General features: G+C 36.4%; 1 protein-coding gene across 1 annotated transcript; it reads right to left on the minus strand.

The window, feature by feature from the left end:
* Positions 1-14694: 14694 nt before the first annotated feature.
* On the minus strand, positions 14695-39477 carry NEIL3 (nei like DNA glycosylase 3). The gene is given in 11 exon segments (XM_032187064.1): positions 14695-14877; positions 16241-16412; positions 20101-20242; positions 20245-20502; positions 22650-22819; positions 25712-25878; positions 28571-28645; positions 30479-30692; positions 31419-31553; positions 36262-36377; positions 39361-39477. Coding segments are annotated over 11 exon segments (1749 nt in total).
* Between the last annotated feature and the right edge of the window lie 32612 nt (positions 39478-72089).

A 72089-nucleotide genomic window follows, 5' to 3' on the forward strand; every position in this document is an offset into this window, starting at 1 on the left:
CTTATATAAGTAAGCTTGTTTGGATGTTTGTGTACAGTGTGTTAGAATGATCGTTGCCTTATGTTCCAATTTGGTCGGTGTAAGAGCTGGGAAAAAAAAAAAAAAACAAGCAACATTCAAATGACAATAGTCACCTTCAATGGCCTGCTGTTGAACTTCATCAACAAGGTTGTTTATTTGGAGGATTCACTTTTGTCACTGGATCTTTGGCTCCTCTTTCTCCTAGCATATTGTTTGCTGTAGGTAGGTCACACCAAGCTTTTCTCAAAGGAGCTCTTACAGTGTATGTCTGAGGTGGCTTATGGTGTTTTGTACCTGTCATACCTACAACCCTTCTGCTTTGGCTACTGTATCTTCAGATGGATTGAATGGAACAGCATCTGTACTTGTAAATTCAGGCAGTCAAATACAAACAGATCAATAAAATTTCAGTGATTGCTACTTTGAAGATAGTGTTGTAGATTGTGAACACAGGAGGTTAAGTCCTGGCAGCTGAGTGATAATGTCTCAGAGTACTGCAGCTGAATCCAGAAGGATTCATTTGCAAGAGAACTTCTAGTGTGTTTAGGCCACTGTATGCTAACTAGCATATACAGCTAAAGGTTATGACTGCACATGCTAAAAGATGAGTAAATAGATAATACGTCTATAAAAATGTACTTTAAGTCACTAAGTTAGAATTCTGACTTACTGTAGAGTCAGCTCATCTACAGCTGAGAATAAAATTTATCTCCATGAGATGTGCACATTAATACACATGGCTTAATAATGTAAGTTGTTTTTGTCATGCTGAATTAGTTCTAAATGAAACAGTTTATGTGAATTATTTGAATATGTTGTTAATTTGACAGTATATTTAAATTATCAATGTACTGTTCTGATGTTATGGACAATCCCAACTTGTATATTCTATGATTATTTTCTTAAGTTTTTAATAGTAGTGCTGTTCTCTTACACTTACTAGGTGTGATTTTTCCTTTTTAAAGAAAGGTTTTATATATGTAAACACTTGACAAAAGTAGGCAAAAACTCTGACAGTTTCTTCTGTGGTTGCAAAAAAAAAAAAATTAAAAACCCATGAAATCAGGTTTTTTTGTTTGTTTTTTTTTACACTTCTGACTTACTACAAAATACAGGAAAAAATATATATAGAATATGAGATTTTCAGGTTAGTACAGTTGAATGCATTCTGTCCATAAAGGTTTTTTTTTTTTTTTTTTGTTTTTGTTTTTGTTTTTTTTTTTTCCTGAATCCTGCTAAGTACCTTAGCATCTAATTTTTGTTTCTAAAATTTCTTAGGGAATTATTTAATGTAGACAAATAAAGAATTTCTTCGCTATGTGGTCTGGCTCCTAAATCTAACTGTGACATGTTTTTCCATGGCACTAAATTTTTCATTAATAAAAAACTATGTGAACTCTGACAATGTTTTGTATGCCTTTATTGAAGAAAACTTGTCATTTCACTGTAGATTGCCATTGAAATGCTTCCTTTCATCTGGAACTGCCTCAATAGGGAGTTACGCAGATTTTCAAAGACATCAAGGTTGGACTTTGAAATAGAAACTACAAATAATATTATATGAATTGGAGTGAATCTTTTATGTCTTTAAGGGGAAGAAACTACAGTGGTGCTGATTTGCTTTTTAACTGAGAAATTTTTCTATTAGCATTTGTTTGGCTTTTGCTACTGAATGACTGTTGCGACTGTTTAGCAACCTTGTTTATCCTACTTTTGAAACAATGGGTGCGGGATTTCACTGCACATAACTGTAGTCTGTGGCGGGGGGGGGGGGAACATCAGTGAAAAAGTTAAGTTTACTCTAATGCATCGCTTCTGTATTACAGCTATAGAGTAAGTGTTGAACTACAAATGTTCTCACTAGGGGGCCTGTTCATTCCTCCACATAAATTCCATTAAGTTTAAAGGGAAATAACAGTACTGAAATGACCACGGAGATAGGGCAGAATCTCTGGATTTGATATATGACTTGTGTTGTTATTCTTTGAGCTGCTAAGTCAAGCAGCAAACACTTATAGATGTTTGTGTATTTAAAAATATTTGCCGTGGTTTTGTGTTCTTTTGTTTTCCCTAGACAGTTGGAATCAGCAGAGGTAAATACACCTGCTGGCTGGTACAATACACTCTGTTTTGTTGTGATTAACTGATATATTTACAGTGACAGGTAGTGGTATGTGAAATAAGAACAGTATCAACTTCAAAGTGTGCCGGTAGATGAGGGTTTTTCTCTTGCTAGTGTTCTCATTCATTTATGTTTTCCTAATAGGATAGGGAAAAAATCTTTGAAATTTAAGTTTTTGATTCTTCAGAAGTAAAGTTTTGCAAAAATAGTTGTGTTGTAAATATTAGGGCTTTTTATTGTTCAGAAGTGATGATCTCTTTTGTAACACTGCTGTATACTTTCCAGGCAGACTCCAATGTACACTTCAGCTGGAATTTTATTTGTTGCTAAATTATTGAGGGAGAAGCTCTTACAATTGAGAAGCAGTATCACAATAGATTGCACTATTGCAATACTACAGATTTCAGGTTATACTTTTGCTAGGTCATGAATGCTTATTGTTCACAAATAGTTGCTTTATGGTATTTGTGCTTATTTACTGAGTACGATGTGACAGGCTATTTGAAAATAAAAATGATTGTGTTGCTAGCTTAAAACTGATCCTGGACACTCATCATTATGAGGAAAAATTCCAAGGCAAGTTGTAATAGATCATCAGTGAGGATGGAGGTTTGGTTGGCAGACTGATACATAGAAAAGTGTAAAGCAACTAAAACTTTCCATAAATCAATATTTTTATCTACAGCACTCTTTCTGAGCATTGAGGAGCAACATGGAATAGTTTTCTACTTTTTGTTGTGTAATCAATCTTAATGTAAGATTTTTTCTGAAATTTTTACAGTAATAGATTAAAGCATTGCAGATTAAAAGGGCAAATGTTAAAAGTATAAACAGTCTAATTCATACGCAGTCAAGTGTGTTTTGTTAATTTGTTTTTTACTGAAGACTTGATTTGTATGGTCTGAAGTAGAAAAAGAATATATTGGAGTAGCTGCAGTATTAATAAACTCTGCTTAAATTCAATCTTTTGCCATTATGAACCTGTCAACATGAGAAGTCCTATGATCTTGCTTATTGGCAATAATTATGAGAACTTCAGTTGCTGTTTAGTGAAAGTGACAGTTCCACAAAATGGGACTTCAGGCTGGTAATATCACAGCTGCATGGGTTTCAGGATGTTAACAAACAGCCTTCTGCGATGTTATCCTCCTACCTGTCTTCTGTATCTTTTCTGAAGATTACTGTACCAGGACTGGCAGACCAGAGTGCATGCACACCCCAACATCTTCATGCCAGATCCAGCTGTCTAACTTCTCTGACTTCTTTCTGCACTTTGTGCTGACAATAGCAGATGCCTGCATCCTGTTCCATTGGTTCTGCTGTAAGGTTCATAACTTCAGATCAAAGTGCTGTAGCAAACAGCTCCAGGGCTGGAGGAGAATGTATCAAAGCCCTCAGGTATGTACAGAATACCATCCTCATTTCTTCCTGTGCTTCTAGGCATGTTGCCACAGTGGTGGTAATAAAATCCATCAAAATACACTGAACAGAGAATGATTAGTTAATAAAGTGCTGAAGACAAGGTTATGTTATTAGCTTTGTCCATCTCTGGAGTGTGGTTTCAGTTGGATAAACATTTTGCTGCACCTGAAGGGGTGGTACTACCTGCATCCTCCAAAGTGCATTCTCTTGTCCAGTTATGCGGTTGGTTTTGGTGATTATGCAGGTCCACAAAAGGGATCAGCCTTCTGGTCTGGCTGAAAACTAACCCTTTTTTTTTTTTTTTTTTCCTTTTTCTCAAGAGTGCGGATAAGCAAACTGTTCTGTTTTACCAGACCGCCACCCAGCTGCTAATATCAATACAAGGTAGACTGCAGGAGTATGCAGCAAGGGACTGAGGAATGCAGGAAGTTATTCAGCTGGTGACGGCACATACTTAAATTGGCAAAAGCAGACTCTTCAAAACTTACCTGCAGATTGCAGTAGATCTCATACATCAACCCTCAAGCTAGATGCCCATCCTTACCATTCGTTCCCAGTAAAATTCAGCAAAAGAAGTGAGAAATCAGGGGATTTATATACCGGGTTTCTATTACTTCAGGGAGAATATCATTAACAGGCTCATGTTTCTAATATTCTCTTCTGTCTTGTAAACAGTTAATTCTTTAACATCACTTTCCCATCTTCAGGATGGGAAAGTGCAATCTCCAATATTTATTTTCTGAGGGCCTTCTCTTGGTTAAAATAGGAACTTGAATTTCCCATGAGGAGGTTGTACAACTACAGATGTAATACTTCAGAGCAGGTGGAGTTACTACAGAGCTTTTGTGAAAATGAGAGCACCATGAATTCTTGACTGACTAATTGAAAGTCACTGCGAGATGTGCTTTGTATTAAGCTACTGTGTTTTGCGTTGACTGCTGTATTGGTCTCTCGGGTTTCTGTCACAGGGGTGTATGGTTACTGAATCACAAAGACATTTAAGCAGGAGACAAGTGCCAATGTGCTTAGCTGAGCTAAGATACCATCTTCAATTGCGTTCAGCAATAGATTTACAACTCTAAATTAATGAAAAATCAAGTATCTCAGAGTTAAGAAATTTGATCTTGCATAAAGTTGTACAAAAACAATGTAGTGTGTCACTATATTCTAAGTACAAATGTCACATAAATACTCCAATTGTAGTTTCCAATTACCATGGGTGTACCTTTGATCGGTCTTAAATATTTGTAGCATGTCAATCGATGTCTCATTTAAGCATTATGCTTTGCTTTGCAGCTATGATTTTTCCAGACTTAACATGCAAGAACTTTAAATGCACATTAGAAGTTGAGGCAATCTGGTCAAATATTAGACAATCTCACGTAAGTGGCAGTGAGTAAAAAATCACTGAACAATACAAAACCACAAAAGCATTTAGTCTTAGTATGCAAAGATCTGAATGCTCCATCCTTTGAAAAAGAAAAGTTGTCCTTTCTTTGGTAGGTTCAAAAGGGATTTAAGCACCTGAGTGCAACACTTCAAGTTCTATGAGGATGTCAGTACTTCATCTCAGGTGCTGAGTACTTCATGCTCAGGTTCTAACTTTGTAGGCCTCTGACATCTGTACGTGTTTCTCTTGCTGGAATACATAAACCCATAACTCCTACTGCTAGGAATTCATTAGGCCCTCAAGCTCTGTTCATTCTCTTACCTTTTGACTTGAGGGCTGAATCCAACATTCTAAGAGCATTCAGACATACTAAATGCTGCTCAGCGTATGGCTAGAGTGAGTTTGTTGCACTTGCTTGTTCTAATCATTATGCCATTGTATGTGAAACATGAAAATCTATCTTCAAGTAGTAACTTGCCTGATTCTTTGGCCTCAGTGCTCTAAAATAACGTTTTCCTCTTTATTCTTGTATAGAAAGCAGCAATTCATTTATACAAGGTGGAACAGTTTCAGCAAGAAACTTGAAGTACTGAGGAAGATCTCAGTTGAAGATCTGCTTCTCTGGAAAGGCAAAAGTAAGATTTCATGAAAGTATACATCTTGGGATATATGTCCATTCCTATGCCAGTAATAGGCAGTACATGGTACCAAGCTTTTGGCAAGCTTTCTTTGAGTATCAACTCAGCTCAGAAAATAGGCTCAGTTCCTGGGCAGTTCACCAACACCAGGCTATTAAAGGCAACTTTTGGAGAGTAAAGAACATAGGTTTCTGACATCAAGAATCTTTTATCACTGGGATTCCTTAAGTTCCCATCTATTATGTTTCCTAAGTGTCTGTTTCCAAGGATGCTATAAAGACTTGTGAAGCACCACTGTATGATCGAGTAGGTGTTCCTCACTCATAACTATGGAATGCAATTGAGTAGATACTACTCTCAAAGCATGTATGAGACTGACTGCCACACTAGGCAGAACTGCTACGGGGCAGTCACGCAGTTTCAGGCCTGCTATCACCTGTTGTGTGGAGAACACCACAAATTTCATCCTTTTACACTGTTGACAAATATGAATGCTTTTAATGAAGTTCTGCTAATGCTAGCAGCCTATTCATGGGAGAACAATTTAACCCCGTTGTAATCTGAATAGTTAATCTTTCTTAAATCCAAGAATGCTTAGGGTACCTCGCTGGGACCTGCATTTTTTTTTTTTTTTTTTTTTTTTAATCTTGATAGTCTTAGGCATTATTTTGGGAGCCCTCAAAAATTCTGGAGAAAGTGTATTTTTTGCCTCTTACCATTTCAAAAAGAAACTAATGAATTGTTCAATATATATATATTAATATGTATTCATATATATTATATATATATTATATGTGTATATATATATTATATACATACATATATATATACACATATATATACACACACACACACACACACACACACACACACATATATATATATATATATATATATATGAGTTTTCCTGTGCCAGAGAAGAGAATTAGGAGCAGTTGGCAGGCCCATAAAGAAATTATCATAAAACAGTTATGGCAAAAAATGGTTGTGAATGGGCATAAAGGACATTTGCAGGTCATTCCCATTTATCTCACAGTCCACTTCCAGCACACAAGGTTTTCACTATTTGCAACAGCTAGGAAACAGTATTTTCAGACAGTATTCTCTAACTTAGGCACTCTCAATAAAGAAAGCTAAAGTAATAAAATAAGATAAAATTTCCTGTTAAGAACAGCTGCTTTTAAAAATAAATAAATAAATAAAAAATCTGCAGGTCTTGTGGGTTTTGAGTAGAAGAGTGAGAACAAATCTGATATTTAATGCTGAATTTGCTGCATGTTGAACATCAAATAGACTATAATGGTAGTCTATTTATTTGGACTCTAAACATAGAATGAGACTGAAAGAACGTAGATTCCTCAATCCTCAATGTGTTTTTCTGAAAAGAAAAGGAATGGAGAGCAAATGGGAATCCCAGAGATAGTTTCCAAGAAAGTTGAAGTACAGTTGATTTTAAATACTTCAGGAGTAAGTTGGGTGTAACTTTCTCTTTCAAAGTTGATGTAAATATGCTTTTTTGACACTTAACAGCTAGTGTGAATGGGCAGTGCATCAATCATCAGTCATGAGCAGGTGTGTGGTCTGCTGCAGGTTGGTAGCTGAGCCTGCAGTACTTCCACAGGAGCGGAAGCTGAGAGACTGGGGTGTGTTTTGTTTGCTGCCCAGTATCCTAGGAAACAATGCCAACCTCAGTGAATTTTTCATCAGTAATTTCTTCAATCAAGCAGCCTAAGCAATCTGTAAATATAGATTGAAGATAATCACCTAAGCTATCATTAAAAGATTCATCTCAATCAGCAGAGCCTGCTAGCTGATTGTCACCTGAAGCCTTGCAATTAACACAACTAGTATTTTTGACAGAATAGCTGAGTGTGGCTTGATTAATGGTGCTATCTCAGGAATTGCCTTTTCCAGTATTTATTACCATCAGAGCTGTCAGTCCTGCATACTGCATTATTTTGAAAAGACTTAACAATAGATACAGGTGAAAAGAAATATTATAAGATGGGCTTTAGCTGGCCTTTGGAGACTTAAGTAACAATTCAAGTACTTGAATTTCGTCATGCGTCTCATATATTGATTATAATAATAAATCAAAAATAAAGTTAATCCCCCTTGTGCAATCAGAGGCTTTAAACTGAATTTAAAACAAATGTATGTTAGGTAAAACTCCAAACTACATCGTGTAGAAAAACGAGGAAAAAAAAAAAAAAAGTCATTCATTTTGAGTTGCAGCAGTGCCTGATACATTTTTTACACTTATTACATTTGAACTACCATCACACAGAGCTGGGACTTGCTAAATAAAGTTTTGAGTTTACAGTTAGTACTCTAACTGCTCCTTTTCAATATCTCCTTTTGTGTTTGCACTACAGTTTCAGGGATTTTTGTTTTATTTTTTCCTCTGCCTGAATTCCACCTTCTGTTTCATCCCATAATTACTTAGAGTTCTGTAAATGCTAATATACTATCCCAATGCCACTGCGTTTCAGTGTCATTATAATTACTGTCCTAGTTTAATAAAACAAGTAAAAATTAACAAAATATAAATTGCTGTAGTATTTGTATACCTGAATGGTTTTGTGGCAAGAGTACAAAATTTTTTATGCTTATGGTTCTTTTTGCTTTGCTGTGTAGAAACAAGCAAGGCTTGAAGTAAAGCTTTACAGCCCAACTCTGCAGTGGGAGTCATTACATAGATCTATGTCAGTATTGGTCCCTGTGAGAATCCAAGCTCCTTTAGTAGCCAGCATCAGGGTTACATGCTTGATACATTCATACATAATACATAGTTCTATTCTAATACATTCCGTTATTATCATTGTTATTTTATTTTAAGAGGAAAACCTTTTTGGTATGATTAGGTACTCCTTTTGACTTCTAATTCCTTGTCAGTAGTGTCATATCTTTGGTAAAGATACAAAAGTTTTGTTTTGTAAGCTTCTAAGGTAATTTTCTGAAACCTCTTATTATTGTGAATTGCCTGTATTATTTGTTGCTGCTGCACTTAGTGTCTGACACTGGATTAACCTACTTAAAGTTTTTCTGAGGAACTTATGAAAGTTCTTCATTTTTTTTAATTAAAAAAAAATAATCATTTTTTGTTAAAGCAAACTTTCAAGCAGCTGTAACTATAAATATTTCTATTCTGGTCTACTTAGATTCAGGTAATCTTTTTAAGAAGAACATTTGCTGAAAATCTGCTTTATATAAAGGTTATTTTGTATTTGTAAAAACCTTGTCTTACTGTACTATTTTAGACAATAAAAATAAGCACATCCTATTTTTCTAGTGAAGAGATGAAGTGTAACGTGAGACATCAGACATCTTTCTAGGGGAAGATGTGAAGTGTTGCAGTACTAGGTAGTGAGTGAGCTTTGGAAAGGAGCTGAGAAGTGGCAAATACAGTACAAATAACATGAACTACCAGAGAAAGCAAAGGGTAAACTACATATTCTGTCTATGTGATAATATAAAGAAAAATGATAAAGTGCATTTTTTCTAATTTTTCTTTGCACAAATGGATTTTAATCCTGTTTGTATTTTTCATTATTGAAGGCCTTTTTTTTACTTCTATGTTGTTCATCTACTAAGCCCAGTATTTGCTTAAACACCATTTCTCAGTTGCAATCAAATTACACTCCTACCATCAAGACAACTTCATGTAGAAGTACAACCCACAATCTTTGCCCTGAGAGTGGAACTTCTGCTAAATTGTTGTTTTGTTTTGTTTCTTTACCTCCACAGACTCTGCAATGCTGAGTTTGCATTTTATATTTTAAACTGGCTCTTAAGATGTGATTCAGATTTAAATTTGAAATTTTGATTTAACGTTCCATTTATACTTTGTAAGTTCAGTGTTTTTCTAAAGACACTACAAAACTTTCATTTGTATGTTATCATGAAGTTCTACAGCATTTTTAGATTGTGCTTAAATTTTAATCCCATTTGTTTCTTTTTGATTAAAACTGATATAAAAATATTTGTACCCTGAGAAATAACGTCTAAATGATTTTCGTCAGAGTTTATACATTGTTTTTTTTTTTTCTCTAGTTCTTGATTAACATTGCATTAGGGTTTAAAGGTTTGAATATTATTTTAGACCAATATTTCCATCTACAACTAAGCCACTTACCAGAAGCACCTTACAAATGCTACCTAATTAGGTTAGGGGTACTAAATGTAGTTATCCCTCTGTGGTGCTGTATTTTGTTTTCTGGATAAAGCTCAGAGCACGTTTCTCAGATTTCCCTGTTTCAAGTGTTCTTTCTCCTTTTACACACTACAGTATTGTGGCCTCTAACAAACTGTGTTTTTTTTTTTAATGTTAAATTATTGCTGTCACTATTCTTATTATCAAGTATTTCCTGAACCAGAGAGAAATACTGAACCATATTTGAAGGAAACAGCCACAAAGAATTTCTAGGTTCAGTGCATGTGGAGGAAAATTAGTAGACATAAAACTGCTAAAGCTGTTTAAAAGAGCATAATAGATCTACCTGGTTTCTGTAGAAGGGTAGACTGGGTGATCACTGTTAATTCCTTCTAGGTCTAAAGACATGTGAATACATTCTTTTAAGTGGCATTGGATTTTGTTAAAGTGCAATATATAAAAATGGATTTTGTTGTTGTTCGCAGGAAAATTACTATTCCTCCAACCTGACTGTGTTCCTAGATCCTATGGTTGCAATATGGGGGTGGCTTTTACTCAAGCTGCAGCCTAGTGCAGGATGTATACATAGTTTTCTTCAAAAATCCGTATTTGCTCTACATAAACTACAAACTGATGGAATACAAATGAGTTCTGATCTGAAGATGAGGCTCAAGCTGCTATGGTAAGGTCCACTTCGAATATTTTTGGAGGTGGCTGGAGTCAGACAGGAGCATAGATCTGTCAGCAAAATTTATGCAAAGGCCAATTTTTAATCCAGTGAAGCATGCAGTTGGATTTACCTCATAAACTGAGGTTAAATCCAGTTTAATCTGAGCTCAATATAAAGTATGGAATATTTTCAGCCTTTTCTAAATGGATTTTGTATATATGTTTTGAATATTTAAGTGAAAATTAGACAATAAACAGCCTTTCAAACATTAAAGGAGTAAAAAGAAATACATGCAAGATGTTGACATAGTAGATGCTGAATTTAGGCTGTCATCAGTAAACATCAATACAAATGTAGCTGACAGCAAATAAAATCGCATGGTGCAGATACAGGAGACAGTTTAAGTTTTAAATCTAGGAATGGGATTTTGTTTAGAGAGAAAGAGGGCTTGCAGTTGCTGTGAAGTCCATGAAAGACTCTGTGAAGCCTTTTGATTCCATGTGAAAGATACTTAGCCACTAATGATGAACATTGGTACTCATATTCAGCAGATAAAAGGATGGCATCTTCCACTTCTTTGAATGTCCCCTTCCCCCACCGAGGTAACACCCTCTTATTTGTTTTCCATTCCAGAAAAATAAGTGAGAACCAGCACTGCATTTGCCAGAGTAAGGTGGATGCAGAAATAAATCTGTACGTGAATAATAGTAAAGCTCTGTCGTTACAACTGTGACATAGTCATGTCTCAAAACTTGAGTGCATGTTTTGGGTGTAAATTTATTTCTTAGTGAATTAGTAATATCAGGCCTTTGCTCCAGCCCTCAGTCTATTTGCTGAATTCATATTACCATCAAATGGTAGCTGTGCATGACCAGATTAAGAAAAATGCATGCCTTTAACAAATAACTGGTAATAAAAGTAGTTTAAATAAGGATATAAAGGACTGAAAATGTGCATAATATCTCTTGATTCTAACCAGAATGTCACAATTGGAAAATAAATATTACTTTGAAAGTGAAAGACTTACTCTTCCTAAATTTAAACAGTAATAATAACTAATGTGCTACCATAAAGCAGAAACTAGTTAGCGCTTTCTAAGTTTAAAATTTTTACTTCACATCTTGTGTGACCTTGATGTGATCCTTTAAGAACTGTTTTACATAGCATCTCAGGTGTGTTCAAAAAGCTTTATGAGGATGGCATTGTTGTATACAAAACCAGAAAAAGTGTTCTCTGCACAGGGTTAAACACTGGTTTCTGTTACAAGTCATGCTATCACACTTTGTAATGCTAATGTCTAAGAAAGCTCTCTAAAAACTGCAAGAGTATTTAGAAGGTAGCTTTACTAGAAGACTTCTTTTCACTGTAGAGCGTTTCACTATAGAGGTCTTTTCACTAAGCCCTTTTTCAAAATGCATCAAGCCAAAGAAGCTTATGTGAGCCAGTCGGTCCTGATGGAGCCACTTGTAACAGAGCCCATTTCCCAGCTGTGTACAGATACTGGAGGTTAAAGTAACAACTCTCTCAGAACCCCGAGGCATCTAAGAATGACATTTTAAAACCATTTATACTGGATTTCATGAGGAAAGAAATAATAAAAAAAAAAAAAGAAAAAACGTTTAGTATAGGTAGTTCTTTCTTCTAACTAAGGCTTTATTTTTTTTCCCTTAACAGCTGGTTGTATGCAACACAAGCCATTAAAAGGGGTAAGCAATATAAGAATCTAAAACAAGTGTGTTCCATCATTTGCACTATAATAGATAAATCGTTGGAGGAGGACACACCACACATTTGTAAGCTACTGGGACAAACAGCAAAATCAAGACTTTTATTTTGAGCAAACACAAGAGATCCTTTTGAGACCTGCTTTGACCCCTTGATTGCAGATCCTTTATGGGAGGTATAGGGGGTGTCTATTCTGATATGTTTTCTTATTTATAGGAGAGAGATGAGGTTATAATTAAATAATTTGTAGTCTTCATGTTATTTAATGAAAAGCATGTTAGCATTACCTATGTAAAAGAGGACACCAGTATACCCTACCTTCATGAGGTTTGGGGAAGATGTAGCAGTCCAAAAATTGTATGTTAATTTCTAAATTTTGTTTATATAATAAACATAAAAGTAAAAATACTCAGTGCAAGCCAAATATTGACAACCTTACACAGGTCTAGATCTTTCACTCTTCTATTTACTCCATAAACAAAACTTTCATTATGCACATAATAGCCCTGTCTTTCTGTATGGCTTCTGCCTTATTTCCTGTTTAAACTTCTTAAGTTTATTTTTTAAGTTTCAGAATTCTTCTCAAACATTTTGCACTTTATCTGCTAGATTATGTCTCAAGGTCTTTTTCTGAGCTAAATATCCATTTTGTGAGACTACTCTTTGGCCAGAAGTGGTATCATTAATCAGAGACAATGCAGAAAGATATTTAAAATAAAATTCAAGTTGAAATTTTTACTGTTTTAATAATGTATATTATTTCTCATACATTTAAATTATTCAAACGTCAGAAAAAATGACTTGTTAAACAGATGAGCTAATGATCAGGACAAAATATTTTGTTTTAAACACTTTTCCTTAGTTTAGTCCTCAGTTTAATCAGGAGGAAAGATTCATTTCATTAAAGGATTCAGATTTTACATCTTTAATGGGTAAATGCAATTTATATATCACTGCTCCACTGTCCAAGTTAAATTTTCATATTGCTTATGCATTCATTTATTTTCACATATATTCTAGAAATATAACAACATGGAAAGTAACTGCAGTAGCTAATAAAAGTAGTTAATTCTTTAAAGCTTGCATGTGCTATATGTAAACAGTTATTCACTTCTTGTCTGGCTGGTAAGATAACATTTAGGCTTTAAGGGTTGTTTTTTTGTTGTTGTTGTTTTTAATCTTTGAAGTGTCAAAGTCAGAAAAAGTCATTTTAAGTCTCTGTTTCAGTGAGATCTTAACATTTGTTAACGGCAAGCAATCAAAAAGGGTTGTATTTCTTTTTGATTTTTGTTTAGCTGAACAACTAAAGACATCCAAATGCATGTAAAAATTATCAGACACTATCATAGTAATGATTTGTACAACTGAGCAACTGGTTAGATAACAATTTTAAGATTTAGATGTATAAGCTAAGCTAATAGTGACATACCATTGTAAAAATAAGTATCATATAAAAAGACAGCAATAAGCCAGTCTTTACCATGTGAAGTAGCTTGTTTTGTTCTCAGGTGGCGTTCTGTACCCCACTTCAAATAAAAATATCTTCATGAAAGACATGCAAATAGTGCATCAAACAATATAAGGACTATACTTTCTACTGTTTAATTAGAAAGACTACTTTCACATAAGGAAGGAAAGATTTAGTACTTGAAAGGTGTAACAGGCTACTGATGAGGGGGAAGAAGAAAGCCTCTGAATTTGTTAGCTAAGACAAATTTAACTGGTTTCACTTGCAGCATGGCACTGAAGATTTAAATTGGACTGAAGTTCCACAACCTTCTTAGGAAAACTGAATACTCTTTAAGGTGCTTCTTCCCTGATGCTCTCCTCCCCCCAACCCTCCCCCCAAAAGAAAAATCAGTTGTCAAATTATACAATGAATTCTGAACTATTTACACAGAATGGTGGACCATTTACAAGAAATTTTTAGATTTAGATTACTAATTTTAGATTACTAATTGTGGGGCAATTTTTGTCTGTCTTCCACATCCAGCAAGGTCACATTCAACTATGATAAAATTTGAAGTGTATAGTCTGTTGCTGTTTCATTTTTGAGCTCTGAAGAAATAAACCATGAAGCTGAAGTATAAGAAGTATAAAGAAGTATAGTATATTTTATTGACTTTTAAATACACCATTTCAAATATGAATTTACATTGTTATCCATTCCATATATCACATACGGTTGAAAGTTTGCAGTACTGACAGTGCAGTGACGCTTATATGAAAATTATATGAAAACAGAGAAAAGTTCAATGATTTGACTGGAAATATAACACAGTATGTCACAGTATATTGAAAGATATTTATTTCAGAATAATATGTAACATACAAGCAGTGTTTAATTTCATTTAAATTTTAAAAATAACTGTTTAAAATTGCTCTTTCCCAATCTGTAGGTTTTTTTTGTTTGTTTGTTTTTTACTGTTACAGGAGCTGTTTTTAAAAATTAACCCACGACTAGGGAAAACCAAACAAAACTAACAACAAAACAGAAATGATTAGGAAAACTATACATACTTAAGACATCCTGAGGAACTGATAACCAAAACATCAACATCCAGGAATAACCTGCATCGCTGACTCATTTTCTGCCCACTGGAAAAAGCTGCACTGTTTCTCCTTCTCAAAAGGGCAAACAAAAAAGTTCTTTCCATTATTGGGACCAATCTTCAGCACTGTCTTCATAACACATCGCTTGCCATGGTTACAAAAGGGAAAATGCAAGTCTGCCCACTGCAAAAAGACAGTTTTTAGACAGAGTTATAGTATATGACATGGCTGTGAGTTCCGTATTTTAAAATTAGCAATTGAGATAGATCTACAGGAGAGGCCTTAGCAGAAACTCCTGGTACTTATCTCTTCTGTGATCAGTGATTTTAGTTTTTTTTTGTTTGTTTGTTTGTTTTTCTCAACATTAAGTGTAACTGCATGCATTTTTAACTGCTGTTAAATATTGTAACAAACTTTCTAAGTTTACTTGATGTTAATGCAGACTTTTCTTCAAATTAAGGCATGATAGTCATTACTGCCTTGAATTCATCTGTTATCTACATGTTGGCAGGTCTCTTGTGAGACCCCATGTGGAGTACTACATTTAGCTCTGGGGCCCCCAGCACAAGGACATGGCAATATTAGAATGAATCCAGAAGAGGGCCACAAAGATGATCAAGGAGCTGGAGCACCTCTCCTATGAAGACAGGCTGAGCAAGTTGGGGTTGTTCAGCCTGGAAAAGAGATGGCTCAGGGGAGATCTTATAGACCTTCCGGTACCAAAAGGGAGCCTACAGGAAAGCTAGAGAGGGACTCTAGTGATAGGACAAGGGGGAATGGCTCTAAATTAAAAGAGGGTAGGCTTAATTTAGTTCTAAGGAGGAATTTATTTACTATAAGAGTAGTGAGACACTGGACAAAGTTGCCCGGAGAAGCTGTGGATGCCCCATCCCTGGAAGTGTTCAAGGCCAAGTTGGATGGGGCTTTCAGCAACCTGGTCAGGTGGGAGGTGTCCCTGCCCATCGCAGGGTGGTTGGAACTGGATAATCTTTAAGGTCCCTTCCAACCAACACCATTCTATGATTCTAGCAACCAGTCACATACGTTCACAGCAAGGAGCTGTAGCCACCACTTGAAGCTATGACTGTGCAATGGTGGAAGCAGTTGTCCAGACTATAGTATGTGCATCTGTGGAGGTTTTCAAGATTTTGGCTAGACAGAGACATGACTGTTGTCCAGATTTAGAGTTTGCATTAGTCCAACTTCAAGCAAGATGCTGAAATAAATGAGTTTTACAAGTACCAACATTTCTACAATGCATCTGTCTTACATCACAATGAAGCAGATTAAGAACATCTGCACAAGCAGGTACATGCTCAGCTGTAAGAGGAGTAACTGAAATAAAAAGTTTGCAACTATGATTATGCTCTTAATTTCAATTCAGTGTGCAGAACTATTTACAATGATCTCAAGCTTTTAATGGATCATATCTGTTCACAAGTACAGATTATTAGGTTGAGATGGCTGCATGAACAAGTATTTGATTTAAGCAAAAAAGTGAGCAGTCTTACTTATTAGAATACAGGTCCTGAAGTCTTACACTTACTTGAAAATAGTCACACCGAGTTTCCATGGGTAGAGGACAAGTGTAAAACTGCCTGCCCTTGTTTTCTCCATCCTTTCTCACAACTCTGAGGCTGCAGAGGCGGCTGTGTTTACTGCAGCAAGGATGACCCATCTTTATACGATTATCATCTGTTATATTAACTTGAGATTTGCTGTAATGACAGATTACAATATAAATTGTGAATAAAGCAGAATTTTCCTATCCTCTTTACTAAAAAGTTACTGCAATGCTCCAAATCAAATTCTGACAGGAAGTAATCCAGCTGAGGGGGTGGAATACTGTTCTCTGAATGGGATCATGTTTCTTTCTTCATCATAATTGAGATAGAGATTATCTGAATGCAATACGTGAGGCTTTATTTAAAAATAGTAACATGAAAAATATTATACTTCATAAATGTGTCTTTCTAATATATTTATGGAGCAGAAAAGCAGTGATGAAAACACAGGGAAAACAAACAACTAATTAGTTCTTTTCATTCTTGTTAAGCTTCAGCTTAGAAATTGTATGTTTGCTTTTATGTCTGGAAGACTACAGTCCTGTGGACATCAAAGTTTTTGTCTAACACCTCATTAAAACGTGGATCCCCACCCCTGAAAAAAAAAATCCAGTATAAAGTGTTTTGTTTTTTTTTAATGTCTAAGTTGGTGACTGGTAATAATTATTTATCACATGTTATTGTGATTGATGATGTCTAACTTCTTCTTTGCACTCCCTCTCATTCTCATTTATCCCACCTACGTCCTCTCTAGTCCTCTACTGAGTCAGCAAGGAGAACATGTATCCATACACCCTAACTTTGCTAACTAGTGAGATTCTGTTTCAAAACTGGTGCCTCAACAATGCAAGAAATAATTTTTTCATAACCTGTTCAGAAACATGACCAATTATTTTGTAGCATAACATGAATATCTTTCACATTCACCCTACATTATTTACAACCTTAAGTGACATCTACCTTTTACTCCCATTACAGTTGGGTATGTCTGCCCAAGTTTTCCTTGACAATCCTAATGGGTTCCCTAGTGAAGAGAAATGTGAGACTGTGCCTGAGTAGGGCTGCATAGGTAAAAAGTTGGGATGGGTGAAGCATTGAAATAATTATATATATAGGATGGGAAGGAACATTAAAACAAAACAGAGATGGGAGGTTCATCCAGCTACCTTGAACAGAAGCTTGTATCATGGAAAAATGTTGAAAATTTCTAGCTGACAAATTGCTTTAGTTAGAATATATCATTCAGTTACTTTCCTTTTGGTATGAGAATTCACACATTTCAAATGAGATAGCAAATTGTTCAGTGACTCTAACCTAACTTTTAGATAGCTTACACATTTTAGTAGTCATAAACCCATTTCATTTTAGGTTGCAATTAACAAATATCATAAGTATAATTATTTTTGCAAATAATGAAAGCAAAAAGATACTTGTCTTTAGACAGGGGAAACAAGTTAACAATTAAGACAGAAATGATAATCACCTGTCTAATAAGTACTTTAGTAAGGGTCATCAGTTTATATGTGTCATCTTTCACAAGGACTTCAAGACCTCTCCAAGCAAACAGCAACTACAGTGCTAAGGCAAGCAGTGACTGGACAACTCCTTTGGTAGAACTGTACTGGTTTACCTATTAGAGCTAAACTATTTTGTTCCATGGGAATATCTGAACTATGAACTGTGTGCTGGCCAGATGCCAAAACCAGGACTTCTCCAGCAACAGCCTAGGTCTTTCAGTGCTTTTGAAATCATAATAGTTTTAGTTACTCATGAGCAAGTTACCTCTGTCAGAAATCCAAAGACCACAGTTATGAACCTTACAACACAACATTCCATTCATCTTCAGGGATAAAGATAGTTTAAGGGATTATAAAAAGCTTTGGAAAAGTGGGCAGGCCACTAAGGAGGACTTTAAAGAAGTAGCGAGGCTGTGCAGGGACAAAATTAGGAAGGCCAAAGCTCATCTGGAGCTCAATCTGGCTACTGCCGTTAAAGATAACAAAAAACGTTTCTATAAATACATCAACACAAAAAGGAGGACTAAGGAGAATCTCCATCCTTTACTGGATGCGGGGGGAAACTTAGTTACAAGAGATGAGGAAAAGGCGGAGGTGCTCAATGCCTTCTTTGCCTCAGTCTTTAGCGGCAATACCGGATGTTCTCTGGATACCCAGTACCCTGAGCTGGTGGAAGGGGATGGGGAACAGGATGTGGCCCTCATTATCCATGAAGAACTGGTTGGTGACCTGCTACGGCACTTAGATGTGCACAAGTCGATGGGGCCGGATGGGATCCACCCAAGGGTACTGAGGGAACTGGCAGAGGAGCTGGCCAAGCCACTGTCCATCATTTATCAACAGTCCTGGCTATCGGGGGAGGTCCCAATCGACTGGCAGCTAGCAAACGTGACACCCATCTACAAGAAGGGCCGGAGGGCAGACCCGGGAAACTACAGGCCTGTCAGTTTGACCTCAGTGCCAGGAAAGCTCATGGAGCAGATCCTCCTGAGAGTCATCATGCAGCACTTGAAGGGGAAGCAGGCGATCAGGCCCAGTCAGCATGGCTTTATGAAAGGCAGGTCATGCCTGACGAACCTGATCTCCTTCTATGACAGAGTGACGTGCTGGGTGGATGAGGGAAAGGCTGTGGATGTGGTCTACCTTGACTTCAGCAAGGCTTTTGACACTGTTTCCCACAGCATTCTCCTCAAGAAACTGGCTGCTCTTGGCTTGGACTGGCGCACGCTTCGTTGGGTTAGAAACTGGCTGGATAGCCGGGCCCAAAGAGTCGTGGTGAATGGAGCCAAGTCCAGTTGGAGGCCAGTCACTAGTGGCGTCCCCCAGGGCTCGGTGCTGGGGCCGGTCCTCTTTAATATCTTCATCGATGATCTGGACGAGGGCATCGAGTGCACCCTCAGTAAGTTCGCAGATGACACCAAGTTAGGTGCGTGTGTCGATCTGCTTGAGGGTAGGAAAGCTCTGCAGGAGGATCTGGATAGGCTGCACCGATGGGCTGAGGTCAACTGCATGAAGTTTAACAAGGCCAAGTGCCGGGTCCTGCACCTGGGGCGCAATAACCCCAAGCAGAGCTACAGACTGGGAGAGGAATGGTTGGAAAGCTGCCAGGCAGAGAAGGACCTGGGAGTGATGGTTGACAGTCGGCTGAATATGAGCCAGCAGTGCGCTCAGGTGGCCAAGAAGGCCAACGGCATCCTGGCTTGTATTAGGAACAGCGTGACCAGCAGGGCTAGGGAGGTGATCGTCCCCCTGTACTCAGCTCTGGTGAGGCCGCACCTCGAGTACTGTGTTCAGTTTTTGGGCCCCTCGCTACAAGAAGGACATCGAGGTGCTTGAGCGGGTGCAGAGAAGGCGACGAAGCTGGTGAGGGGCCTGGAGAACAAGTCCTACGAGGAGCGGCTGAGGGAGCTGGGCTTGTTCAGCCTGGAGAAGAGGAGGCTCAGGGGTGACCTTATCGCTCTTTTTAGGTACCTCAAGGGAGGCTGTAGCGAGGTGGGGGTTGGCCTGTTCTCCCACGTGCCTGGTGACAGGACGAGGGGGAATGGGCTTAAGTTGAGCCAGGGGAGTTTTAGGTTAGATGTTAGGAAGAACTTCTTCACTGAAAGGGTTGTGAGGCACTGGAACAGGCTGCCCAGGGAAGTGGTGGAGTCACCATCCCTGGAAGTCTTCAAGAGCGTTGAGATGTAGAGCTTAGGGATATGGTTTAGTGGAGGGCTGTTAGCGTTAGGTTGGAGGTTGGACTCGATGACCTTGAGGTCTCTTCCAACCTAGGAAATTCTGTGATTCTGTGATTCTGTGACTTGTTCACATTTTAGAATACCTACCCGCTTGTTACATCGTATTGGTGAACAGAAGGTACATGATGAGTTTTCTGCTTTTTCTTTATGGGTTTGAGAGAGAATGGTTCCTGATAGGAAGGTGAAGCCACAGCAGTTACATTTGTTGAGCTGTGCTTGTCCATGTTTCTTCCTGATGATAGACGTTATTGTGGGTCTGATCACAATTGCTTTCTGGAGCAGCATACTCAGAGCATCCATCAGATATTTGGTTATCATTTTTCAAAACTACTTTGTTACCAAGATCTGTTAAGACAAGAGTTGTAGTTCCAAATGCAGCTCTCCTATTAATCTTTATTTCTGTGCTTGGTTTTCCAAATTCATTACAGGGGTACTTCATGAGCTTTGTGTTAAAGGCTGCAGAATCTCCAGCATTCTGTGTCTTTGGGACTAGAGAAAAACAAGTTATTAGTTATAAGCCATCTGTGTAGAATAATAAATTGTATTTATTTCCTGTACTTATAACTCATATGGAGAATGAAAGAGTAAATTTACTATGCCATATTGAAAGATCTCAAAAACCTGTCATAGATTAGCTGTAGAACCAAATTTCTTTCAATACAAAAGCTCATGTACTTTTGGAGCCACGTACAATATATGCTTCAAGCTAACATTACTATTGTCTGAATAGGATCAGAATGAAGAGTAATCTGTACATGAAGCTATGAGACAATTAACTATACAAAGTGGAATTTAGCACAGACACTGCAATTAAAATATTTAGATTTTTCAAAATAAATCCTTATAATTGCAGTGAGAGATTGCAGGGTATGGTAGCTCTAACATCAATACATCATCCCTTTTTAAGTGTTGTTTTACCATTGACATAAAAGGAATTTGCTTGGTTTTCTACTGCTTTCACAGTTTCTATCCTTTCCAAACACAATGTGGATCCAAACTTCTTGATCCCTCATTATAAGAGGCTTCAGAAGCAAGAAGTTCAGACATATATTTTGCATTTGTTTCCTGACCTGAACAGTAAGTTTCTTCATTGAAACAGAAGCCTGCACCATGGGCAATCATCAAACAAACTAGGGTTAATATATTACTGTAATCTTTCCTCAAAAAGGGTGAAAGAAAAACACGGAGTTCTGTGTGCAATCTTTTTAAGTAGCTGTGAAGCCACAGTATTCAAGAATAGACTACTTTCTTTTCTACCATCTCCAGGGAGCATCTCTGTACATCTTCCCTTCACCCACACAACAAGAGGGAATTAACCAGAAGAAAAATGGGTAGGTAAGGGTATACACAGTGGCACACTCTCTAGTACAAAGGCATTCTCACTCAGAAACAAAGTAATAATTCTTAGAATTACTGTGAATGCTACCTGTGTCCAGACATATTTTATTTGCCACTGCTGCACACAATGAAACAGACTGTTTCAGTGCACTCAGACTGTTTAAGAATGGTGTTTGGCCTTGTACTTAGCAAAGGAGCAAAGAAACTGAGTGGCAATGGTAAATAGTTATCTTTGTCAACAGAATGAATTCTTTTGGCTGTACAGTCACAGCAAACTTACATACCACACAAATTCTATCCTCAAATTGGAGACATTTCTAAAAACAACAGTTAATTTTAGAAACAACATAAAAGCCAAAAAATCAAAGGTAGAAAAATCTCAATGTCTGAAAAGAAAGATAAGAAAAACTATGTTAAAAAGTCTCAAATACCACTCCTACAATGAAAAAAATGTTACTTTAAAAAAAAAAGAGAATTTTTGTAACTGTATTCCACTAAAATCCAACAGATCTTCAAAATTCAGACCTACTTGCAATAATAGCGTATAGTTAAAGAAGTGAAAGAATACAGATCTCCTCTTCAGAGAGAAAATGGGTGGAAAGTCTGTCCATTACCCCTCTTATCCCTTCCTAGTATCTAAATTCCTATACAAAAATCTGGACAGAAGTTGGCTTGTTACTCATTCCCTCTTCATGTCCCTTTCTAGGTCTCATTCACAGCTGTTTCTGCCCACCTACAGGTCTAGAGAGTAGCACTAAAGCTCCAGGGTACAAACAACAAATGCTGTTAACTCCACAATCATCCTTACTCTGTACTCAGAGGAAAAATACTAGCCCCTAAGAAACCAAACATTCCTTTGGAAAGCGTACCAAAATATATAGTCCCCTACTGTTTTTGTTCACATGGAAGAATGATAATTACTTTTCTGCCCCCTGATGATTTCTCTGTCAGACATCTACTGCCAACTTCTAATGATTTTAATAAGAGTTTAAAGCATGGTATTTTGTCTCAGTCCTTGCCCCAGCAATAACAAAGGATTACCCTGGAGACTTGTCTATAGAATCACCACCTGCATACAAAGCTGGAAGGCAAGACGCTTTCAGGGTTGAAGACATGACAGTTTCTGTAATTGTCTGTGTAAGATTTCCCCCAAATCTGACTTTAAGTTAGCTAAAGTTACATAAATACAATTCACATCAAGGCACTTCTACAGTTCTGTAGTTCTAAAATCTGCACCAAACCCACAACCCTCCCTTCTCCCCACTCCCCAGTACAGGGTCCAGACAACCTTTCAATACCTTCAGGCCTTGAAGTCAAACAGGCATCACAAACTTCAGCAGAAGGCTTGTTTATTAGGGTACAGCACATACACGTCCACTCTTCTTCACATTTCTGAGCTATGTGTTCATTAGAACATGACCCCCTGCCATATGCCCAGCCAATTAGGCTATTTCTAGCTGGCAGTTTGCTGTGAAACAGAAGAATGATGTTAGTCCTTTGTGACGTTACCTCTACAAATTACCTTACACCACTATGTGCAGGAAATCATGGGGCTAGAGAACAAGTAGTACAGTGTTATACCTGCCTATCATAGCTTGGACAGCATGTCATGATAAGTGTTTGAATTTTTTCTTTACCTAAAGGGCAAATCTTTCCCAATACTGCAGAAGTAATACAAATAAAAATATTCCATCTGATATGGACAGAAATTTAGTAATGAACTGATACACTCTACAGCACAATGTCCAGCCTCTCTCAAATTCCTTATCATTTTCAAGTAAGGCAGCAAGAATTTGGCAAAAAAGGACAACTGTTTCAGTATACTCCCATTATCCCTTGTACAGAATGCTTACTAACAATATATTACTGAATGAAGAACTGTTCAGAAGCTGAACTACAGACAGCCACACTATCTATCAAACATTTTGGCTCTTGCTTAAATGGTACCCGTTAGGGCACTTTGTTATTGTTAACAGTCAACAAAATTGAAAACCTTGAAGTTAAAAAGTCTTTCTTTTGTGACACCATTTTGTGATTTACTTTTTTAAACACTTAGGAGCCTGTTTAGATTTAAGAATTTTCTTTCTTTTTTGTGCTCTTTTCTTCTCATCAGAGTTCACAAACATCCTTGCTGTAATTGATGAGCCAAAGTTGTACAGCAAATACTTCTATAAGCCTGATCTGTAGTTATTTTCCTGTAAATTACTGCTCCCCTCTGTTGGTACATTTATTTAGAGTCATAGTTCCTCTTTCACAGTCACTGCATGCTACCAAGGACTAATTTTGTCATACTATTCAAATGTTGTTAGCATGTTAAATGTAACATGAACTGATCGGTTCAGTAACATTTATGTGAATTGTGACATTCCTTAGACTTACCATTTATTTTGTAATTATCACTCTCCTTAACAGGCCAGATTTCTACAGTATTTTTTTTCTCAACAGTATTGATATTTTATCTACCACAGATCTTCCACAACAGGAAAGATATGGAGGCTAATAAGAACTGTTGACATACCAGAGATACTGTGCTATCAAGAGTTAGAATAGACATTACAATACCATTCAGCAAAATACTGGGGGGCTAGATAACAAAACAGATGAACTGGAAGTATTAAAAATGGATATTTTTACATAATTAAATCATTTCTACTACTCAGCTATCAAAAATGCATTACCAGACTGAATATATTCAGTATGTCTTTTTTTCAGTATAATTCTCATTTCTCCTTTTTGGGGTTGATGAAATATAGGAAAATAGTGTATTTTAAAAAATTCAAGGTACATTTGAATTTGATGAAGTAGCTTATATGAAGTGCTTTCTTCATTTTCTCAGTTGAGCAAAATCATAAAGCTATTGGACTTGACCCAGGAACAACTGAGTTAAATTCTACTGTTTATGAACTGTAGCAAGTCAGTTTGATCTCAGGGCCTCCTTTTAGCCTTCAAAGGTGAAAAGCTTGGAATGGCAGATAAGCCACCTGAGAGCTAAACGTACTTTTATGTGGTAATAGTTACTGCATAATAGAAAACAGAGCAGTAGAACAGTGATTCTGTTCTCAGTGTATGAGAACAGAATAGAAACAATCTTTCATTTTACAGCTACTATTACCACATCTATAATTGAAGTACACCATTGTTTGTTTGTTTGTTTGTTTGTTTTCAGAACCGCCCTATTTGTTCTAATATGGAGAGAAAAATATATTTTTCCCCTGCATCATTTTCTATTTATCTGACTCAATGGAACATTGCCACCTTCTACCATTCTGCAAAAGATTTCTCATTAAAACTTTCAGAAAAGAAAGCAGATTGGGGTTATCAGCATGTGAAATATTTATCTTCCAAGCTGGAATTTTGAATGTTTGATCTGTACTGAGAGATGATTTTTAAGCTCTAAGCAAAATCCCATAAACCATCTGAATCTTGAAAGAAGACAGCATAGGGGTGGCAGAGAAAGAGAGTTTTATGTGTTCTGTAAATCTTATCTAAATATATGTATACACACACAACACACACACTCTAATGAAGACAAAGTTTTTAAACTGAAGTAGTGCCTCTTATCAGATTGACAGAGTTCAAACTTAAAAGGCAAGATTCTGAGGCCTCAGATGAAAATTTTCAAGAACAACTTAGGTGTGGAAGAGTCTGCAGTCAAGGTGCTTTTGAAACTTTTACCTTTTGCCCCTCTGTGACATCAAATACATTTTGTGCTTTTCTAAAATAAAAGAAAGAAGGCTGCTGCTAGCACAATTTATGTGGCACTGAAAGTCTCTGTGGCACACCTGTAGTAAAGGCTTTCCAAAACTGATACGGAGGAATAAAAGTCCTAAGCGCTACGGTATTTGCTGCACTCTGAATTTACTTTTTTAGTTTTCCTCAGTGTAACTCTACAGCCAGAAAAAAACCTGCATTTATGCACAGTTGTCTAGAAATTCCTGGACTGAAGAGGCCTTCCTATGGAAAGGAAAGGAGACAAAAATTCCTACTTTCCTTAAGCCATTCAACCTTCAACCCTTTTATGTGTAAATATCCAAGCCTATTATAACAGCAACAACAGGGGGCAATCTCTCCAGAAGCAATGAGTAATTCTGAGTACTCTGAGTTGTTTTTATGATTCCCATATTTGATTAGAGCACCAGCTAGTTCATAAGAGAAGGGACTTTTGAAAGAAGTATTCTAAACAAGGCTTTTAACCATTTAAAAATAACAGTGGCCAAAACATTTTTCTTTCATACATACAAGTGAATTTAGATATGAAATGCACATTGGTTCGCATGCATCCATTTTATTTGCTATTCATTGTTACCATAACAGCACTTCAAGTGCATCAACGTTTAAGCATTGTAAAGTTACCTCGTACCTAACATTGACAAGCTGGGGATCAGCCCTTTGACATCGAGAGCAGAAGTAAGTCATCCTGTTGTTCTCTCCTAAACGGCACACAGTGATTTTCCCATTGCACTGACCGCAACTTCGGCACCTGTATACTTTGTAGTGTTTGTAGAGTGGAGATCCAGTTTTGCGGCACTGAAAATGTAACATTTAAAACCCAAGTTACAGTCCCAACATTTATGTCAGCCTTTCTACAGTTCATCTGAAACTAAAAAAAAATAATAAAAAACACCTATGTAAACTGATAGCTCAATGACTAAACAAAGATATTGAAGGCAAGCTCATAACAGTGATTGCCTGTATCTCATCTTCTTTTATGGAAATAATTGCCATTAAATTTGGCATAACAGGATCTGGAATTTTTGACATGTTGGAATAATAGACAGAAAAAAAAAAGTAAAAAAAATACAGTAGCATGACATAGGCAGTTATGTGCTAGGGTTCCCTTGAATTCAGATGGATCAGCTAAATCTGATTCAGCACCAGTTTTTTTCGACCAGGCACCTGCAGGAGTGTTTTTGGAGAGCTCATGAGCTCCAATCAACGTAGCACAGAAAAACAAAAACAAAAGAAACAAAAATATCCCTACCACAGAGCCAACTCAGTCCTCATACTACTACAATCTAGATTTTGGGAAGGCATATTGACCTGAAGAACTATGCAAGTGCAATGCAGAAGTATTCCAGAGATTCTGTAGGAATCAGCTTGAGCCCAGTAAAAACGCTCAGCTTCATCTTGGCGCTAGTCACACTGGTGACCAAAGCTGCTTGTGAAAAGCTGCTTGGCACTATGTCAAGCGCCTCTGGACCTGGCAGAAAGTCATAATAAAGTACAGTACAGTACATGCCCAAAGGGTAGAGTGACCCGAATGAGCTCCCAGAGGGCTGACAAGCAGCCACATTTTAGGAGACAATTCATGTGGAGTCAGCATAGACATACTCCTGCTAAAACTGGCAGAAAAACAAAAAAAACAGAAAAAAACAGCAGCCCAGCAGAGATGCAGCCAGCTCTGCAGAGCCACATGAGTTTCTGTACCACAATTTCAGTTCCTCAAATGCAGCTAAAACACCACCACAGCTGGACTGATAATACCAGCCCACCTTTGGCAGGGATCAGTATCTCTACCTCCGTAAGACAAAGACTCTTGGAGTCTCCCCAAAATACAAGTGTCTGAGCACAGCGTATTTGCTTCTGCTGTGCCCATATTGATCAGCCTCAGTGAACAAGAACCGCTTCTGCTTTTGACTATATAATCCAGTAATTCAATCAGAAGGAATTATGGATGTATGGCATGAATATTCACAAGCAGTTTGCTTTTTTGTAGATTTCTCCTTAACATTTACATTAGTTTCTTATTAGTAGTTTCATTCCATTTGTTATTTGAAAAATAGACATAAGCAACAGCTTATTATAAGAACAAGATTGCAAGATCTTTGTATCTGTAAGGTGTTAACACTACATAAAATAACATGGTATGATTACTACAACAATTACAGTATAAGAACATTATACAAACAATGATCAAGCACTACTACTCTTATTACCATATTTTCATTATTATCTCTTTTGGAAAGATAAAGAGCAATCAGAAATTATAGGGCTTATACAGGAAGAAATAAAATCCTGTTGAAGTTATGGCAGTAGGGAAAACCTTGATTTTATTTTCATTATGCTTTTACGTTTAAGAGGCTTTGGGGGATTATCTCATCCTTTAAAAGCACTTGACTGGTAAATAGTTGGTAGATACAGGTTATGAAAGTGTAAGATAGGTAACCTGAGCTACAAAAAGTTCAAATTGTTTGTTTATTGTCAGTCTAAAATCCTGTGACACATTCAAGTCTTTTAGTATTATAAGTAGATGCCAACCTGTTTGCTTATCTCTTTACCAGTCAAGAACGGAAAATGAAAAGATTTCCCTAGGCAACAGACTAAACACTACTCTTCAGTGTGTTGGGGGAAAGCAGAGATTTAGGTAGACTATTAAACAAAGTACATTTTTAACCTCTATAATTGAAAGACTGTATTAAATGTTAAGATGTTAAGTGCTTTCCTCTTAGCCTACCAAAAAACAAGTTTCTGTCAAAACTAGCTCCTTGCTCTTCATGAAAAATATGAGAAACAATCATTGCACAGTTGCTGTTCATTTCTCTGCATGCAGTTTAAAAAAAAAAAAAAAAAAAAACATGCAAGAATTAGGTCCACTTCTCTCATTCTCTTTTGGAAAGATAAAGAGCAATCAGAAATTATAGGGCTTATACAGGAAGAAATAAAATCCTGTTGAAGAGTTATGGCAGTAGGGAAAACCTTGAGTTTATTTCACTTCAGCAGCCAAAATGGTTGCTTCAGTTAGAGGAAAAAAAGTTAGAATTCACAACCTATTTACTCAAATAGATATACTTTCAAGTTTCATAAAAGAAGCTGCACGAACTGAATTATCTTCATACTTTCCTGGGGTGACCTCTAGCTCCCAGTTTGAAGAGCGACCTTATCTTACCTTATAAGCACATGCTTAACCTACATCAGTTCTGACACGCTCCGAGTAACATTACAGCCCATGTAAAGCAAAACTGTGCTGAACTGGCCCTCTGGCAACGCTTATGTCTTCTTGCTGCAACTGGGCCAACATTCTGCATATTTTTACAATCTAGAGACTCCACCTTTCATCATTTGACAATCTGCAATTAATAAAGAACACTTAAAGCAAGACTCCTATTCACTGAAACACTTGTCTTGTTGCATCTTTTTACAGTTTCCACTAGATGATCAAATACAGTTGACATATGCTGGAGTCAAGTTTTGGAGGTTTCTCAGGAATGTGTGTCCATACCTTATAAAAAAGCAGAGTAAAGTCACGTGTCATTTTCACCAAATGATGTATCTGCTCATCTGTCAGTTGGCAAACCTGTAAATAAGGCATGATTTTCACAATATTGTTAAGCAACAACAGTAGAAAGATGTATAACAACAGGCATTCCAAATACCTTCAGTTGATGTGGAATTGCATTGCATCCTGTTATGATGAGTTATTTGACTTCACATTATATATATATATATAATTTATATAATTTGCTTATATATATTTAAGAAAAATCAGTAAAATATTAGTCATGTTCTACACTACATAAACTCATTCTGTGAATAGCAAACAATGTACTTTGCCTCAACCATGCAAAACATTGACTAAAAATTCAGTGGTTGACCTAATAGTTCCTGATCACAGGAATCATATGGAGTTAAACACTCTTAATTACCTTTTAATTTCCCTGTGGATTTTATAAAATCTACCTATCATTAGAAACTCTTCCTTGTGAGAGATCTTCAGGAAGAATGCTGGAGACAGAGGCATCACAGTTAGAGATGTATCAACCATATTTCTGCTATGAACTCCAATTTTAAGTCATATTTTAATTTCCTGTGCCATCTCAAATTGCAGATACACACTAATGCACTTTGATTAGTATCTCGGGATGAATTAAGCACTGAAACAATTTGTCCAGAGGGGCTTTGAAATGTCACCTGATGCATTTTTATTTTTATTTTTAAACTTCTGGATAAGACCCTAAGCAATCTGATTTACCTCTAAAGTTGGTCATGCTTTAAGAAGGACACTGGACTAGATAACCTTCCAGATGTTATTAAAAATGGGTTGGAAACAAGATATGCCAGAGAAACTTAATTAACAGATGCCTCCATAGTTTCAGTAGAACTTGCATTCATATTCCAAAGAAACCAAGCATCAATAAGGTTAAGGAGGACAGTTCCATGGTTCATTACTTGTTTTAATTAATACATTCAACAACAAAAGTGAGATCCCCATCCTGTTCTTCTTACTTTGACTATTGGATACACAAGTAAGCTGCAGCTCCTATTGACATAAAATTTTAATTCAGATGAATAAAATGTAGAATCTATGCAATTTTTGAGTAACATCCCACAGAGAAATCAAGATCCAAGACTCATTTTTATAGGAATACTTAAATATCAGGACTTATAAACAGCTGAGAATGCACCTGAGCGTCCTCAGACCTAGATGAATATCCACTCACTTCAAATGGACAGTCATCATATCCATGGATGTCATCATACAGCTCTAGGAAAGAATAAAATCCAGACTGATCCTATGAAGAACTTCCAGAAATATTACATATAACTAAATCTCTCGCTATTTTCACCTGCTTTGCTTTACATTCTATATAATCTCAGTCTGTTTTGCTAACATCAGACTTGTTTTCAACATGCATGTTTGAGGATTTTTACCAAAAAAGTATGGTAAACAATGGCAGAAAAGCACACTATGCCAGCTAGCAGAAAAGTAAGTGGAGGAGACAAACAACTGTACTACATACTATTTGGGTAGTAACTAAGTAAACCTGAGCATTCTTCACTTTATTTATGGGCTATCAATTGAAAGGCAGCACAACATGATGCCAGACAAGGTCAGGATTTGAAAGGTAAATGAACTCCCTAGAAAAGAAGTTTCAAGCTGTAAGACTGAAGGCATGGCCTCAACCAGTATGTCCAACTTAGGAGACAGGAGCAACTTGCAACAGGTTCCAAGGAAAGCCATGACAAATTATAATGATTAAACTGGAATTTCAGTGCCTTGAAATAACTTAAGAAATGATAGGTGAGAAAACAAAGGAAGATAAGAAGATGACAAAACAGTATATAAATGTGTATTTACATTTCTAATATTTGGGTGTCATTAAGAACAATCTTGGTACAGTCCACCTACTTTAACAGCTGGATGAAGACCACTGTCAAATAGTGCTTCATTTTTTATGATATTTCCCACTCCAGGTAATACTGTTTGATCCAGTAACACATCACACAACCTGCGGGTTTTCTGCTGCTTAATCTCACTTTCTGCTCTTAAGAAGCTAAACTTTGGAGAGCAGACATCCAAGCTTTCCATCATTCTCACTTTCTGCTCACTCTCTGCTGCATTTCTGGAAGAGAAAAATAAACTTTCATATATATATATATATATATATATTTATTTATTTATTTATTTCAGTTGTATGTTAATATATCCGCACAGTTTTTAAAACAACATATGAAAGTATAATAGAATAGTATACACAGGTAACACAAAATGTGAAAATACCAGTCACAGGAAGAGGCACAGAAATGGTATTAACCCCTCCCTCACAAAGCAGCTTAATGATACATGCACAGAACTTGCAAGCTATATACAAAAAATCATTCCTATTTTCTTCATATTAGCTCAGAAACTAGTTGTAAGGTCCTTGCTTTAAAACTACTTCCAACATTGGAATCATGTGTTTGGACATCAACTATAATAAACTGTATAGTTACATGGGTTTGGTAGTTTCAACACGACAATTAAAGTGATAGGGTTCCGCATTCAGATAAGAGGACTGAATTAAATCCAAGTTTAATTCCCAGTCTCAACACTACCTAATAAGGCCACAGTATTGAACTACTTTAACTGTATGTAAACTCTAATACAAAACCAACAAATTTAGATTTCCATAAAAATAAACATGTTGTGTTTAGGAAGTTTAAATTTATTTCTGTGTATCTATTCATCCAAACACTTAACATTGTGTGATTTTTCTACTACATTCTTAAAAAAATGTTATACATTTAAACCAAGCCGTGCAGGTTTTTTGTTTGTTTGTTTGTTTTAAATTAGTTAGCTTTCACTTTACCTATATTCTGTTGTCACCCCAAAAAAACAAATAGTATCTTCAGTAAGCTGAATCTCCAAAACTGGTAATGCACCATTTCTGTCTTTGCTTCCATCGGGATTAATGCGCATGAAACCATTTATACCAAAGTGAATCCTTGGAAAGAAAGAGAGTTCTTATGTGTATTTAATCTTAAAAATGTTTCCAAGCATTAAACTAGTCTATTTATTTATTTAATCTATGAACTATTCTGACCTAACAAAGTCAGTAAGCACGTACATAAATTCTGGTAGAGTAAAATAGCAACAAATTACTTGTTTGCATAGTGTTAGTCTCCAGAGAAGAACTGTCCCATCCCTAAATTAGAAACACTCCAAAACATAGCAGTTTTCAAGTGGTCTTCAAAATTCATTATGCAAAACTCAAAAGTGATTGTTAACACACTTTTCTGGTGTATTGCACTTAGCATTTTATTCCACCCAACATGCTAGCTTTACACAGGTTCTTAAGTCCTCAGGGAGACTGAAAGAAATGAGACTGCTTCAGACAATATACTGCTAAATCAGGCAGAAGTCATCCGGTGTGAAAGCAAAGATTTCAGTCCTTTCTCTGCCAACACTACATTATATCACAGCTACTTCCAATAATGCCATAAACAATGTAATTAACATCTGCCATATGCTGTTTTCTGATTTTTTTATTTTTATTTTTTTAACCTACAACCAAGGCAATGACATCAGGTCAATTAAAAATTAATAAAAGAAAAACTGAAACACACACATATGGCAAAGGAGTGGAACAGACACTTTCAAGGATTTCTTTTACAGATCACTAATGTTTTAAGAAGTCTTACATTTTATAATATATTCTACTGGGAACTAGTATACTTGAGCAAAGGACAAGTTTGACTGTAGTCCCATAAATTTTGTTTATTACAAATTTGCCTGGTACATTCACATCCTGTCTCTACTTCTTAGATTAAATACTGTATATCATAAAAGGTGCAATATTTTGTAGCTGCAAAAAAGATTTAACAGATGAATCTACTCGTATGACAAAACAAGCTGAACGTCAAAGCATATGTCCTTTTAATGTCTCCATGTCACACATCAGGAAGGATGGGCATTTTAAGTACTTGCCGTCAGGTTAAGGAAATATTTCAGTAAGCATAGACTAAAGCCAATTCTTTATGTAACATCCTCATAGTATTTATTCATTAATTTCCTTTAGTTTTCAAAAACCTGTGTCTAGAGCTCTCTTCTTGGAAATCAGTTCCGTTAATAAAAATATTTCAGCTGGTTTTGTTTGTTAGCCACTTCCTGTTCTAAAGTGCCATGAACAGTACTACACAAGATTAACTAGTCAAAAAAAGATTAAACCAAACTCTTGCATCCTGCTACCAAATGGGAATGCACTAACATTTACAGAAAGTTCCTTTTAAAAAACAGCATTCACTTTAGTAGCTGGTGGTTCTATTAACCAAATTTTGTTTAAAAAAAATGTTAAGAAGTCAGTACTGTTAGCTACTATAGTGACCTGCCAGTTCACTAATAGAAAAAATAATTTATGATCATTGCTACACATTTACATTAAGAAATTTACAAGATTTTACTCTGTTTCATTATCTTTGATATGTTGAAATCGGGCAAAACAATGACTAATAGGAAAAAAACATTAATTAAACTTAGGATCTATTATTAAATGACAGCTAATAGCAAAAAAAAAAAATATGATTTTTTGTTGTTTTAAAGTAAAAGGGTAAGTTTTTTAGAATTAGTGTTACACAATATCATAAGGCTTAAACTATTTTTCCCCTAAAAAGAGTTAAATAGCAACAGAGTCAATATATTACAAGGAAATGTAAGAAGAACACTGACAATTCACATTATCACATTCTATGTGCCAACATGTAATTCCCAGTCAAGATGGTGGATGTCTTTTCTTTAAGGCATTTGTGGTCAATAATTATGATCTCTTTCCTAAGAACATTTTCATCTGTTTTCAGTTATACAAAAATATAGATACATTATTAATTTTCAGAAGCTTTTCCAAATCATTTCTGACTCCAAATAAATGTTAATAGCACACTACAGAAACTAAGCCCAGTACAAACTTTCTCACATAACTTTCATTTCCTTAGCAAACCCTGCAATCCATGCAGGCCTCTCCAGCACAACTCACTAGTATCACAGATATTTTTTTTCATCTTTGATTTTTTTTTTTTAAGTGACTTGCAAGACAAAGTTGAAAAATAAAATCTATTTTTTCCTAAAAACTTGACATGACTTTCTTCAGAGACTTTGATTACCTTGTTTAAACAGGAATCAAAAAGTAGAAATACTAATTTCTCCTCATTATTATTTGTACTCCTAAATAGTTGCCCACTGTGGATTGCAAGCATCCTGGACTTCCCTCATTGGCTATTTGCTACCCATTAACGTGGCAATAACTCAGAAGCAGCCTCATCTGCAAGTCAGGCAAGCAGTAGTCAAACTGTATTAAACAATTCCATGACCAAGTTACCTTCTTCCACCAGGCAGCCATTCCCCACTTGAGAAAACCCACAATATGAGTTAATTACCTTTCATGGCCCCATCTTTCACAAGATATGCTACATAGGTTTGTCTGACAAACATTTCAGCATCACTACCACATTTTCACAGGAAATCTCAGCAGATGAGAAAAACTGGTTTTATTATGTTGAGAAACGGTACAGACACAGAATCTGTGTAGTGGTAACCCCCATGACAATAGTGTCCTATATTTGAGTTTACTTTAATAAAGAATATATCCTCTGAAGACCTATTCCTTACTTCCTCTCCAAGAGCAATCCTGACAATCTTAGATAGAGTTTCTGAAGCCTTCCTCTTACTCCCCTCAACAACTTGGTTTCAGATGCACAACATACACTTTTAAAAGATCAGAACAAACATCTTAACTACCAGATAACAGGTAACTTCTGTCTCCCATGTAGAAGACACCTTTCCTGTACATAACTTTCACAACATTTCCTATCAAATAATCAATGCAACTAAAAAGATTTCTTAATGCAATTCTAGAGTTAATTTAAATGATGAATTGGTGAAACTTAAATTTATTATCAAAAGAGAATTGAAGAATATGCCCCTCCTCATGGAAGGGGGGCTGGAATTAGATGATGTTTAAGGTCCCTTCCAACCCAAACCATTTTATGATTCTGTTTTTTCACAAAGTATGGTATATTACTGCACTGACAAGGAAGCTTAGTAATTATTTAATAGCTTTGAGGGCTAAAAGATCATATTTTCCATACTAGAACTTAGCCACATATTCTTTTTCTTTGAAGGTAACTTATGCAAAATGCTTGCTTACATTTCTTAGAGTAATAGCCTTTCCCCCCCCCCCCCCCTTATACTGTAATTCAGTTTGTACAATAAAAAAAAACATTATTTTTGGTAATTCACTCCTTTGCTTATGCAATTAATTTGTAATACATACAATACAGTCATAAGCACTGTATCTTTTTTTTAACAGAAAGTTTGAGGCATTTTAGATATTTTATTAAACATCTTTTCTAAATTATATGATTGGAAATTGACCAGGAAAAGACCACTGGTACATATCTCTCAAACAAGAATATTGGGGATGTTTTGTTTCTCTGCATTAAGATTCAGCTAGGTGATGCCCAGGTCAATTCCCAGGAGATATCCCAACCTTTTGCACTGAACTTTCAGGCATCTTTGGTAAATCCCTATATTTCCCCTCTTATTACATTCTAATTCCCATGTCCCCCCAACACTGTTTTAATTAAAAACTAGAAAATATAAACATCTTAAAATTGCAGTAAGAATTCATGTATACAACAACAGCAGTTTCTTAAATCATCAGGACCTACACGTAATATCCTTAAGAATTAACTTTAAGTGAAGAGTCTTTTGATATACAGCAGTAACTACTATGCCAACAGTTTTATTAAGAGATTCAAGACTCCTATATAAGCAGCTATAGAGTTTGGGATACTTTCATGGTTTGTAGACTTCTCTTTTGTTCCTGGAGACTTTTCACAGGATCACATATCATATTTGGGGCTTCTGGCTTTGTTTTATGGTGTACAACTTTTATCACTTTTTTTCTTTCATTGCACTTTCTTAGCATTAGTTGTTAAAGGTTTTAGTATTAATTACTATTAAAGCCATGTGTTTACTTCACTTACATACATACAAGTTCCTAAGATGCATTCCTCTAACACTAAAAGAAATAGGCATACAGCACTACACCTGATAAACAGCAGCCCCCTGCCACCAAAGATCTGTCTACGCGTCATCCCTGATAACTTCTAATGTCACTGCTTTTATCCAGTGTGCAGCCATTGTAAACTGTTGTACCACCAGCCAAGCATTTTCAGTTCTATCTCTCCCCTGTAACAGCAGTGCCACTGGCAAAACATTGCAGAATTCTAAGGTGATTTAAGGTTGAAACTATTTATCAGTTTTAAATGAAGAAAAATCATGACTTGGCACTTTTTTTCAAGATCAGTCACTAGCTGACAATGACTACACTGAATGAAGAAAAGACCGTTTTCTTATTTAAAGATTTAGAAAAAATAGAATTATGTTTCCTGACTGAAAGAAACAAAGCATTTCAAGGAACAACTGTCCTTTTCAGGTACCTCCACACGGAATCTTAGACTAAGAATAAAGCAGTAAATTATCTGAAACAATTTAAGTGACTATCTAGTGTTTCAAGCTCTTAAACAGAGGCTGCAGAGAAGTTTCTCCATAAGACTAACTTCCAAATATATGGAACTGACAATAGCACGATCAACAACAAAAAACCTGAAAACACACAGTTCAAACACGTAGAAAACATTTTTCTTTCCTCTTACCTCAAAGCTTTCTGATCAAAATACATAAAAAGTTCCTTTCCCAATGTTTCCACACCCCTGTAAACATGTCCAGTAAGGAAATTATAAACAGAGGTTCTCTCCCCACTCGTGGCAGTCTGAAAATGAATACATATGCATAAAGATTAAAACAGAATTTATAATACTTTGATACCGGCATCAGTATGCATTCAACAAGTAGATGTATGAACTAATTTTCCAATTTAGACATCAACCTTTTTTTTTTTTTTTTTTTTTTTTTAAATCAACGTATCTTATCCTTATATTTCTGGAGAACAAGTCCTATGAGGAGCGGCTGAGGGAGCTGGGCTTGTTCAGCCTGGAGAAAAGGAGGCTCAGGGGTGACCTTATTGCTCTTTACAGATACCTTAAAGGAGGCTGTAGCGAGGTGGGGGTTGGTCTATTCTCCCACGTGCCTGGTGACAGGACGAGGGGGAATGGGCTTAAGTTGCGCCAGGGAAGTTTTAGGCTGGATGTTAGGAAGAACTTCTTTACCGAAAGGGTTGTGAGGCACTGGAACAGGCTGCCCAGGGAAGTGGTGGAGTCACCATCCCTGGAGGTCTTCAAAAGACGTTTAGATGTAGAGCTTAGGGATATGGTTTAGTGGGGACTGTTAACGTTAGGTCAGAGGTTGGACTCGATGATCTTGAGGTCTCTTCCAACCTAGAAATTCTGTGATTCTGTGATCCCTTTTCCTTCAAGTCATGAATTCAAAAACAGTTCCCAGCTGATATAAACTAATGGCTATAGTTTGAACATTAAACAGTTGTCGGAGTGTCAACTTTCTGCCATTTGCAAGGCTCCACCCTTCTCCAAATACCTCTTGCCAGAATTTCTAGCCATGCTAATTATATGCTTTCAGCATTTCACATTGCATATTACAGAATAACCTTCACAGAGATGCTTCTCTCTTCCTAACAGCTGAAGGTCTAATCTCAGATGATGTTGAACAGCAAGCAGGACACTACTAGAAGAGATGATAATAATTGTGTAATTGAAGCAATGATCTTTTCTTGCATAGCACATGAAGCTTCATTACAATTATAATAAGAGACCTCTACAGGTTATCTGGTCCAAATCACCTGCCCAAAGCAGGACTAACTTAGATCAGGCAGTCCTGGGCCTCATTCAGTCAACTTCTGAGCATCTCTGGGGGTGGTGTTTCTCCTCTCTCTGGGCTCTTGTTCCAGGGCTTGGCTACTGTTATGGTGGAAAAGTTTTCCTAACATCTAATCAGGATTTCTCCTGTTGTAGCCTGTATCGGTTGCCTCTCATCCTACCATCCACTTCTGACAATGGCCTAGCTGTCTCCACACCTTCCTTTATAAACAGCCAAAGAGAGCAATAAAGACCCAGTTCCATCAGCCTCTCTTAACGCATCACATTTCAGCCTGCTAGGCCTATCTCTAGTACATTACCATTTTTTTTCGTACTGGGAGTTGACAACTGGACACAGTAATCCAGATGCAACTTCAGAGGTGCTGAGCAGAGGTACAGAATCACCATCCTCAGCTGTCTGGCTACACTGTTAACACAGCCCAGCAGGTAGCTGGCCCTCTTCCCCAGAAGGGCACAGTAGTAACCTCACTGAGCCACTTTCCACCTGAGCAGCACTCATGCCCCTGCTATTGCATGGCATCATTCTGTTCCAGGTAGAGGAATTTGCAAGTCCTGCAAATGCTGAACTTCACAAGTTTCTGCCAGCCCATTTTTCTCAATGTGTCCCTCTGAATAGCAGTTCGAGGACTCTGAAAGGTCCTTTTCAGACACTGATGAAACTTGCAAACAATATACCCGTGGTCATTGAAGCCCTAACTGCAAGGGACCAAATGCAAGTACCAAAGCTTCATTAACAATGCTTAATTGCAGCATAAACATATGTGAAAGCAACTCCAGCAAATCAGCAATGCTTGAGCTGATTAGTGAAATTTGAAAGCTACTTTCAAAATAATTCCCCACTTTCTTATTACCCTGAAATTATGTACATTCAGAGGGTTTTGCCGTTATTAATCTATCAAGTAGAAATATATATATATTGCATTACACCAACATCATTTACTTCACCTATTATCAAAATAAGAAAGCAAAAATTTCCTTCTTGCATAAACTGATCATTCCTTCCAATAAAAGTATTAAAGGAAGTCCATATGCAACAAAGTGTTTTGGATTTAAGGCACTCAGGTTTGTTTAAATCTGTGTGGATGCTCTTAAATACTACAGTCCTCAGCAATGGCGTAAGCTTAGGCTATGGTTAACAGCTGCTTTTGAGATTTGAAATGCACAAGAGCTTTATGATGGTCATTTGCTGATGAATAAAGTCAACCCTGAGCTGACTTCTGCTGTACTAAGTTATGCAAAATGAAGGGCATTAAATTTTCCTATGAAATTGTAAGAGTAACTCCCTAATTTTAAAAAGCTTAGTCCTGAGGGATACAAAGCCATCAGGCCCAATCTGTTGATGGCATATCTTAAACAGATGTATCTTGAGCCACATTTTTCTTATGTTCATTTAAGTATTGTTTTATTCAGCCTTAATCCTTAATAAATTTTCTTACATCACAAAGGGTGTTGGAGGGGCAGTCCCCAACTTTTTGTCTGAAGATATCTAGTACACTTACTTAGGACTTGAGTGATACAATTTCATTCAGCTGAGAAAATAAATAAATAAAAACCCAAACACCTCGTCGCCTCCATAATCAATACCAGACCCAGGATTGTCACAGCCCATTAGCTAGACCTGCTCATTTATATGAGCTTGCTACCAGAAGGTCTCACAAAGCCCCAGCAGAGTTTTATACTGTTGCATTAGTTTATGCTGCCAGCTAGAAAGATAAAAACTAGTTGAGAAATTACACAGCCTGTACTGAGAGCAGATGCCACAGCCTTTGTTTATTTGAATAGCTGGTCTAATTAAAACGATGCTAAAAAAAAAAAAAAAAAAAAAAAAAAAAAGGTTATTGACATGCAACTAAGTCCCTTAACACCACACACGCAGCCGTACAACTTCTGCACACCCCGCCCCTAAGCTTGATCGCGGCCCCCCAGAGGCCTCCCAAACCCAAACTCAGCCCCAGCCCTCACCGCGCTGCCGGCCCCGGCTGGCGCAGCGCCGCCCCGCGCCCCGCGCACGGCCTGGCCGCGGCGCACGCGGGCCCGCAGCCATTCTGCGAACAGGGCGAGGCACGGGCCCTCCACCATGGCCGCGAGCGCTCTGCTGCCGCCGCCGCTTCCCTTCAAATCTCCCGCTCGGCTCGGGGGCGGTGCTGCCGGGCTGGGCCGGGCCGTTAGCACCCGGCGAGAGTAAAAGAGGCAGTCCCTGTCATCGCGACCCCGTGCGGCAGCAAAACGCCCTAAGAAGGTTAAACGAAAGGCTTTGTGTCGTGAGAGCCTTCAGAGAAAACACGGTATCTCTTATTAGTTTTGCTCTTAAGCGTGAACTTGTAGTGGCTTTGAACACCCAGTTAGCTGCCACAGGCTTCCTTTTATTCTCTACAGCTGCCCTACAAGTACATCTCATCGTAAGACTCGGTGCACAATTGGAAGTTAATTTCGGCCCTAAAAGAGTCAATATTTAATAGGATTTGCAGCCAGCCCGTGTCTATTTACACATAGAAAATGTTATTTTCTCTGCTGCGTTGGTAAGAAACCCTAAGTCAGCATGGATGTAATAAACTCCACAAGCTTTGGGAAATTCTGAGGGGACTTGTGCCAGAAGGTAGGCGGTTAGGTGCCACCCCTAACATCCACCTCGTGAGGCACACTCACATTTGTCTTTCAGTGCCTATGATTTCTTATATAAACAGTCCACATCCAATCTGTTATCAAGGCACTGGCTTTGAATAAAATGTGTCTAATTCCTAAGAGGATAAGGGTTTTTTGTTTGTTTTTCTTCTCCCCTGGAAGGATTTGACTAAATGAAGTTAAAGTTACTATGTTCACTGAAATAAAAGTATGATTTCAGATGTGCTAGTAAAATTAGAAAATGCTACTATATGTAATCCCATTCCATGCCCTTGAGTCCTGCCTTACTGTTCTTCCAAGGCAGCTAGAAATCACTGAGTAACTCTGGTTTCTGTAGTCACATTTAAGCACCTTAAAAATATACCAACGGTCCCTGTTATCAAATATAATGTGTTTTGTGATAAGGGAGTTTAACTGGATATTTTTCAGTGAATGGCTGGTGCAACATATTACAGTAGGTTGGGTTTTCAATTCCACATCTAATTTTTCAGGTGCATCTGCAGTTCTGACACTCAGCATTTAATAAGGTTCTCTGCCCCTTTTTTCACTCACATACACAAGAGAATTTTAATTGGAGATTCTACAGTAACTCAACTATTGCATGCACTTTTATTCACAAAAAGTTGAACTCAAGTTTTGTACAAAATGTTGATGAGCTTTATGTTAAAGTGTTTGGTGAGAGTTGATAAACATTTGGGAGCTTCTTTACTTTAAGAAAAGCATTTAAGAATACATTTGAAACAAAGAGGAGCAGTAACAGCACAGGAGGAGACACCAGTCTGACAGTTTCATAGTGTCAGACAAATGCTAAATGCTGAGCATTGCTTTTGTCCCACAGTGTGAAGTACAAGTACCTCAATAACAGCAGCTGAAAGAGCAACAGTAATTGAGGAAAATTATTGCTGACACAGTTTTTTTTAAAAATGATGTAGTAGTGCAGTCAAGAGAGAAATACATAAATGCTTCTGTTTTACAAAGTTCTAAGCAGAATAATCTTAGCTGCCTTTATAACAGTAGTTCCTTGAGACAGGAAATCTCAATTGCTGCCATTCAGTTTCAGCTTTGCAGTTCCAAGATAGTCAGACTAAGGGGAACGTATTTTGTAAGAGGCAAATTTTAAAAGGATGCTGATGGATTGCATATAAAATAAAAGCTTTTGCTTAATTTATGTCCAAGTTCTTTGCTAAAATATAACATGTTTTGGCAGGTAATTTCATCAATGGTTGTTTACACTTTATTTTGACTTTGAAAAATCTAATGGCCATGAGAAATAATATCTCCAAAAAGAAATTAAATGTGCAAATTTCAAGAACAAACAAGCATATAAATCCCATGAGTGTATAAGTTTAATATTTGAACATTTTATACTTCCTGTCTGCTGTTCCATCAATGAAATCATAGCGATCTATTGTACTATGATAATAGATGTAGCAAATAATGACAAGTCACCTGTGGTGAAAGGTAAAATCTATTTTTGCAACAGAAACTGAGTAAATCTACATATGCTCATAAATTTATTCCCTGTTGTTACAGTTGTTTGCACAGCTGCCTCTGTTACGTTTCCCAGGGGCATTCTTGGGTGACATTTCTTGATTTGTTTGTGCATTTGCAATATTTACATTCAGATATTAGCATACAATAGAACAGTGTGCTCACAACTGGACACTCATATTGTTCCTGACATAGTTGGCACATTACTGCAGTTATGATCTCATTAGAAATCAAATCAAAAGTACATTTATTTTTAAAAAATCAGGTTTCCCATAATTATGAGAAGCATACACATTCTTTTTTATTTGTTTGTTTCCATTTTCCAGAACTTTCACGAGAGCCCTAATTTCCCTGCCTTGTATCAGTTCTTAGCTCAGGGCATTTGACATAAAACCGATGTGGTTAATTTGCAAGAGTAGAGCTACCAATATCCAATTGCTTAAACTCTTTGTTTTATGTGCATTTTCTACCTTGGATTAATGTGTTGTCCTTAGAACACTGGCACATAGTTTAAATACATTTGTTAAGTTTGCAATTAACAGAGCTTTGAAAAAAAAAAAAAAAAAAAAAAAAAAAAAAAAAAAAAGATGTTGGCAAGGAATATTATCATGTGACAAAAGCAGACTAACTTAACTGAAATGTCATGTTAAGCCACAGACTAAAGTTCAGTTTCTCTGAATGGAACACACAAAACAGAAATACGCAGAAGACAAGTGCACCCTGCTCTTTTAAATCCAACAGTCAGAAGAACCATGTCAGCATTGAGATTCTCATTAAGGCACAGTTTTTTAATTCTGGCTGGCTGAAGTATACAATGAACTATAAAGACATTCCCTTTATGGTGACAAAATCTTGGATAAGAATTAATAAGCAGCAGATGACTGATCTGTTTCATGGTTGCCTAGAGAGTTAATGTGAACAGTTAAGTACACTGAAAGTTACTGATCGTGTAATCCTAATGAAATCCTTCCTAAACCTTGTAAAAACATTCCCAAGTCCTCCTAAATTAGTTTTTTTAATGCAATTAATCCAAATATTTGTGCTGTTAAGGGAATGTGTTCTAGTTATGGATTCCTGGTCTGCCAGAAAATTTTGAAAGTCACATGGTGTTGATATAGAGGCATAATTAAATTATTTTTTTGTTAGTTATCTTGAAATAAATAATGCCTTGATTGGTGAAATCCTTTTGTTTTTGTAAAGTCCTTACTTTCCATTAGAGAAAATATGTTGTTGTAACTTAGTATTTTAAAGCTCCAGTTTTTGTAAACTAAAAGAGGAGCTTTGGAAATTGCAGTAAAATATCAAAATAACATTATTAACTAAGTTGTGAGTGACAGTTTAGCATGGGAGTTTTCTGCATTATTGCAGTCACAACAAAATGCTACTTACAGCTTATGTACTATTCTCACTGAACATGGGGTATGTGTTGAAAATACTTTTGATTAATGCATTGGAAGTAAGAGAGAGAGTTGAGTCTCTCTTAACACTACCATCCTAATTTACACAAGTTGAAAGCTGTACACAGAACCATATTCTTAGTGTACCAATTCTTATACTAAACAAGAAAGTCAATTTCTTATAAATAAGTTTAATATATTGCACTTTAGGTAGCTAAAACAGGACATGAGTTTGACAGATAGAGGATGCAAATTATGTGTACAGTTATCAATATATATATTTTTATATAGACATTGTCACAACAGTACAAGGATTTTCTTGACTAGAGCTTACTAGAGCATTATGAATAAATGACTGTTGCAAGACACTTAGTAAAAAATATCTTCTCTCTGCATCAGTTCTTGATTTCCCTAGAGATAAACAAATAATAATCCCTGAATATCTTGGCTAGTTTGACGCATTAGTTTTCAGCAAAGTAATTTTGTCATTTTTAGCCAGGAATAGAAAATTAGCTCTGGATTGATTTCAAACACCAAAAATCATTCAGTCACCTTTGTACTGTATTAAACTTTCATTTTTTCCGCTGGGAAAAAAAAAAAAAAAAGCCAAACTAATCTAACTTAAATCCAAATTTGTCTTCTGTGTGGACCAAAGGGTTAAATCCATGAGAAAGGCTTAGACTTACAAGGAGAGAGGCAAGCTATTCACTAATCACAGAGGTCCATCGACTATGGTCCATTTGATCAATGGCAGAAGGTAGGCACCTCACCAGACAGTGATTTAGAGTGGAGGCCTCATGGCGTCTTTTTCTGTATTAGCCACACAGGAAACAATGCCAGTTCCTGCTATTGTACATCTTTCTGCATTACTTCAAGCAGTCACCTATTTTCCTTATGCAGTATAAGAAGAGCTGTGTATAAGAATATGATTCACATGTTTGCTGAGCTGGGAACTATCTGGAAGTGCCACAAAGTTGGCTAGGTGCCTGCGAGCACTCTGGGTTCATAGCAGTGAACCACTCCCTTTAGTTTGATACCTAAGCACAGCAAAATTTAAAAACAAACAAAAAACAGAATGTGGCAGCTTTATCTAAGCTATTACAGTAGTCTGCTGATACTTGGATAACCTATTGGCACATCCTTCCCTGGGAATTAGAAAAAAAATGTTCCTAGAGTTTCAGACTCCTGAGAAAATATGCAGGAAATAGGATATACAGTGTTCTGCAGTTAACTTAGTCTCTTGTCAAAGTGTTTTTATTTTGCATAACATACATGTACTTAGTCTTTAACGAGAGCAATGACAGGAACCAAGGTCATTTAGATTAGCCTGGCATTATCAAACCTAGTTTTCAGCATCTGACTGCTGAACGTAGCAGCCTCAGCCTTCATATTTTGTAATATAACTGTCTCTGGAAGGATATTCTCATCTTAGGCTGTGATCTTGCCATTAATTCTAACAGGAGCTTATGAGAGTAGGAATATAATTTTGTCATGTTGGGTGTGAATCTGAGTCTTAATGATGTAGTTATTATGTTATTAAGTATTCAGTATTCATCTACATCTTTATATATGTATTTATTAAAGGGAAATGTTTTACTACTAAAGAGATTCCTCTCCCTTTCTCAAAGTGCCTAGTAACTCAGTAATAATGGCAGTTCCTTTGTTGGCAGGAGACCAATGATCCATATGCTGCTCCACTTCAGATTGAGTGCTTTGAACCTAGATATACTGTTTCTTGTGCAAGTATTTTAAGCCAGCAGGAAAGCTGCAGAGGCCACAATAATTCTTGTTACATTTCTGTTCAAGAGTTGGCCTGGTAAACATAAGAAACTACATCTCTTGGAGCAGACTTCAAAAGTAAGACATACACAGATTACCTAGTCAATTCCATCCACACATGATGTATAAAGAAACTGGTATCTTCAAGTCTGGATGCTTGGGTACATCCTAAGGGAGAAAATTGGCCACAACAGAAACACAGCTTCCCAGGAACACAGGTATCTATCTGCAGGGTTAGGTTTCATTAGGTTTTATCAAAGTTGAATGCAGGAAGGCCTGGTTTTGGACAAGTTATGCCTAGATATCAGACCTCAGAGATCCAACTATTACAGACTAAGTATTATATTTTTTGGAGGACAAGAAAGATCAGAAGACATATGGATTCCTTCAGAAATGTTTTGTGTAGTACATACGAGTTATGACATTTCAAAGTTCTATAACCATACCAAGCAACATCCCAGTTTCTTTCCTAAATTTTTCTTTGCCCAAAGGGGCAAAACACCTTTTACAGCTATTAAATGACAGAGAAGTATTGAAAAAGAATTGAGTAAGACACATTCTAAATTCACAAATTAAATGTTTAGAAATTCCAAAGCATGAAAAAAAAAAAAAAAAAAAAGATACTTTATATGTTTGTTTTGGAAATTATAAACTCTCTTACTCTCATTCCATTCCTAATTAAATCCTCTGCTTGCTTTAAGGTAGCCAGGTCCACCAGCGTAAGTGCCTCTGACCATTCACAACAGCATAATCTAATTTATAGTCATAGTTTAACTTCATTTGGAGAAATGTTTAGAGAAGTTTGACAGCACTGTGGAACTGCCTCAGGGTGTAAGTAGATCTTACTGAAGCTGAGCATTCATTGAATAAGTACAGACAACTTACTGAGCAGTTTAAGAACAGCACTGTAGCTACTGCATCTTGAGACACAGTTCAGTGCCAGGAGTTTTGTTTGTTTGTTTTGTTGATGCATATTGTCTCCTCCCAAATGAAGTAAAATTTACTTTGTTTTTCTGGAGGAGAAAAGAGAATATTTAAAACTTGCCGTAGTTTATTCAAAGGGTAAAGCCTTGAAGATATTTTAGAAAGTGTCCAGCAATAGCCCTAGGCTATCTACATGCTAAAACAGACTAAAAGGAGGAAATTGGTACCTGGAGAGAGGCAGAAACATTCTTTATAGCCTTCCTGCATTGTATTTATACATACAGTGCTCTGAGATGTATTCTTTTACTGTGGATTAATTTTAAGAGTAACACCTCAAAGAAAGATGAGGTAGAAGAAAGTGATCATGGGTTGAAGAACTTGCCATCTTTACTTCAGGTTTAGATGTTGTACTTTAATGCTATCCTGAAAAACATTAGAATAATATTTGTTTAAAAAACTTAGATATTATTATAAAGTCCATGAAGCTCCAATAACAGAGCAAAGTGAGATTTGCAGTGCAAAGTGCAATGAGGGCTGTAGCAAAAACTGACCTAGCACATGCACCTTGGTTTTACTTCTCTGTTACACAAACAGTAGAATTTTTTGTACCTTGCTGCAAGCCTTTATCGGCTGCCTATCTGCATGCAGCACTCCATTTTAATTAGCTTCAAGATTCAAGGCTTAGAAGGAATAGCAGGGGTCTCTAATTATCTTCACAAACTAGTGATCTGCCCAGAAAATGAGGAATGAATAAGCATTAAGCAGTCAGAAGCCAGTATTCAATCACAGAGAGAGGCAGGAAGAGTGGAAGATAAAGAAGTGTAATTTTCACTGACTTTTCAGGGCCTTCAAAATTACTAAAAAGATATCCTTCTTTAGCAAAACATGCCAATTGTAGGTAGAGAGGTTTTTCTTTTTCTTGTTATTGTTTTTTCTTATGAATAGTGTTGGACTAGATTCTTTAGGATAATTTCTTTTTCTCATACCTCTGCAGTATTTTGGATATTTTTATTTTAAATCTATTTGTTTAAGCATTGGTAGCATTTCTTGAAGGATTCTTGTGAGACTGTTTTCCAAGTGTTATTACTAATTTTTCAGTCCAAATTCAGGGGGAAGAAGACCACACTGTTCTTTCCTTCCTTCCTTCAAAAAGGAAAAAAAAAAAAAACAACATTGGGATTAAAATAATTGCTATTGCTATTCACACTGGCCTTGCCAAGAAAAAAAAAAAAAAAAAAAAAAAAAAGGCTGAGGATTATCTCTTTAGCAACTTTTGAATCAAAGCTGCATTACTGATATGAAGCTAAAAAGGCTTTGCTGTTCTTTATATAATTAAAAGCTACTGTTAATATGGAAATTTCTTAAACAGCTGGTGCATTGGAAGAAAGGTTGTACTCTTCTCTATGAATAATCCTTTTAAATCTCTGACATGATGCATAGCTTCTCAAACAATGCCTATAAATAAAACAAAACTGGATGCCTTCCATACATATATTTATTTATTACCTTTACTTGTGCCCCTGTCAGCGATTAGGTAAGAATGCAGTAACAGAACTCACACTGGCTCGTGAAAGTAATGTGAATGTCCTTTCCTGGGAACTTTATTTCTACTTTTCATTTATTTCATTTTCCAAAATACTTACTTCACTGTGTCCAAAAGTGGTGTCAGGCTTCACGAGGAAGCCATACAAGCCATGGGCCCGAAAGCTTAGTCACTACTTTATTCTTGAACCATTCTTGAACTATTCTTGTCAAGGGTAACAGGAGAGGATAGACCTTGCTAAGTTTGGTGAAGGCTAGAGACAGTTTTGAAACAGAACAGAAAGCCTTAGCTCTATAAGATTTTCTGCCTTTCCTTGTAGAAAGCAGAAAGGTTTTTGCTTCTGGCTGGAAAGCAGCCTATCAGCAGTATAGCTGAGGTTTTCATTTTGTTCCTGGCTTTTGGAAGGGGAAAAGGACCAGTGAAAAGTTCCCTGCCCCAGAGGGGTAAGAAGTGGTAGGAAGCAGGTGGAAAGAAAACAAGTGTCACTCAAAGACCAGGTGACTTGCTGGGTGCTCAGAGCGTATGCGTGGGGTGTCTTTTTGCTCTGTATTCTGTAGACTCGAGGAAACCCGGAAACACACATGGGGCATGATGCAGCAGCGTCTTTTTCAAAGTGAGGCCAGCAGCTGGGAGGAGCAGCTCTGCGGGACGGGATCCTCTGCAGGGCGGATGGTTACGTAGAAAATGAGTCAGCAGCGCATCCTTGTGGCCATGGCCGCTAACCGCATGCACCGCTGCCTTGGGAGGGATACAGCCAGCATGCCGAGCAAAACGGTGATTTCTCTTTCCGGTGGCGCACGTGAAACCGTGTCTGGCTCCATCAGTTTGGTCAGGGGGCTGGAGCATGGTGAACTGAGGCTGAGAGAAGGGTTTGCTTAGCAGAAGGGACAGGTAAGGCTTTCTACGCTTCTCCACTTGCTGTCGTCACCTCCTTAATGAAAGGGGAAGCTATTAAGGATACAGAGGCTCTCCTGAGAGGTACACAGCAAAAGGAGAAAAGGCCATGCAGCACACACAAGGGAACTTTTGGCTGAATGTAAGAAAAAAATGAAATTCACAAAGAAGATCCAAGCACAGACGCAGGTTTTCCAGGGTGTATACAAAATATCCATCATTAGAGAATATTCCTGGGGAACCAGATCTGACTTTGAATTTGGCATTGGTTTGCATAGGAGACTGGACTAGCTGAACACTAGAGGTCTCTTCCAATCTCTGCATTCTATGAGTCTGAGATCCATACTGCTTATCAGACAGAGAGCTCTAGCTGTTTCTGAAATTTATGTGAGATACTTCATGTTACTTAGCTGAATTTCAAACTGTTTCGCACCTGCTACAGCTCCTCCCCTCCCCCCCTTTTTAGTACTGAAATGCTATTTTTAAGAAGTGTTAACAGAGGACTATTAATAAAAAGTTGCTGTTTTAACTGCTATGGCAGTAAGAGGTGGGCTTCCGTGCAATAAAGTTCCTCATGATTTGTGAAGTGGAGAGACTGTTGCTCTAGCAGCAAGGCAGCTTGGCAGTGTGTAGCCTAATAAAAGCTGATGGGGAAGAGGTTTGACAGGAATACTAGAAAGTTCAAAAGCAACAAAACCCTGGTTTTGGATATATATATTTCTTCTTTTTCTCAATTTGAGTGTTGGCAATACTACAATATTAGAAATGTTATATTCCTTTTGCCTTTGGGTATTTTGAATTCTCTTTACTGTATTTCAACCTTTGTTTTTAGTTTCCTCATGCAGGCTTCATAAATGATTAGAATTTTGTATTAGTAGAGTGTGGCCCATCACAGGCTAAGGAGGACTGTTGAGAAAGTAGTAGTGAACTGTGCCTGTTCTCCTAGTAGCATGATTGTAAGTCAGATCTAAGGAAAAGAGAAGCTACATAAAACAATGAATAACAGAGTCAGCACAGTAAAAGGCTTTTGACACTTGAATAGCTAGGAAGAGATTAATGTTGGTTACTAAATAGAATCTGGCGAGAAAAAAACAACACAGAACTGCATAAAATAAAACAAAGAAGGCCTATAACTGCACTTCAGAAGCACACTGAATGAGGACTTATGGCATTTATATCTACAAACAACATAATACATGAATCGTGAAAGTACAGAGTAAGAAGTTGCCCCCAAAATAACATACTGTAGTAGTTCTGGGGTTGAGCAGATTCTTTCTTGAGACGACTCTTTTTGTAATTGTGGGAAGGTTCCACTGTGGTTCACAAGAGATTTTATAGAATAATTACATAGATAGAATAAAAATTGTTGAGACTCACAATAACCACTAAATATCTTATTTTATACTTTTTTTTTTTTTTCCCCAGATATTGCTTTGACAATCTGGAGGCTGAATTACTAGAAAGGAAAACTACACCAACAAGCTATGACAGAAGATTATAGGAAAAGTTGCAAACTGCTAATGAGAAAAAAAAAAAAGTCAATTATACCATATAGGTAAGAACAACATTACCTGTGTCGTTACCTGGAAGGGGGGAGGGGGAATCTTGAGAATCCTCCACCTGTAGAAGGCTCTGTCCAAATTAGTTCAGCTACTGTTAAATAGGTTTTGCCCTTAAAGATGTAGAGGATGCTGACTTCTTATACATCACTTTCAGTCTAATATGCTGGTTTGGGAGCGCTTTAAGAAAAATAGCTTGCTTTCTTCTAGAAGTTGGAATTTTTGAGTCTTTTTCTCTTTAACTCAGAGTTTGCATCTCAGGTAATTCAGCAGTGCTTCGTTTCAGAAAGTAGGGATCTGGTTCCGTGTATTTTCATCTAGAGCATTTACAGTGAGCTGATTGCTGAACTGTCTCAGGTGTCAAGAATCCAAAGGTTTAGAGATCTTTTAAACCTTGTCAACTCTCTTCATTTTCTGACTTGCAACAAGAAGCAAATAAAGTCAGTGAAGTTTTTTAGTAATTGGTGTAATGTGCTCCCTGTGGTTAACACAGCAAAGCAGGTGGGCAGCCTCCTTTTACATCTGCTATATCTTCCAAACACTCTCCTCCAAACAAAAGGTATGATGAATTATGTTTTGTGTAGAGGTGTCTGCCAAGGCACCATGGGATTAGTGTTAGACCTGGTCTTATTTAACATCTTCATTAATGATCTGGAAGAGGGAGTTAGCAGGCCATTAATTAAACTGGCAGATATTACACAAAAATAATTCTAAGGTCCTAGCTGGACTAGAAGCAAAGGCAGACTAAAAGCAAAGACTAGTATTAAGAATATAAGATGAATATGGGGAAAAAAAGTTTTTCTTTGCCTTCAGCGACATCTGAACCATTTTGCAGATTGTGACTGTGTGTCCATTTGTATTACCTGTACCTTTAAACACTGCCTTTTAAGTAAACACTCATCACCTTGAGAGAAGTAACCAGTTGCACAAGATAGGGTTTCCTTGTTTTTAGCAGAGATAAAAGGATAAGGTATGAGAAGTTGTATGTTTTGTTTTCTTGCTTCATCACCAAACTTGTTTGATTATAAGATTTGCTAGTTTGCTTTCATGTTTCTTTGGAGGGAATTAATTCCACTTTAATTCCTTACTGAATGTTAAATCAACAGTTTCATGAAATGGGTTCCATATCAATCTGTCCATGCTGCAATCACTGGTATTGTTTTATTTCCCTTTTAAATTTGATTTTTAAAAGGAAAAGAAAACTTATTTGCTTTGCTATGTGTCAATTTGTATATAAGACCATGTAAACTACACAAAAGAGTAGTTATGATCATCAGGTCTAAAAATCAGGTACATAAAATCAAACAATACAAAACAAATCTGCTTGATTTTTCAGAATTTGTGAATGTAGTTTGTGTATAATAATCTGTATAGGCTGTATACATAGAGAGAGTGTTCCCTGCTTGTGTGCCTGTGCCAATAATGTGGGCTGTATGCTTTTCCCTTGGACATGTCAGTTTTTATAAATCAGGGATAAATGTGCACAGCATAGATTAAGTTTGAAATAAGTATTGCATCTGTAGGACACAATATTGCAGTTCTTGTGGTGCTTGGAAGTCTACTGTAGTTCTACTTAATAGCACAGGAAGCAGGCTCGTGATACAGCAGCGCTCTCAGGAGGAAGCTGGCGATATAGCAGAATCTGAGTAAGTCAAGAAACAGAGAAGTATTACTACGAGTGCATCTGTCAAACGGGGGGATGCAGGAGAAAATGAGGAGGTGACAGGTTGGACAGAAAGAGAAATAGCATAATATGAAGTGAGTTAATGATGCCAGCAATTTTTAGCAGTTGAGAAGGTAAGGGCTGCAAAGGCAAGGTGGTATTCCATGATTTATGTGCAAGAAGTAGGCAAGGTGATATTTTTGAAGTGTATGTTTTAAGCTGCGAAGCTGAGTTCAGATGTTCAATTTCACTGTTGTTCAGGATGAACACTATAATTACAAAAAACATGTTGTTGGACTTAGCAAGTCACTGAATAACTGGGTATCTCTTGTGATCCAGTCTGAAAGGGATGACTTGCTACTGAAAAGTATTTATTGAGAATCAAAGGGTTGTTTTTCTTATGTCAGTTATATGCCAAAAAAGGTTCATAAATTTCAATAGCAGTTACTTCTAACTTAACGTATTAAAGCTGAAAGAGATTAACTCAATTAAAAATAGTTATTATAAAGATTTTATTTATTTTATTTTTTTAAGAGAAGACCTTTTGTCCTGGCCCAAGAAATTGAAATGTAGGGGAAAACTTAAATTGAGCTGTAGTATTTTCTTTATGAAAATCAGTGAAAATAGAAGGGATACTTTTGACAAAAAGCTACAATATAACTCAAAATCTCTTAACAGTCTGAAAAATCAAGGGATTTCTCACATTTCCTTGGCAAGAATTTATTTTCAGTGTTTGCTGCTGTTTCAAGGTATTTTTTTTTGTAAAAATGGATGTACTTTATTGCTGTTATATATGCAAAGTATATTTTGTGAGCTGAGCAACTGTTGTTGGGATGAAATGTATGTTATAGGTATGGTTATTAGTATGATCCTAGATTTGAAGATTCCTAAAGTAAAATAAAAAATGTAAACTTAGTAGATGCTGGATATAATGTTAAAGCATTGTTCATTTGACCGTCCATATTTCCAGGCTTACTGAGCATCTCAAACTGTTGTTATTGTTTTGCTCTGATGGGGCTACTTGCAGTCATAGGTATAAGCTGCTGATGCTTTTTCTTTTGGTGATGACTTCTTATTCTAGAATGAGCTCAATATCTCTTCTGGAAAGACACCTCAATAATGTTTAATGACGAAACTTGAAGAAAAGAAAAAAAAAGTTATCTAGGAGTAGTACTCAGTGCATTGCAGGTTAGGGGGCATCCGAAAATAACAAATATCAGCTGTCAAAGAAAGCTTGTTGAAGTAAGCTTGCAGTAAGTAGTAATAAATCATCTTAGAGCACAGCAGTGGAAATTTTCAGTATGTCAGTTGTCAGGTCAGCTTGTAGTATATGGTAGTCACTGGTCGCTGTGAGGATAGGAGCTTATAAAATGGTAAAGAAAATAGGATGTGCATTCATCAGTGTATGACTGATGTGCTGACACAACACTAATTGTGTCATGAACACAAGAATGCTGTAATACAACTTCACCATAATGGACTCAAGGTCGTAAATATATTTTACCAGCTGCTGTGTGGAATGAAAATCTATTGCAAGAATTTGTTTTTTATGGGACTGCTGAAGAGGTGTTGATCATTGAATCAAATCATGAATTCTCAAGATCATCGTAATCAGGGAAGGCAAAGTATCTTTCTGATGTAGGAAACATCTGTTAAGGAATTTCTCTTGAGTCTCATCAGTAGTTGGCGAGTGTCGTTGCCTTAGCAATGTTTTCATTATTGCCGTGTCTACATGTATAAAACAGCATAATATGTTTTATACTACTAGTCTTTTCTGTATTCTCAGTGCAAACCAATAACATGTATTTTAATTTTAAGTTCTTCTTAGAAGTTGAAACAATGTATAAGATAAAATAACATAGTGCTTTTTAACAGCATATTCCTATACTGTGAGCTACACATGTAGCTCTATTTTAAGAATAAGACCTAGTTACTTTTTAAAGTAACTTTATTTTAAAGTTTTCTACTACAGTTCTCTATACACGCCTCATGGGCAAAGGAGATGCTTTACAGTAAAGCCTGTAAGGCATATTCTCTTGTTCAGTGGTGCTTGGGCTGTGCCAATCTGCTGCATGAGGGCTGGACATACACATATATACTCTTAACCTTCTTCATAAGGAACTACATATTTTCATCAAACAAAAAGAATAAATTCATATGGAGATGTTGATGGACAAAATATTTAGTCACCATGGTACTGTTTCTTCCAATTTAAGCAATTTTTGAAGAAAATACTCTTTTGGTGTTAGAACAATTGTGTATTACAGATCATGCACCACAACATTAACTTTGCCTTCTCTTATCTGTTCTGTTTATAAATCTTCAATGGTCTATTATAGACAGCAGAACCAAATGAACAAACAAACAAAACAGCCATACACATTTGCCTTAGAAAAAGGAATAAGGATGAAAGAAGGGGGAGATCTTGACTAAGATGCATGCTAAAAGCTGAAGCCATCAGAATTTAAGTTATGATGCATGATTTGTTTTGTATAAGAGCTGTGAAAACAGTGCAGTTTGAATAAGGGAATATATAGTATTATTCTGCTTTCACTTCCTTTTATCATTTTGTCATAACATCTGTTATGATGTATGGCAATACTATAATTCATTACATCTATGAAAACATTACACTAGAGAAAATATTAAAATACAGTATCTTCATTAGATTTTTGCTTTTTCTGTCTGTTCCTAACACCTAATTATTATCTTGTGATTCAATGTATTAAATAAGTGTTTTTACAAAATATTCTGTTTTAACTTCATACATGTTGTCTTTCAGTTTTCTTTGCTTTTGTATTATAAAAGAAAATGAACAGATTTACTTCATCAGCTTTGACTTAGATACATTGCTTTTCAGAAATTATGAGCAGTAGCAAAGTATTTCATCTACAATTAGAAAAATTTTGGGGAAATGACTTTAAAATATATGAAAGTGTATGCATTCTTGTCCTCCCTACAGCTTATGTTGTTATAGGAACATGAGTCTATCTACAGTTGATCTGGCTGTATGTTAGTATGCTCCCCAATAGTTCTTATTCTTTTTGTCCCTGCTCTGTCAATCACCATCATCAGTAGTTACTTTTTATGCATTGAACTCCAGTAAACAAATAGATACTGTTGACTATGTATGGAATATCATAGTCTAGTCTTAGTGTACAATCACTATCAAACTTTTACTTCTCTTGAAAACAACCTTGTATTGAATGTACATAGCATCTTACTTCAAGAAAGTTCAGTACAGCTACACAGTGCTTGTTTTGCTGTGTTAATAACTGTGCTAAAATTACTACGAATCATTACCAATAAACTATTGAATAGTATCTTTATATCTAACATGTAAGTATTAACTGTTCCTACAACTACACTGCAACTGCAAGGTCATTAATATGTGCAACTGACCTGTCAAATGCAAGCAGCTGGCTGTGCATAGTTCTGCCTGAATTCTTACAGGTAGGAAAATTACATAGCTAAGCACTCATGCTTTTTCTGTAGTGTCAGATGTACAAGTGGAAAAGGATTACTGTTAATATGGGAACCTTAACTGTACCATTAAAGACATATCAACTGCTGTGAAATATCTGAAGAATTTATTCTAAATCTGAGTTAAAATAACTATGGTAGATGAAAGTAGTGACAAGGCTATGGAAATTACCAATACTCCTTCCTCCCCCCAAAAAAAAAAAAAAAAAAAAAAAAGGCGGCAGACAGGATGTGGCAGGTGTCATCTTTGGAGTCTGAGTACTTCTGTATGACTCATGATTTTTTCCCATTTATTACTATCAAGGAGAGGATGAAACAGCTTAGCTTCAAGGCAATACCTAATCCCTTCACATCTAATTTCATGCACCTGGCTCTCTTCAGAAAGAAAAGCTATTCATTTGTCAGTCTTCAGCTTGAAACCAGCAGTTCCCAGGCACTGTTTGCCAATATGATTACATCAGTTGACATGACACATCAGGCTCACTGGTAAACTATCACAGAGTTCTAGGAACGAACTTTTCCTAATTTTAAGAGTTAGTACTTTTGATTTCTTTAAAGGTTGATGTTAATGTAACATACATTGTAGAAAGATTGATAGCCATGGCTATAATAATGAGGTGGTTGTCATGATTGCAATATTTTAGAATCCCTCAAAGTCTGTAGCAGATCTTCCTCAAGACAATTGTGATTTGTTTAGCCTGAATTCAAATGATGCCTTATGTTCATCAGTGGATTCCCACATCATGTAGAGATGCATTGAGACAGACCATCCATAAGCCAGGAAAGGAACAGGGTGAGGGTTTTACTGGATGCTATTTAGCTATGCATCAGAGCAAACCAGAACTTACATATATGGGCAGCTACCACGTATCTCAGGTGTGAGGTAGTAATTAACATCTGGAGTTAACCACTTCTCAGCTGAGCTTTAACAGAATATTCACAAATGATTAGCTTTTCTGAAACCCTTCTGAGAAAATAGATTTGTTCATAGTGTGTAGGACCTAATTTTTCAAAAAAATAATGTTTCAATTTGTTGTCTACAGAATACTTAATGAAGTATAGCTAGCCTCATAAAATTAGTTAGAACAGCAAAAAAGGAGGTTAAACACATTGTTTGCAATAAATAGAACCCTAGTGTACCTCCTTTGACTTTATTAGGCTTACAGTAGGAATGAACTTGGCTCACTTTCTCTGGTTGATACCAACCTCCAGTTGCTGATGCCATTATTAAGTTAATTGTTTGGATCATCAGTCTATGTCAACAAAGCTTTCAGAGTGCTTGATGAGATTTCAAGCATCAAGCTGTGAGGCATTAAAAAATGATGAATTTACATCCAGGTAAAACGATGCCCTTCAGCTATAATAATGAATCACTACTTTGTTTACAAATGGGTATTCATCATGAGACATGGCATCCACAGACATTTTTGAAGGGGAAAGGCATTAGCAGAGTAAATGATCTTTGCAGCTAAAGCTGAATACGCAGCAAAGTGAAAAAGGAGAGCATGTCAAATTATCTTTTCAGAAAGGAATTATGAATGCAAATTCACACTGGTGTTGCCTGACCCATATTTAAATATTAAAAAAAAAAAAAAAAAGATACAACTCAGTTTTAAGATGTCCTTCTTCAGTAGAGACAAATCAACACAATATATTTCTTCTAAAAGTTTAATTACTGGATTGAATTTCTCAGTATACACTTTTAGACCCTGAAGAAAATACTTAATCTTATAATGAAAGGCTACTTCCTCTAGCATGCAGCAGGTGCCAGTGGTCTACCCCTCACTGTTCTGGCAGCTGAGGAGGGTTCTTCTATACCGGCTGTCCTTCCCCACACTATTTCTGTTGTTGGTTGGGAAGATTGATGTAATTGCATTAGGCCTGTCTGCCCAAATAACTATGTGATCACATCACAGGTAAATTTAGTGAAATTTGTTAGTTCCACAAAGACAGTAAAGACTGTACAGGCTTAAGCAATCCAAAAACTTGCACAGAGAAGCCAGAGGTCTTATATTGTGGTTGCCAGCAAATTACTAATACTGGGCAGGTTATCCCACCTGTCTTGCAGTCATATCTGGATTGTGCTTTACAACTGTATAATTGAAATCGAAGATATTGCTTGTTACATCTCCAGATTTATCAGTAGTATGTAGAGAAGTATCTTCCATGTCATATTTTTGTTTTCATTACATATTACAAGTTGTCCAGAAGGTTCACTATAACAGTAGTGGGTTATTCAGATGAGCAGTTATTGAACGTGCATTCAGTACTGGGAATGTGTCAACATAACAAATTCCACAAAGCTACTTAGAGTATAAGCCAGAAGCCAGCGACACATTAGTACCTCAGCAATGCACCACTGATATGAAGATCTGCATAAGACAATTACTAATTTGAAAGGCACCTAGCCTCTCGCAATCCATCCTTCAGGAGATGGATATCCTATACAAAATGCAAGCATGGAAAGGGTCTGCAATCAAATGATCCAGACTGGATATTATCAGTCTTACAGTGATTAGGTCCTGAGACTTGCAAGGCAACCTTTTTTAGGATGCCCTGTATCTGAATGTCTTGAAAGTAGTCTTGGAGGATTTCTTCACAGATTAGGTTACAAGTTTCTCAACAGCATAGGTTGACAAGTGCCCTGGTCAAAGTGCTGCATTTTGCTGGAACATTTGGTGTTGAGGTACTAAATATTTTTGCTAGGTAACCAGTGATTCTGAAGGCAAGATTTTTTTTTTTCTTATTTTTTTTTTTTGCTTTCCTCAGGGTATGAGGAAGGAATTATTGAAGTCGATGAACCAGAAGCATTCAGTGTTCTCCTTTTCATAGCTCTGAGCATAATGCTGGTCTGCCTAGCTACTGAAGAAAAAGGGAGGAAACCTCCAAGTAAATAGTAAGACTTGCATACTGATAACATGGGAGTTACCAGTGTCATTAACCACTTTAGTCTCAGAGCTTGCTAAATTTAAAATAGAACTGGCACAAACTTCAAGACAGAAGTTAATTTTCCATTTTCAATTTGAAATGTGCTGGCAAAAGTTTTGATCCTGAATTGAAAGGATGGGTAAAGGATGACTTTGTCTTACTTAGAAAATGCAATGAAATCTGGAATCGTTTTGTATAGCTTTAAGGCAGTGAATAATATCTACATTAACTATATGCTAGGACTACTCACTGTCATCATGCATTATTGATTCTTTTTCATGAATAAAAGCATTTTTTCCACTTCAGTTGTGGAGTTGTCTGCCAATGTTCTGTGAAAAATTACAAATAGCTGTAGGAATTGTTTACATAAGGCAGGAGTATTCTTGTAAAGAGAGGCTGGAAATGTTGTAATGATTCCCATTTCTAAAACACATCACTAAAAATCACCTTTGTATTCAGAGTTTTAATTTACAAACACAAATGATTGGAGTTGATTTGGCTGAAGCAATTACTGCTTGTCTGCCTGGCATCCTCTGCAAGTTTATTGCTCCTACAGCAGTAGCATCCACACTTGAAACATGTTTAAACAACTGCAGTTTACTACCCAGGGTGTTAAAGTAACCCTAAGTAGCACCAATATAATTTGGTATGGTAAGCTGTATGAGATGGTAAACCATCTGTGGTGGTCATTCATGCTGTCAGATCAGAAGCTTTAGACAGAGATACGAGGAAGATAGCCGAGAATAGTAAATACTATTGCCATCTGACTGTAGTAATAATGAGCCTCCTCAGATATTTCTTAATAGTTTGGTTTATTTTGCCTTGAAGCAGAAATGTTTGTGTATCAGAACGTAGGCATGCTTCATCTGAAATTCTGGCTCTGTAACTTCAGTGAACCTTTAATACCAAATCATTTATTATAACAAGCCTACATTTTTTAGGTGATAATTGTTCTCTATAATTTCTACTGAAAGAAAATATTTCAGTCTAGAACTGGGGACTATGATTTTTTTTTTTGCATATTTTTGCTGTTACCTTATATACATAATTTACTCACACAATAAGACTTTTAACACACAAAACAAACATCTATAATACAGAATACAGAAAAGTAATACATACAGAGCTACACAGAGGGAGCTCTTGCTTTGTTTTTTCAATGCAAAAATGCAAAGAAATATTTCTGGACAATGAATCAGTTTGAGTCAGAATTAAGATTATTTGTCGTAGGCTAAAACAATAGCTGATTGACTTCCTCATTTGTCTGATACAGAATTATTAATTTTCCTTAAAATGCAAATGTTTTCAGCTGCTATTTTTCATACACAAACATTAAAAGAATAAACTGTGTGACATTGAATCTTCATGGTCACTCTGTGCTCAAACAAGAAATTTCTTATTCTAGGTTGTATAAAATGAGAACAGTAACCCTACAAAATTAACTGTAAAGGAGTTAATACTTGTCGTGAACCTTGCGTAGTTTGGTTGCCCTCTTTATCTTGGATTTGTAACCACGTTTTTGGTTCCCATCATTGTTAACCTATTATGTAATCTGTAGATGCAGTTAAGGACCTTTCATCTGTTCAGTGTGCTTGTTGTATTTCAATTTTCCTTTTCCTGCAGTTGAAAAGCATTCCTGCTTTTCAGAGAATGTTTGAAGTCTAGCTGCTAAACAAACACTAGAAAGAATGAGGTTTCCTTCCTTGTTACTTATATGGGAACTTGAAAATTCATTTTTATCACAGATAATGTGAAAGCATTTTCTTTTGCAGGGAATCAGACAGGAGAATATATTTCACGGGCCCTTGGGGTAGCAGACAGAGTTCTGTGCAAGGAAAAGTCAAACCTGAACCAGAATCTTAGTCTGCATGTACTAACAAAACAAGTGCTCTAATCTCTGTGATCTTCTAGTAGGAGTAGCTGACCTCTTTTATGTACTAATTTTCTATCCATCATTGTATTCATCTTACACCTATCTACAGTCTGAAAATTAGACAAAGTATTTTAAAAATCTGTTAGTTAAACAGCATTTTTATTAGAAAATGGCATAGTTTATGAAATAATAATGTATAATATCTACAAGCTTTTAAATTATTTACAGTTCATAATGCTTTGTTTTTTTTTGTTTGTTTGTTGTTGTCATTTGTTTTATGGTTGTGGTTTGTTTGTTTGTTTTTGATAAGGTAGAATGGTTACATGAACTGTCCTACTGTCAATCACAAAGGGCTAAATAATCTGGCTGCTCGGACGGGATGTTGTACTAAGTTCTACTAAATGTGTTGTGAAGTGCAGGTGCATAGCATTCTCCCATGTCACCGTTCCGCCTGAGCTACTCTAATAAATCTGTAGACCGTGAAAGAGTTAACAGAAATCAAGAATCAATTAAGATAATTTCAGTAAGATCAATGAAACTTGTCTGCTTTATAGAGGTGAAAATCCATTGCAGTGTCTTTTGAAATATTTTGGAGAGCAGAATTTTTGTCATACCGATGGGTTTAAAACTCCTAGAATATAGATTCACTACTTTACCTGTTTAGGTAGGTTTACAGTTAACAGGCTTGCACTTGCATATCTCTTTAAGTATTTTTTTTTTTTTACAGATACTTTAATTAGGTGTTTACTGTAATAGTACCAGTCTGAAGCTTTAACTGACCCTGCAGCATCAGTGGCAGCAATCAGTGTTCCTGAAGGTCAAATGCTCTTCACTGATAGCCATGACTGAAGAGGCTTCTTTTGATGTTGCTTGTATTATAAAGTACATTTGTCTTTTGGAAATAAGAGCCCAGTACTCCTGGGCCACCTAATTGCAGAGTGCCCCAGGATTGGGCAAGAGACAGGGTCCCTTTGGGCAGTTCATTGTTTGGCTTTTTGGCTTTTTTTTTTTTTTGGAATGCAGTATATTGTGGCATAAACTAAAGAAAGATTTCTGCCTACTTGTTCCTTGCAGGCAGCTTGCTCTGTACCCCAGTGATGTTAGCCAGGTTAGGGTTACAGATTCTCTTTAAGGCCCAGCATCATGCAACCTGTCAGGTGGTGAAGAGAGTCTGCACATGAGGCATTCTGGCATGCCCTGCCTTTGCAGGACATGAGGTCAGCATGGGATGGGCATAGGAAAAATTGGTTGTTGTAGATATTCCAGCAGGCCAACCCTATGAAGACAGATACAGGCCAGTCTATCTACTGTAGGCTGTCAGCTTCCAGGATGCAGAAGGGCCCTGGGAGGACAATAGAGAAAACTGGTAATGCAGAGGTGCTGTCCTGCTGCAAGATTTCCCCCACATTTGCTATGGCACACTGGTGGGTAGAGTTCTTTATGTTTTATGTAATACTGTCTTTGTAGGTTGTAGAATAGTTGTAGAAAGGTTGGAATTGGAACAAATCCTAGAAGGTCTGCTGTGTGATGGCAGGGAGGATGTTTTTTGGAGAGGTGCCAGTGGGATGTCTATACTAGAATGACTCTTGGGAACTGTAGGACATAGTCACCATCAACATGGATAAAATTATAACTGTAATATATAACTGTAAATCAAGTTTCCCTGACTGCCACCTTTATGTATTGCTGTAAGAAAATAATAATAATTTGTACAGAATAGTACTAATAACAACATTATTCCCAGAGGGAAAAAGGGATGTGTTCTTGAACATGAAGATCTAAGAAATTACATGTATATTATTTGACCAGTTGCTACTAAGCTGCCTGGCTAAGCAATCCAAAAAGCTGCAGCTCAGTCCTATAGTAATGACATGTTATTGGAGGTAATTATAACAGTCAAACAGTCATTGAGTTACTGGTATGTACCATGAGTCTTAACTCTAAATTGTCTTTGACTTTGTTCAAGCTTTTGAATGTTCTCTCTTTAATTTGCTAGTTTTCATGAAGAATAAAACACAAAGTGCTGGACTGAGATAGTTCTGATTATCCCAAGGTATTCCTTTAATTTTCTTGCTTTCATTTAATTTAAAATTCTGTGTTAGATATTCTGAATATTTAAGTATGTGTTTCCTATATTTGGTACATATGTACTCTGGTGCACATACTGTTCTGTATACTTGTTGTCTGTGTGGTGTCTGCGTTTGCAGTGCCTCCTTGGAGTAGCAAAGCCCACAAGATTTGAGCGCTCACACAGAAAATCACACTGGGAGTGGCAAGTGAAACAAGAATGTTCCTCAGCCTAGAAAAGGGATAGAAAGGATTAGGTTAGAGAAATAGCACTTTTGAGTCACAGCTTTTAATCGCTGTTGATCAATTTGCACCACAACTCTCTATCTTAAAATGATCAGAAATAGCTGATGTCAAGTTACACTTTAGTGAGAATTCTTGGCATGAAGTGGGTGATGTTTGTTCAGAATAGCCAAGGAATTGTCATGCAAACTTGTAGATGAAAGAGTGATAATCTGAACTGCTTTTGTACAGCTAATAATTAACTAACAAAGTCTCATGAAAATATTCACTGTTTGGATTTTATGAATCTTGTAATACAATTATAGTTTTGATTTACATACTGAATGTTGTTTCTTTGATGTACAATTTATAAATTGATAAAAAAAAAAAATCAATTCAGATTAAAAAAAAAAAAAAAAACACACATAAAAATCCAAAAAAGTAGGCTCATAAAAGGTGCTATAAAAATAATCTGAAATAATCTGTTATACACCCAGTGCCCCAACACTTACTTGTTCAAAGCAGAACAATGATTGGAATCTATCCAAATGTAGAAAAATGCTAAATGCTGCCAGTATACTGCCAGTATAAAACCAGTCTCTCTTGCTAGTATTCAGTGTCCCTAAGGGAGTAGTGACCCGTACACTGCCATCCATAATAGCTACTTTCTCAAGAACAGATGGGAAGAGAATGTTTGTACAACCAACTTCGGTAAGTTGAGTTGTTTTTTCTTCATATTTTCTTCACATTTTATTGTGGTTTAGCGGCAATCAGTGGACTCCAAGAGAAGATAGCCTTACTGATTGAGGTTTCAGAGGCAGAAGCAGACGAATCAGTTAGAGGAAGTTTTAACTCTCTATTCATCTGTTATGCTACATTGTTTTCTAGTTTGCCTTTATATTGTCCTTTCTGTCCAGCACTTTCTCATTGTTCATTTGGTTTTCCTGTAACTTTCAACTCCTTATCAACTAACTTGAAATATCGTTACACAGTTCAGTTTGAGTTTGGTCTTTTTGAGCATTAAAATATGAGAGGCCTTACCACAACTTGGTGAGCCAAGATTGTATATGGGAGACAAAGAAGAAAAGGAGTCCAGGAAGTCTTAAATTAGGATTTTCCCCATCTCAAACAAAACCTACAAGACAAAAATACCCCCACGGTTCTTAGCAAAGGAGGATGTTTCTGATAGTGATCGTCTGATTCAGACAAATTCTTAAATAAGGATAAGCAACATAACTCACTAACTAAGTAGTCTTCCCCTTTGACACAAGTTCCACATTCTATCCAGAGTTTATGACCATGGGAAAGGAAGTAGGAATGTTCCTAGATTTTTATGGGCCAGAACGGCAGAAACTGAGCTATTCCAGAGGAGTCTTATCTTCCCCCTCCACGTCACAGTTCCGTCCTCTAGTTCATGAAGACAGAGCTATTCACAGCATGTCTAGAATGATTCAAGAGCTGAAGAAAGTTCCCATACACTGTGAGAACACTGTTAGTTGGGCAGGGCCTCTTTCATTATGAGCTAATGGCAGGAAAAGACTTTTTGTCTTTAATTGGTACATTACTACAATAGAGCTGCATTCATTGATACTGGTGAATTGCAAGATTTTGTATTAGCAGATCAAGAAGATCTCACTGGTGCCTGATTTTTTTCCCTCCTTTTTCTTTTGTTTTGTTTTAGTTTGAAACTCCTGAAGCACTCTTCCCTATTTTAGTGGGTGGAAGGAAAGTAACAGAATGCACTGTAGAAGGCAGAGAGAACACTTGCACACAAACTCAAGATGTTGAGACAGACACAAAGGTTTCTTGGTGGAGTCTGTAGCTGATGGCACACAGAGACATAAATAGCATGAGATAATTCAGGAGAAAAAGAATGCTGCAAGTGGTGATGATGAGGATGATGGTGACAATTTCATACCATGCTGTTCCTCTACTGCTATATAATTTTTGTGAGGATTTGCTCAAACCCCTTATTGGTTGTTCTTGTTTCTGACGCTATTAGCAATGATTGGAGTATGCTAAATAGGTGCAAATATTATACTTTGATTGGTTGGTCATGTTATTGAATAATATTTCCTGAAAAATCAAATGGCTATTATCTACTCTGTTGCACCATATGTTTTGATTTTCTCTAAAACTAACTAAAATTTACAAAATGAGAGATGAGGAACATGGAGGGAAGGAATGGTGATTCTCTTGCCAGTGGTAGTTGATTCTCGTGAGAATCTACCATACAGAGCACTTGATGACAATTGGACTGAATCTTCTAGTTGAGCTTCCTCGAAATGAAATGAAATTCTGATCCAAAGTACAGTAATTGTTGGGGGTGAGGGAGATATTCATGCGAACAGTGTAATGTAGATCTAAAATAAAACCTTAATACAGACACCCTCTGTGAGGAATAGCCTGATGATACAGAGACAGGGGGAGATCCAGAGTGTTGTACTCAATAAGTCATGTACTTCCAGTGTTTAGATTTTTAATTGTAATTTTGTTTTCAGACATTCCAGTTATTTCTCTGTGGTTTTATTTCCATTCTCAAGAACAGAATTCATAACCAACTCATATGTGTTTTTTTTCCTTGTATGAGAATCATTCCTGGTGATTATAATTGTGATTAAGGAGCTGTCCTGTACAAAACGTATCAGGGGATGTGGCTCTGAAGAATATAATATCAGAATAGCAGACGGGAAAGAGAACAGGTGAACTGCCTTATCTTGTTTCAGTACTGAAACAAAGAAAAGTATGTTTGTCTCTTTAGCCTACTGGCAGTTGACTCCATGTTGCTGTTCTTCCTGGTTGAATTATTTATTCCCTTCTCCACTACTGTGTGATGGTAACATGATGCATCATTTAGTTGTATAACATTCATGAATATCGCTTGCTACTTTTTTTTCTTTTCTTCATGGTAGCTTGTTTTGGAACATACTCCATTATTCTAACATCTTTCTGGCCCTTCTTGTGCATAGCTCCTTGGGAGCTACAAAGTTTGCTGTCTCTGGCCTGATTCTGTAAAGTACTGAGTTCCATTACGTCTACTAACTTGAACCGTAGCTCAGGATCAGAAGTATTCAGAACGTAAATGATCTGAATTTAAGATCTGAAGAAGGATTCAGAACATAAATGATCTGAATTAAAGGTTGTAAGACAACTTGAATTACATGTCATTGATGAGTCAAAGAAGTTGCAATTTTAGAAGTATTCAGCAGTGTAGAATTCCTAATCTTTCCTTATGCATTATTTTCAAGTCCACTTTGTGGTAGTGTAAATTCATAATCTGGTATCCTTGTAATATTGCTTGCACTGTTAATTAATAAATGAGAAATTGCATCCTAATATATTTACCTTAAAACTCGCTAAACATGGACTGTAGATATTGGAAGGAGCTGCCAAGTCATTATGATAAGTAGAGAGTAGAGAATTACCAAGAGAAGATATTTACACACGTGCCCCAAAGGAACATTTGGACACATCAGCTATATTAGCAGAATTAACTGTTAAGCATGACCCAAGGTCCCTTCAGCCTAATTACACCAGTCCCTGAATTCCTTGAAAAAACAACAACTGAGCAATACACAGCTGGAGGAAGGGCTTCAAATGCAGCTGCCTTGTTCCTCTTAACAGAGGATTAAAAAGTTGTTATGTGAGAGATCATTATGATAAACAGAAATCTTTTCCTCATGTAAGCTGTGGGGACAATTTGCTTGTTCTCAGCTTTCTCAAGAGTGTTCAGTGAGAATGAAAACATGCAAATCTTTTCTCCAAAATGCATACGTAAGGCAAAAACTGGCTTGTTACTGAGCGTAACAAATTCATGCCCGAGTGTCCTATCATTCACAGCTGAGAAAATTCAATATTGATCTGGTGACTCTAACTGAAAGCAAAACCTATTCTTCTGTCACAGCGGAATATTTTTTTCTTCCGACTTAAGTAGTTTTTTTTGAAATTACTGGTTTGTTTCTCTTTCAAATGTTTCCTAGAAATTGTGTAAATCTACTTTAGAATGAAAAATATTTTTTTAATTAAATTCTTTTTTAAAAAATACATTTCAACTGACTTTATACACAATGTTCAGGAGTTATAACCTTGAAAATACTTTCTGTGGACTGTTCTGAATCATATATTTCAGCATATATATCAATATGATACTAAAAGTATAATCACCTGAGCTAGGCAGAATTTCTGACTTGTTTTTTTTTTATGATATATTCATTCAGTATGACTGATTCTTGCTCATGTAAATTTCTGATATTTTCTCTGCAGAAAAATATATGAATATGACAAAAATACACTCATCAGTTAAAATATTTTTAGCAAAATACAGAATTCTGTTGCCAGGAGAAAAAAATAATAATATTTCATTAATCTTCTATCTGTCAGCATTCCTTTGTTGTAAGAATTCTTTTTTTGGGGGTATAAATACTATGCGTATTGTACAGATATCCGGTACTGAAGTGTTACTGCTAGTGTAGTTTACAAAGAACTGGATTTTACTCATTTTTTAGTCAGCAAAAGTGTTAAGTAAAATACTAGTCAAAAAGTAACCTGGACTTTAAAGCATCCTCAAATCTAAATATCTGTAGATATGAGTTCGATACAGGAAAATCCGTCACAAAATTGCAAACATCTTGCCTTTGCATGATAAGCAGAATTTTCAATCCAAGATGTTTTAGTTTGTCATCTACTTCACATGACAGTATTTGGCAAGGTACTGCAGCTTCAGATGAAATGTGGAACTCATGAAACTCAGGTGAGGACTCCAAAAGCAGAGATGAACTGCCCTTGCTTGTTTTATGTCCTGGGTAAGAATATGCTTTGGACCAATTTAAATATCAGCAAGAGCTTGTCCATGTGAACCACTTTTAATGTAGCAATTATCTGCTTTGAATTGAAGTACATGCTTCTGATAAAAGCATCATTCTGTCTGAAGTTTGTCAAATGGTTCCACCATTTAATTGGATTAATTTGATCACTTCAAAAAATCTACAGTAAATATTTGTAGGATTTTTTTCTGTCAAGTACAAAGAGTGGACTTTCAGCTTGTATGCAGAAGGCTGTATGTGTTGCGGTTATAGCTGACCCTCACTATATCCCTTGATCCCTTTTTAAGGTCTAATATTTGTTGTCAAAATCGTATTTCTCTGACCCACCCTATGCAAAGGTGTAATGAGAAGCTGTTCAGTCCATGAGTCCATTTAGGAAAAGAATTATGACTCAGAATCATCATTTCTCCTCTGCCTTTCCCTTGCTGTGGTGTGGGACTGTGAGATTATTGCACTGATTTGTAGGGAGCAGTTTATCTCCTGTTGTTTAAATGGCTAGGTACTTTGCCTAACCTCACCCTTCCATAAAGCAAGCATGTACATGAGGGGAGAGAGGAAGAATAATAATGAATGTTCAACTTGGTGAAAGATCATAACCTAATAAATTTATTCACATGAAGCAATATTCTGCTTTCCTGTGAAGCCAATAAGATTATTTACAAAGTACTGTTTCTTGCTAATAGTATCAGAACTTGTCGCTGATCTGATATTCCATACTGTTGTTCCAGTGGTCCAGTATTCCAGCTGAGGAATTCCTTATTTTGCTGCAGCTCAACACTGAAAAACATTTCTCTTAAAATGATTTCTTCACGCTTAGGAGTGCCAAATGTACTGGATATAGTTTATTGGTATCTAACAAGTCATATCAATTTTGGTTATGAATAATAAATTACAGTCTTTGTAATTAATTATGGAAAAATAACACTTTCATATATCTCTGTAAGCATTCTCCTTATCTCCATTAATGTATCTCCTTATCTTATGGTTCTCCATAAGCACAGTCAATTAAAAGTGATAGAGCAATGCATGCATTTCTCTGTTAATATGAGGAAAAACACTGCAGAACTAAAGTAGCAGAAGAGTACATTCTCTTCAGACAACCTTCAGTTTTTGATAGTTAGTTGCTTCCAAAACAAACTAAAAGCTGGGCGACAATTTCAAAAAAATACCAGAACACTTTCCATTCAATGGTGATGCTTCAAAATCAAGTGAAATTACCTAGTCCTTTTGTTTGCTTAGTTGTATATTGAAAATCATTAAGCCAATGTGAATACCTTCACCAACATCCATGCCTTAATATATGTTGCATTGTACTGGACACGGAAATTATGCTTGACCTAGAAAAATAAACATCTTAATGAAGTCCAGTAGCTTAAAATCAGCTGTTTTAAAAGCTTACCCTAAAGGTAACCTCTAAAGATTTAGCAAATGTACATTGGAATGGGTAGAAAATCTTTCCATTCTACTAATAAATGTGTTGCAATTACAGCTAAGGTCTGCATGAATTTTATAGGTACAGTTCTTAAACACAGTGCAATATAAAATAGGATGTCCATAGTAAGGTTTGCTTTTTTAAGTAAATAGAGTTATTCTTACGGGAAATAATATGATACAGAAGTCTACGCATAGATTTACAAAGATTTGTTTATTTTTTTTTTTTTTTTTTTTTTTTTTTTTTAGATCCTGGCCTACATATACTATGTTGCAACAGAAAGCAAGCTGATTAATTTAAGTGGGAGGAAAATGTCATTTTTTTTTTTCTTCCTTTTACAGAGCAGATATGTAAGCAAACTCTGTGTTATATGACTGGTATTACCTCAGATCAAATCCAGGGTTAGTGAGGTCAAGATCACAATCTGATGCTGCTCATGCATTGTGCATTCAAATATGCAGACTGCCTATCCACTTTCATTTTGAGAATGTCAAGCAAGTAGCAACACTGAGCTGATTACCCACTGCATGTGTAACAGATGATGAATTGACCAGCAAGTGTTATAATACCACTTTCAGGGTTTTTAATTGCCCAATAAAAAAGAAACATATTAATACAACATGATGCATGTGACTCTTCCTTCTTTTGGTGATACAAAATGACCTTGTATCTTCTGATGTCTTTGTCATAAAATGCAAAACCAGTCTGAACTGGAAGAAAATTCGGTGTCTAATTAACTGCCAATTTTTAGTAAAGCTTGATTAGTTCTACTCAATGGAATCCTTTATTGACTTTGCGAGGGCTGAGAAAGGAACTTTGTCACATCCATCAGAGTTAACAAGAAGAAAGAGAGATCATTATCTCTTTGGACTCAGTTGGTTTTTGGCTTTCATTCTTGTTTCCCAAGCCTTTGTTTGAAGCTAAGATGGAAGATGAGAACTGAATTAACTGAACAAAGGGAGGCCAATATTAAAGGCGGAGAAGTGTGTGATTGCCAATGTTCCTGTGAGCTTGATTGTTGTTTGTGATGAGAGCATAACTGGACATCTGAGCAGCTACTCCCACAGAAGGGATAAGAGCTTGGATTTTTCTTCATACTCTCAGTAGTGACATCAGATTCTGTTCCAGCTCTTTGGAGAGCCCATAGGCATACAAAGCCCCCTGTGCAGAGGCTTGCATCTCACTTGTGTGTGTGTGTGTGTGTGTGCATACTCCTGATGAAAACATTTTGATGTAAAAACTCCGTTGCTCCTAGAGGCTTTCTTCTAAGAAGCATTTTTATGTTGTGAAAAATAGATTGTGCAATATAAAAAGCACTTACACTGACAGTCCACTTTAACTTGCCTAATAATGTTTTATTGAACTCATGAAGGCACATTAATGTGCATAGAACACTCTCAGCATCCATAGGGTTTTCTTCAAAGTATCATCTCTGTGGTTGAGAAATGTAATGAATGATATAACAGCTCTCTCCCTACCTTTTGGATCTGAGATTCAACTAGTATACACATATGCAGGTGGGTTATACAACTGAGATACAACTTTCAGAGGGCACCATTTTCATTATTTTTAAGAATGATTCAGATGTGATAGAAAGAAACACACATGTTAAACTGAAAGGGAGAGAAGTTGAAAGAATGCTGGGAGAGAAGGAGATTGTAGTAATATAAAAATAGTTATCTTCCCATTTAAAATATGTGATAAATCTAAAAATACTCTGCTATTGCAAATGTTATCTCAGCAAATAAATTTGGTCTTCTGACACATCAGAAGAAAATTACCAATACCTCTTGGGGGATTATTACTTTCTTACTGTGATAGACTAGTTTTAGGCTGAAATAGTTTTAAAAAATCACTTATTTAACATCATAAATTTTGTACTCAGTTCTTATTCTTTCGGCAATCCAGGCATGAGAGCATATGCCCTCCAATTGTTTGGAGACTGAATGGCAGGCACAGTGTTGTTAACAGTGCACAGACACCTTCATTTAAACAACAGAGTAATAAATCTTCAGACTTTCTTGCCCATTTCCTAGCAAAACGAGGCTTTGAGCAATCATATTGTAAATGTCCCAGATAAGGGTAGCTCTGTTACTTCTATTCATAATGTCTGTATTTCAATTTAAAATTTATCTTTCTTTTAAGAATTCCTGTTCTTAAGCTGGTTTTCAAACCCAAGACAGTAACTTTATACGTAGATCTAATTGTAATGAAATGTATGAAAACATCTCTTATTTCTTGTATTATAATTAAAAGCAGTTTATGTCATTTTCCTCATTCCATTCAGCTCAAAATCATGAAGCTCTACAAATACTGAACATTATTTAGACATTGCAACTGGGTTGTTTTCCTTACTTTATAGATGCTTTAGTATTCTCACCATTGATACTGTACATATTCATTTAAATAATAATATTAAATAATAGAAATACTTGTGATAGCTCTATGAAATTGCTTTCTACCTTAGCGATTGTTCATGCAAATCTTTTCAGAAAATGAACACAGAGAAAGTAAATGATTATAGCTGACCAAAATTCATCCAAAACACAAGGGGATGTTGGGAAAACAGCTAGTCAGAAGGTCAGTAAAACTATTTTCCAAATAAAACATTTTCACCCATCTCACTGGGTGGGAAACTTGATAGGACTTTGAATTCCTTGGTGTTCTCTTTGTTCATACGGTAGATTAATTTGACCTAGGTTTCTAATTTACTGCCTGATGATTTTATTTTGTGAGTTGTAAAGTAGATAGGCTGAGTATAGAGTGAAAATTTATTCAGAGTGACAAAAGAAAAACAGAAGTGTTAACTAGCAGAAGAATAGACTTTTTTTTTTTTTCAATATTTGATATACCTAGGAAAAATGTTTAAATTATTACTTCATGTTCGATGGGTATGAATTTACCATTTCTTAATTAATTAATTGATATAAAAAATAGGATGAATGATACTGCTAAACAAGATGTTTTTCTGTGCATGAATTTAGGAGAGAGTGTCCTGCAGAATTCAGCACTGGTACAAAAGAAGTGTCTGTTACTAGACATAATAAACAACTTACAAGTGGTTAATATACTTTTATTTACTCTGACAGAGTTGAAATGACTTAGTATTATAGGCTGTATACTAACATTTTCAATACAAGAGATGTCAGAGTACTGCAATGATTTCACACTGGCTCTGTGGGTTGTGAACTCCTTTATGTTTCAGGCTGCAGACACAAAGAAATTGTGCAGCTGCATTCAGTTACCTCTGCAAATGCAACTTTCTGTAGAAAGGTGAATATTAAAACTAATTTCAAATTAATGTATTTGACCACTTCCCATTGTCTTACAATATGCCATTAAACAGCAATAACTAGAATCTGTAGTATTGGATAACAGAAGACATGATATATGACTGATGTGTTGTACTGCAAACATTCCTATCAGTAGGAGCTTAAGCAGTAATGAAAGGGAGTAGGAAAAAAGAACACTCTAAACTTCACATCCTTGCATCTGTGACTTTGCATGAGGCCACTTGTTTGGAAAGTCTATGACAACCAAGTTTTGTGATTCTGTTTTGAATCCAAACAAGAACTTTTCAAATACTCTCTACATTTTATGGTAACAGAGTGTTTTTGCACAGTGTAGAGATTTGGATAAAAGATCTTAGTAGTAAGGTATCTTAACCTTTCAGTGATACCTTCCACTGGTAGGGAAGAAGTTAGTTATTAAATCTAAAATAAAGTCTGAGGAGAGATCAAAAGAATGATGAAGACTAAATTAAAATATGAATTCGGTTCATATTTGCATTATTGGCCTCTTACCTTACACCTACCCCCTCCCCCCCCCCCCCCCAAAAAAAAAAAAAAAAAAAAAAGAAAAGTAAATATTTATAGGTACCTAGCAAATACCTCACTTCTACCTTATTTCTCTTTGAATTTTGTGATGACTATACCAAACTTCAGGATCTACAGACTGAAACCTCTTAAAATCCAGTTAAAACTATACAGAA

This window comes from Aythya fuligula, chromosome 4, assembly GCF_009819795.1.
Source record: "Aythya fuligula isolate bAytFul2 chromosome 4, bAytFul2.pri, whole genome shotgun sequence".
NCBI classification, from domain to species: domain Eukaryota; kingdom Metazoa; phylum Chordata; class Aves; order Anseriformes; family Anatidae; genus Aythya; species Aythya fuligula.